The 72,089-nt window shown below is 31.2% G+C and overlaps 1 protein-coding gene across 1 annotated transcript; it reads right to left on the bottom strand.

Annotated features, from left to right (window-relative positions):
* Nucleotides 1-27,207: 27,207 nt before the first annotated feature.
* On the bottom strand, nt 27,208-55,149 carry LOC121126439 (uncharacterized). The gene is made up of 3 exons (XM_040721764.2): nt 55,017-55,149; nt 31,098-31,834; nt 27,208-30,795 (listed from the first exon to the last, which is right to left on the bottom strand). The coding sequence occupies exons 2-3, from the start codon at nt 31,832-31,834 to the stop codon at nt 30,078-30,080; spliced, it is 1,455 nt and encodes a 484-aa protein (XP_040577698.1). The 5' UTR covers nt 55,017-55,149; the 3' UTR covers nt 27,208-30,077.
* Between the last annotated feature and the right edge of the window lie 16,940 nt (nt 55,150-72,089).

Genomic DNA, 72,089 nt, shown 5'->3' with positions numbered 1-72,089 from the left:
ATTACACTTTGACACGAAGAAACGGATGATTAACTCAAATAAAGAAGTGATCTCTTGTGCAATGCAAGGAAAATTTGATGTTTTCATAATTTATCGTTAAAACTCATTCGGTCACTTGTTTGAATATTCAAATATTATCTATGATTAGGAAGAATAATTTGGATGCTATTTTTGATTTCTACACAATGCATACAATTTGATAATCTAGGAAAATGAATTGCATTATACATGTGATGATGAGGGCTATAACAGTACAAAAAATATATATTTGATTAGAAATAGATAGGACCATTTTTGAATCGCAGATTCAGAGTAACAATGATAACTTAAATGATAACAATCTTAAAACGGATTATCAATACAAATTTCCAAATTCAAAAGTATAAATACTTTGGTTAATTTTTTGTAGAACATGAGGAATCTTTGTACGAAAAATGAATGACTCGGCGGAGGAAGTGAGGTAAGAGAAGGAAAAAAAAATGTGTGAACTGCGTGAAAATATCATATACAGTGATTTGGATGAATCTTTCGCTCAAACCATTCGGATGTATATTATATTCGAATTTTATGATACGCTATTAGATTGTCAATGTTTAATTACACCATCGATCATGTTAAAGGCTCGAATGACTCTCATGCTGATTCTCTCTCACATGACCCTTAGATTGTTCTATTCGGGAGAATGATTTCACGGATATGTTAATGTGTTTGGTTATCGGTGCATCAAGTATAAAGGAAGATGACCTTTAAATATCATACGGAAGGACGATTCTCTCTCTTTAGCAATTGAAGCAGCCATATCAGGTGCCTGGTCGAAGGTTACTGAGATTGCTTTTCTCAGAAAGGGTAACTTATTATCTATGAGAAATGGAGACCGTACAGCAAAATTTCGTCCAAATATGAATGTCTGGTGTAGAGCCTATAGATGTTGACGAGGACCTGAATAGATAGCCGGTGAAACCCTCGAAGGAAGTCGTAACGCTTTATGGAGTGTTCAGATTCGTGAGTACACTTCCACCCGCCGTATCAACCAGCTCAAGCCTCGTTAATTCGTAAAATGGGGAGTATCTACGCGCTCAACGCGCTTGACTCCTTAATATAAATCTACTTTTTTATTTACTTGATTATGTGTGCCTTGTCTTACTTTTATCTTATTTTACAAATGCACTTTCAGTGTGTGAATCTCCACGAGGATGTTGCCAGTCCTCGTGTCTATCATTTCTATTATGTTTTTATATAGAATATATTACCCATTTGTTAAATCTCATCCCGCCTCATTCTTTCTTCCCGAAGCTCTTATCTTCCTGGCCTGGCGACGAGTTTATTAAAGAACACCACAAATATAATAGTAATGGGACGATCTAAAAAAATCCTCACGTGATTCTAGTATAAAATCCCCATGCCGTTTCCAATTCTTTAATACTTGAATAGTTAAGAAACACCCGTCAACACAAAACGATGCTACATTAATTTTTCTCAAAATTATCTGCAGGAGAAGTGGCTTTATAGATTTTAAGTTGATGAATGTATATATATATATATATGTAATTCATTTTAAAAATAGTAAAGAAATAATATGATGGTGATAGTCTGAGAGTATATAAGAGATAAATGACAGTTGGTATGAATGACTTATTTGTCCAAATACGAGATTACCGAGACGAGACCAAAACCATGAAAAACAGTCTCGAGAGCAGTCTTAAGACAAAGACCAGTCTCGAGAACCACAGCAATATTACATGATATGTAATTTTGTACAAATTAATGGGATTTCAATTTTTTGGCTATTTCTGTTACGATATAGGGATATAAAGATTAGGACCGATTGTGCACTGAGATCAGCAATATAATATCGCCATATCGCAATTAATCGCCGATAATAAAAAACTCCAATCTACAAGCCTGGTAATAAGTAATTTATTACTAAAGTTGATATTATTGTAGAGAAAAACACGTGCAAGGAGAAGGGGGGGAAAATACATATGGTATCATTGTTTAAAATACTGATGTGATTATCATTTGCCTGCTTTATTATGATTATTGAGCGTATAACGAAAGTATTTATTAGCAAAATGTTTAATGAAGATATACTACGTTTAATAGACTTAGACATTTTATAACGTTTCATTATTAACCATATTCTCCGAATAAAAACTAATGAAACGACAAAGTAGAGTATTTTGAAATATATTTGAAGTTCCAAGGTTAAAAAAGAAGGCTTTAATTAAATATAATCTACATACTAAAAAATAAACCATCATACATTTATGCTAAATATACAAAATTAAACAATTGTAATCATATAACTAATAATACCAATAAATTATGAACACAGAAAAATTGAAATAATAGATTGATCCAAATAATATTTTCTTGTTCTAACATCGGAATTCAGTTCAATATGTCATAACTTTAGGTTGCAAGACACAAGGGAGACGTGGAGTTTAATCAAAAAGATAATCAACCCTTTTCTTCATGTGGAAGTTGCTATGTACAATTGTGCACAGGATAGATATATCTCTACCGATGAGATCTAACTAATTATTAATAATAAAGTAAATGTCAAAATCATAAAATTAGACAATAAATATACTAATAAAAAAATGTTAGAAATAAATCCATCTTAAAGATTTAGAGCAAAAGCTAATTATGTAGTAATGTCCGGCGATATTACTCCTTATTAAGAGATCAAAAAAGATATTTTCCCCGTTATTTATGTTTATATAACAACACACTATTATCATGAAGGATATACACAATTGCTAATTAAAATGCTACACCCAATGTAACTACCCCGTTGTTGTGACCATTTAAGCAGTTGTTTTTGCCTTTTATGAGTTTTTTGAACACCATTTCTTGGAGCCTATCAACCATAACTCAGCCCTAATTGATAAAAAAGTAATATTTATCAACTATGCATTATTGGAAAACCTAATGATCATACCCAAGTCTTTAAATGAAGAAACTAGTGTCAGACAAACTAGTTGCGAACTATCCAAAGCTACTACCCCCGTTGTTGTGACCATTTAAGCAGTTGTTTTTGCCATTTAATGAGTTATGTATCGTAATTCTTGATATGTTTATCTAAAATAGAATCATATTTTATGGTTAGATTTAATAAAAAATTGAATACTTACTGTGAGATATTACAAAATTCAGAGTTCCATTTCGATATTAGTAAATACTTTTTACTGATAGCTTGATCGTCATTTGGTGTGGATGACTCAAAACATTTTTATATGTATTTCTATAAATGACATCATTACCAACATCCTCCATTAATTTAATGATGGTTCCTCGGGAAGGGATAGGTTTATCCGTGTATTTCTCCATAAATTTTTTGAACATAGATGATTAGCAATGAATAAGGTTATATTACATGCAATAAGCATCTTTTTGAGATCAAAGTTAAAGTCTGACCTGATGTATTCATCATTAACTTGATTTTATAGATGAATATCCATGCTGTTAACATGAGATGAGGATAATGAGTGGCGCGTCATTCTAGACAGGGGACTAAAGGCACATTTTTGTATATAGACAAATCCGACAAACCATCTGTTTCTCATCTGGTAAGTATTTTCCAAATTCCTGGGCCTCCATTTTCATAAATCCAGATAGAAAGCGACTTTATTTTAGGCATTTTATTCAGTTCTCTATCTATCACCATCTAATATTAATATATTAATATTGAATAATAAAGGCGGGAATGATAACGTTCTTGATTGATAGAAGAAGATGTATATTATTTAATCAATGATGCCATAAGTACTTCTTCTCTTCTCCTCGCACGCTTTTCCATTCTTACCAAAATTATCACCCTTACTTATTACTCTACATACATAGAAGGTAATATTGTAAAGAAACATGAATGCATAGAGCTCCCACGACAAAATGTTCAGCTTCTCAATAATTTAGTGGCCAACAATTTAGATTCAGTGTTATCTTTAACATATTTCCTTAGTCTTATTGTAAAATTACTAAAGAATTAATTGTTCATAATTTTTATAATTATGTTAATCTTGTTCTTACATTTTTTTTAAACTAAAACTTTATTTTGACTAAATATTATGTAGTGGAACTTTTCAAAAAAAGAATGTTTACTAGATATTTTGACTTTTACTGGAGTTATTTATTTTATTATTCAAAAATTACAATAATTACATAAATAACTAAATATGTGTTCTGTTATAATTTAAATATCTACAAAATATTAAAATAGATCAATTTTTCCTCATTATTCATCTATTTAAGATTATTTAACCATGGTTATATGTCTTGATCTCTTACAATGTTGGAGTTTAAAAATACAAGCAAAGAATAACCTTTGAAATCACAAAATGGAATCTCAAATTACTCCAAGACATTTATTTATCCTCTTCAACTGAAGGAGACACCAGGAAATCCAACTTTACATGTTCCGACATCAAATTGAATTTGATTATTTAGCATCCGTTTTTGCTAATTTTTGAAAGTCTTGAGCATGATATTGGTTCCATATAATACACTTCAGACTAGAGGTGGTGACTTGTACTCGATTTCCTATATTCAAGACTTGGTACTTGACTTGATCACAAAATAAAAAACTCAAAAGCTTAGACGCACAACTCGACTTGGAAGTCATTTCAATTATTTCACAGGATATAAGTAAAGGTAGTCTTTTAAAATATATTTTGTCTTCTGAGGACTTGAACTGGACTCCATAAAAATACTAATTGACTTGGATTTGTGAGCAAAGACTTAAGACTTGATTCGGACTTGCAGTATACGGACTTTTCCCTCAGAATTACCTTTCACAGATCTTCATTTAATTTTTTATCCACTCTTTGATTTTTTCTTAAACAGATCTTCATCTTCATATTTAATTTTCTATCCACTCTTTGATTTTGCAAGCCAATCAAATGATGAGGCAGATTAGCCAATCAGGTGATAGGGCAAAGAAATCATCCTTTCGCTATTGCATATTTGTTTTTTTGCCTTCAATAACTCGACCTCATGCTTAAAGACTCAATGACAAACGATACCAGGAATGAAAAAGGGTCCATATGACAATGGGCATAGTTCTACTTTGCCCCTTGCTCCACCAAAAAATGACATATTGCTCGTTTATATTTTACATTCCTCAAAATCATCCTCTCTCCACAAATATTATAATACTTCCTGAGTGCGTAGATTAAAAACCTATTTATTCCCCTTGTATGTATTTATGTTGTAGTTCTTGATTTTTTTTTCAGTCTGCTCTTTTCCTTAAGTAATGAAACGTCATGACAGCTAACCTGTTCTCCTCCGAAACATTCTTCAAATCGTCCGTAAGACTAGGTTCATTATTTTGTACATAACAGCAGGACATGTTCTATGCATGACTCGTGATATGTAGTAATGAAAATGGTTATTATTTAGGCATTGAAAAAAAAGGAGATACCGAAAATCAAAATTGTAACCCTGACAATTTCAGGGACTAACTTTTGTAACTCCACAACAAATCCTCAGGGTTACACTTCATCTTTTATGAGCACATACAAATGTTCAATCGGGGTTTTTATATTATTGCATTTAGTAGAAAAGTAAGTTTCTGCCCCAGATATTAAGTAACAATGATGGCATATTAGAAAAAAAAATACACTATTTAGTTTGCAAAAATTAAAAAGAAAAACGGACTAAAAAAACCTTACGATTAGGATCACTGGTGATATCTGTCAGCTGCTAATTCGTCTATCTAAGTTGACATATTTTCTACGACATTTCTTCGGCTAATAGTTTTACACTCATCACTGTTTAGACATCCCTCAGCAATAAGTATGGCACTTTGTCCATGAAGATATTTTTGATTTCTTATTGAGTGTGAGTTGAGCAATGGTTAGAGATTGGATTTATGTCAGAAAGCAAGGAGAAGGCAGGAGAGAGACAAACGGTATTACTGAACTAAGAACATTTTAACTTTTAGCTGCCTGTTATATGATTTTTTTTTTTTTTTTTTTTTTTGGGGGGCAGGAGAAAATGAATTAATTCTATACAGAAGAGAACTTTCTAAATTTAAATTAGCATAGAGTGATGATGTGCATACATATATAATTGACGCTATTAAAAAGGAAGAAATAGTTGAGCAAAAATTTCGAACTGTTATAGTTCCGTATTTAAAAAAAATAAATGGTGCTTATTATATTTTATTCTTTTGAATGTTTGTTTGTAATGATAATATTTTATATTTTATTACCATAATTATATGCATTTACAGATGTTAATAAATTATTTTTGAACAATTTTATAAAGTATATTAAGTTTTGTTCCCATTTAAAAATTTAAATATAATTTTATTTAGGCTGTCAAAACATTATTGATGGATTTAGGAAATTATTGTGACTATTTATTCAATTCAAGAACCGATAATTATATATTCTTAAATTGAATATAATGTGTAAGTATACGTCTAATTTTGGTCCCTTAAATCCTCTCCCTTTCACGCTTTCCCAAATGATATAATGGTTTGACTGCGTAACATTTTGAAATGGATTTAATTAGCGTATATATCATTTGATTCAGGAGATGAATCATATACACGATCATTAATAGATTGAAAGGCCTTATTATTTTTATTAAGACCGATATTTTTACAACGACTATACTAATGCTTTAAAATTGTTGGAGCTTAATAATAGCGGGAAACACTGTGTTTTCAATTGTTTTGGCCAACTATATTTGTTTTCTCGTCTGCTGTCACACGGCGTCAAAAAATTTCTCTAACCATGTATTTTATCTCTATTGGTATAAACATAATATGTGTCCTTAATAAGTCAGATAGAGTTACACTAATTAACTATAAGCAATCATTAGATCACGTTTTGAACTCAATGTGCGTAGGTTCGATACTCAACAGTTCCTAAAGAAGTGAATTTCTCTTTGTTTTTGGACATCTCTAATTTGATTTCATAATTTGATCGAGATATGACCCCTTTGAAATATTGAAATATATATTCTAAACAAAAAAGGAGGATTGAGGCCATTTATAGAAAGGAAAATACTCAAATTGTTTCAATATTTTTGCAGGACCTGGTATATTAGAGTGGTTTTTTTTTTGCGAATCCTCCATCGACCCATATTTTATATTTATATCAGTTCAATTACTCTAATTTATGGGTATTTATCCTAAAAATGTGTAATGGTACACACTTGTAACATTATATATAAAATCAATTAATATCTTATATATTAGTTATTTTTAATAAAGTAGAAATAGCAAGCGTACATAGCAACTATTTTGGTATACAATAGGGATTTATAATTGCTATAACACTCAAAGTTAGATAGTGAGCCAAAAGATAAAAATAATTAACTTTAAAAGATCAAAATCCTTTGTATAGAGATTGCCTAACTTTATAGTTTAAGGGCCCCATAAAAAATTAGAAATTTGTTACGTTCTGTATTGAAAAAAGTTATATGAATTAAAATATTTCACTCATAAAAAAATTATATTTGAGACAACAAGAAAAAAAATAGATTTATGTCTCCGAATGCTATTCCTCAATAACTTTTGGGTATTTTTTTGTCCTCTTGGTATTTCTTCAATCTTATCCATAGAAAAAAAATATTTTGAAACGAAAAGTTAGGTAAATACTTGAGATAAATTTCAACTGTGTTAGCAAACATGGATGTATTTGAGAAGATACGGAAAAAGAAAAGAGTTAGAAAAGAATAAGGAAGTTAATCATACCAATATGAAGTTTTTTATATAATTTTTTGAAATATTTTTTTATTCCAGTTATTTAATCAATACAGATAAATCAGTTACAGATGCTACAAATTAATTTATAAATAACTTTGAAAAATTTTAATTGAATAGTAACAAATTGAACTCTGCAAATAGAAGAAAAAATTTCATTCGTCAAAAGGAAAAAGTAACATCATTTCTGTTGATTCTCTCAAAGACGACATTTAAAAAAATGAAAAAGTCTTATTAAAGTCAAGTAAAACTTCTCAACTGAACAAATACGTATTGTGTATTAATTTAATAGTTTTGGTTCTATGAGGGGTGAATTAACTAACTGTAATTAAACACAATTTCTTTTTTATTTCTCGAATTAATATTTGAAAACTATTGAAACCTGAATCACAAATAAAACAGCTACATAGAAATATATTGGCAGAAAACAAAAAGTATTTACTGGATTAGATACAAGCCACAAGTTGTACTTGGTTTTACCTTTTATATTTACGATAACCACGACCACAAATGTTTCTCAAATTAGGATAAGTTTTATTTCCTTATATATAATTTTTTTTTTAAATGAGAGTAATTTCTTCCCCATTCTAGATCATTAATTATCAAGCTTTTTACAGTGCATACCACTAGACAAAGTGTCAAGGTTACATATCTTAAAGTTGTTATTAATAACATTTAAAATTTGATTATTTTAGACAAATGTTTTGGAGAATTTTAAATAAACTCTAATAAAATATTTAATTTGATAATTTATTAGCACACTAAAATTTGAGAACCATTTGTTCGAATTAAAAATCTCTGTCAACTCCATAAAAACCTAATTGATGGTTTTATTATTTACTAGCGGCAGTATCTGGCTTTGCGAGGAGAAATTCATGAGCACACCTACACGTAACTACTCAATACAATAATACTGATTTCAATTCATAAGACATGTTCTCTCCTTAAGAAAGAAATAATTATAATAAGAGTTTGAGACAAATAAATTAGTATGTTGGGATGATTGAAAAGTACTTTAGTCTCTCAAGCGCCCACTAATGATGTTATGTTCTATATATTTTTTATAGGTGTTAGTCTTCTTCTTTGTGATGAGAAGACTCTGAAAAATGTACCGATGCCTATTCTGTGCTGACATTCCTGATTCGTATTTTGCATGTGGTTTTGACATATTAATAACGCTACAAATGGTCTATTGACTATATTTCATCTTGTGGTTTTTTTGGTTACTTAAAATAGTCACTGCTTAGAGCCTAATTAATACATTCGTACACTGATAGAATATGTAAAACGGATCGGCTGAAAAGTTCGTAGGTAACATAGAAGGAAAAATTTATTTGGCAAATACTATTTATTTATTCAATGTAGTTAAGAGAACGTTTGAGGATGATAAAATGATGACAGCGGTCATACAATTTTTCGCTGACATTTTTACTCCTTAGTCTCCAAATGGGCCTCAGTCTTGGCGAATAATTCTTCAATAACTCTGATTTTTCTTTGCCAGCAAGTATTCCTTTTATGTGTCCCTGGATCAAAATCCGTTCCTTTATATAAAAAATACAATTGTCAAAGTTTGATCAAATTTGAACAAAGTTTAGAGGTAGCTCAAAAAATTGCCAACTTTTTTTTTCCAAAAGAAAGGACTTCTTTCTCGATTATCATGAAACCGTTCACGAAAGAGCTTTTTTGTTTTATAATTTTTCTAGAAAACTCAATTTAGGTGTAAGAATAGTCATGTTGTTCTGAGAAAAGAAATAATATAATGTGAATAACAATTCAAATTAGTTAAAGAGAAAACATGTTTGGCACAATGTTTTAATATTATCCTTTTTTTTTTTTTTTTTTCACTATCAAACACGAAGATTTATCATATAATATTTTCATTTTTTGAATGGTTAAAGTCTAGGAGTGACAATTAGTTCTTTTTGATTAAGAAATTATTATAATTATATGTCAAATTGAGCTATCTTTATTGACTGCCAATAGGCTTTAAAAATTGATAATTTATAAAATAATATTTTAAACTCAATAATTATAATTAATTTTTTGTTTTGTTTGGCACGGGTTATATTTTATTAGCTTATAACTTTTTTGACATAAGATAATTTATCTCATAAAAATAATAATTTCTACTATATGATGCGTTATTATACGTACATGTAAAATAATTTATTGTATTTTTTTAAGAGTAATATGTTTCAAATAATAAGGTACTATATATACATATTTTTTTAAGAGTCCGTGTACATCTTTTGACGCTCATCAACAACTTGTAATAATAATTGAATCTGGAATTCGTCAGTTGTTAACAATCCACTGAATTATTTAATGTGTGCCTCTCCTCGATCTGCATGGCCATTGATAACTAAAATAGCATCAATTATTTTAAGAGATTTTGTATAATATTTGACCATAATTTTGGATCACCTTTAAAACTCTTCTAGAAGTGTCAACATCTGAAGGTTTTTTTTGTTTGTAGCAAAGTCTTTTAATTTTTTTATTGAAAATGTCTCCTTTATATTTTGTTCTTATTATTCATTTCAACGAATAATTTCTTTTTGATGCTAAACTGCCTAGAATGTCCAATATAGTCAAGCCAATAACTCTTCAGAGAAATGCCATAAATACTTAAAAACATTTTGAGATACAGTATTTGAAATTAGAGTAGTGATTTTGGAATAATTATATCGTGATTCCATCAAATTTAAATAATTAAATGGAACATTTGAGGTGTATAAATTTATGATTCCAAATATTTTATACGATATTTTCCTCGATCCTCTTTAGAAATTAATTTAAACTACTACTTTAATAACCAAACTTTTAAGCTATATAACCCTTTAGACAACCAACAAACATGGTACATTGGCAAGGGTAACATATAATTAAATATAAAAAAGACTGAATATTACGTACCGGATGTAGAAAAAGTAATGATACATTCTAAGAATACAGTTTTGAATAAATGTTGTTGATTAAACCTTAAAGTCTCGATTATTTTTGAATATGAGGATTTTAATGACTCTTTAGTCTCAGTATTTTTTTCTACACCCGGTATTTTAATAATTAGGTGTTATCAGTAGATGAATATTATAAATAAGTTACAATTATAAAATTTAAAAATATTTGAGTAAATGAAGGGACATATTATAAACATAAAAGTGTTTTTTATTTGCATAGATTAATCTTCATTAATTAAAAATGGAACTTTCTTTATGAATTAGGATGACATAAGATCTTTTCACTCAACAAGAGATGCTCGAATTCCAATATCTACGGGAGTGATAAAAGCACAAGGATAAAAATTACGCTGACGAAGAAAACTGAACATAGCTAAGCATCATAGTCGACTCCTTCCTTTGCTGGGAATCTATCCGTCGATCTATAACAATGAATATATTCAACAATTGAAACTATGACAGAATCCATTGACTTTCAGATTCATATACCTAAAATGCTCTAGATGTGAAATATATCCTTAATAATTTGTTAATGAGGTACTACAACAATGAGAAGTTATTAATTTAAAACTAAAATATAAAACATTTTGACATTTATATGCAATTTTACTTTGATAATTTTTTAAAGCCTAAGATTCATTAATACCTGAAGAAGTGGACTTGGAATGAGGAACAAAGGAAGATACTTCTAACTTGATCATCCATATCAAGAGATGCTCTTAGTCTTATTCAAAACTCTGTATTCTACGTGGGATGACGGGATGGAAATTCATCCCAGAAAAACTACCCGGCTTCATAAGAGAGTTGAGTGGACTCCTTCATTAGGAATGGGGATTCTATGGTAGAAACAATGAATAGATCCATTTACGATGCCAAATATTCAAAGTATACCTAATTAATAATGATTTTATTTGAATTTGTGCAAGCACAGTATTATGTTAAGATATTAATCATTATTATTTTGTACTGGCTATGACGTCATTAAGAAGCCATTGAAATTGTAAACAATAGTGAGAGAATGTAGTTTTTTTCTAGTTCACCACCTCAAAGGATAGGATCACTCAAACAATATCAAATCGTATTAAATAAGGAAGATGTTTTTTTTTAAATTGGTATTTTTTTTACTATAAAAGATTTGTCTATAATAGGAACTATATTACTTCTTATTAATATAAATGATTAATAAGTTGTAATGGTATCAAGAAGAGTGTCGTTTTTCATCATTTTTCAGCCTAGAAATAGAAATATGCCAAGTTCAGAAGAGGATACAGCATCAATTAAAAAATAAGCAAATATATTTTCATAATCATCTAAGACACATTTAGGTGTTCCACTGCGTAATGGAAGTATTTTGAAGTTTAACTGTTTGATATTATATTCATCATTGAGTTACAATATTATAAATTTTTATACTATGACAAACTAAGTAAAAATTTGATAAGGCCTAGATTTAATGGAAATTATATCTTGCAAAAATTGAACAACTTAAATTATATCTATAAACATAAGCTTATGTATTATCACATGTTAAATAAGAAAGAGAGTTTGTATTTAGGAAACACACATGACTGTAGTTGATGTTGATATTTTTTTAAGTATACAATATGTCAAAACTTTGAGAATCAATATCAATATAGACGATTATTATTATTATTTGCTTAATAGTAGCTCTTCCTGTAATTATTATCTAATTTTAGAAGAGAAAAATACAGATTATCCATTAAAAAACGAAAAACGATTGTTGCCTGCTCTCTTTTTTCCATTATTATTTAGAAACCTTGTCGTTAACTGAATCATCTTAATGTGTATCTCCAATCAGTGGTTTAAATTATTTTAACAACGCTGAATATGATAAATTTATGGTCAAATCCGAATATAATAAAAATACTCTTATATAGGTTTTTACAATCAGAGGTGTTGTTACTTTGAATAGCTTGTTGCTATTTCGATAGATGTAGCTTTTGAAGCTCTAATTTGTTTACATTTGACAGGTACAAATTACAAACTTAAACAAACTTACAAACTTAATTAATAAAAATGGAACGATAAAAGGTTCAACAATACATTGAAATGATTAAAGTTCACTATGAAAATAGAGAGAACCTGGCAGAGACGGTTTGTACAACCAAACATTTTTGGGTGGTAATTTTTATCAGTCTCAATACATACATTCGTGTCAAAATGCGAGCTTGTTGGCACAAGTACGTGATGTGAAGAATAAAGCCCTTGCACGTAGCTCAAGATAAAATTCGAATATTTCTGCAAATTGTGTTGAAAAAAACCTCTATCTTGTGCTATTGAGGGATGATTAAATATTTTTTGTATGGCTGAAATTAGATGGTATTGATCAGGACAATGCTTACTTTGAACGAAATGGCACTACGTGCCACATAAGCAATAAAACCATCGTTCTGTTACGGGAATAGTTTCCAGACTGTGTTATCTCTCGAAGAAGTGATTGGAATTGGCCAACGAGATCTTGTGATTTAATACCTTGCAATCTCTTTCTTTGAGACCCCGCGAAAGATAAGGTCTACACCAACTACCCAGCGTCGATTCAAGACCTCATAGATGAAATTCAAGAATCTATTGAGGACATACAACATCCAATTTGCGATTTAGTGATGGAAAATTTCATAAAAAGGGTACGGTTTTGTAAGAGTAAATTTGTTTTTTATTAGTAATGGCATAGCGTTCTATTGCATGAAAATCTTATCATTTCTTTAAAAAAATGCAATTGTTCTTTAAATATCAAAATAACACCTCTTATTGGAAAACTTTTCAGTGGACGTTGTTCAACTATCAATTTTATAATAAATAAAATACTTTGCATAGAAGACACGTAAATTCGCATAAAGTCCCTTTTTTCGGTATCAACTTCATAGGAATTCATGAGAATGAAGAAATCTTTGAGGATTTTTCCTTTGGTAGATACAAATTGTAAGCAGGTAACAAAATTTTTTTAATATATGTTTCTTTTTAAATTAATTTCAAATTGGGTTTCAGTCAATACTGAGTGCCACTGAATAAATAAGCTAAAAATCCTCAAAGATTAGCTTTTCCTCTGGAAATTAGTAATTTTGTGTACCCGGATTTGAATGTATATATTATTAAAGAAAGTTTGTTTGTTCATTACCGTTAATTTTGAACAGTGATTTATATTTTCTAAAGCTGTTCTCAATTATCAGCATTTTTTCGGTATTGAGGATTGAAGTGGCGAGGACAGAAAAACGGAGATTAACTCTGAAAATTATTATTGAGCTATCGTATATATTATTTATTTACATTTTGGTTGTTCGCCTTGTTTGTGTATTACATAACATTTAACGTCATAGCCAAAATTGTATCAAAAACGATACCATCTTTGTTCTCGTACTTAAAAGAAAGAACATTCATTTAATGTCAAAATATGGGGAACAATAAATTGTAAAAAAAAATGTGTATTAACATATACACATTACATTATCTTCAATAGCTGAAGATTAACACAATAACAGCTGTTCAAGTATGAAAGTACTCGTGTTCAGACTCTCTCCAAGACAAAGTTTTTTATATTAAACCTGGTATTAAGGGATTTTTTGATTAAAGAAAAGTTACATTACATTTTTCGAAACACTACTCAATCCATCAACACAGATCCAAGATTAAACTTAAAAAAATAGATTTGTTATCTTACATAGACCCTAGTTTGACTTATACTGTTTATGCATCCCTATTTCAATCTCCAATGACATAAGTTTACGCGTTGCAGACCCATAGTGAGTGAGAGATTCCAAGAGACGGACTTTTGACGATGTCTTTGGCGCTGACCTTCAAAAAATAAAATCCGAGCGGCCTGGGATAGTTCACATGGAACTCTATACCACACTAGCACATTCTTTACATACTTGTTCCTTCTCTCTCTTCCATCTTCAATCTATGCCACGCAAATATGTGTACTTTTCTTATGAGATCAATTTAAAAATAAGTTATAACCTTGAAATATTGTCGTGTTCTTAACTCAATTTCACAACGATATATAATGCATTTTTTGAGAGGCTCTTCCTTTAATTAAAGTTCAGACTTTCAGCTATGAAATAAGAAACTTTTAAACTTTTTGAACAAATTTGTGTTGAAGCTATGTCCCTCTAAATAAAAAGCATATATTTGAACTTTAAGCAGTGATAATTCGAGTTATAATATCATGCATACATATTAAAAAATTATAATTATTTTACAATAGGTTTTAAAATATATTCATATAATATATTCACTATCTACAACAGCAAGCGCTTAAAATAGCTTTGAACATTAAAAATAACCAAAAATAACAATAAATGTATGATCTTATTCGGAAAATAAAAATAAAGGCATATTTGGAATCAAAGGATCAAACTCTTTTAGGTAAGTTGAGCATATGCTGTTCCTTGATCATTTTGGTTGTTGAACAGTGTAATTACTAACAGAGAAATGATTACCAATTTCTTCTTTTTGAATCGTTGGCGAATTTATTTATTTTTGTTCTCCTTATTATACTAATTTAATTACCTACTTTGTCTCTGGTTCAAATCCATTAGATAGTGAGATTTTTTATAAAAAATTGTACCATGATTCCATCATTTTTCCAACAGAAAATAATCCTTTTACAGCCAAAACAACAATATAGTCGAAACAGTGGAACACATTGAGGGGGGGGAGGCAACTCCAACAAACGTAAAATCTTATTTTCTGCTGGGAAACTAATGGTACTATTTGGAAGATGTACAGAGATGGGAGCATTGCTATGAGAGTTGTGTAGAGTTAGAAAGAAGCTATGTTGAAACTATGTTGGTTGATTTGTTTTAATGATCCCTTAATGATGAATTTACAGCAATTAAGTATATATAAACATTATAGTATTACGTGTTCTAAATCTTCTCTAGAAATAGTTTTTAAAGTCCATGTAAATAAAGTAAATTAAAGACTAGCTTATATGTATTTACGAGAGCTCACATCTTCACGTTGAGGTCAGAGACTTAAATAAGCACCATCGCCACTTGTTTTTTAAATCAATTTTTTAGAGTAAAATTTCGATTGAAAACCAAAGTAAAATTACAATACAAATGAAAATTTAAGTTAATAGCTGATGTGATATAATGTATGAGTATCAACCAGGTTTGGACCTCTTTTTCTGTTCTTTTGTTCATTTTCTGAAAAGTTTCCGTTCCCTTTTTTTTTTTCTTTCATTATGCATCGATAAAATTTTCTTTAAAAATGTAGATATGAACTTCCTTTTCTTAAATTTTAATGTGATATGCTGAACCCTTAATTACACACGCAAGGAATTTTTTTTTTTTACTTTGCATATGTATGCCCTGTCAAAACTAAAGCAAGCTAAATATAATTTTCTCCAAATTAAGATTGAATTACGTTCATATTGATCGAAAAATTATCGTCAATTTCTAACTACAAATTATTCTTATTTACTTTTATGATGTGCCACAATCCAGCATAAATTGATCGTCATATTAAAAGAATGATAAATTCAAAGATTTTATTTGAAAAATCATATCATGGCTAATATCTTTTAAATCTAATAACGGTTCCAAAATAGAGTTCAAATTCTGGGATACTTTAATTCATCCCAAAAATTTAAATGCAAAGCCAATAAATACATGGAGTCATATTTGTTTGGGATTTTTTCTTTACATGATTTTTGTTCAAGATTGTGTTTATGTTTAGGCCAAATATGTGCTTCCATTATATTTTAAATAAGAGGTGTTGAGCTGTAGTAATAAGTGTTCCTTCAAAATATAACTAGACGAGTATTTGCGTTCTGAGGCCTCTGAAAGTGAGGGTTCGGCGGTGCATTATGAGTAAATCTTGATGTTAAAATTTATATGATACATTTGCTGAAGTGGCATTAATCCCCTAATAGTAAGCCGCATCTGTAAATGTAAATTATTATAGTTACTAAATTTAATTAATTTGTAGTAGCCTCAACTTTTTCACTGATTATAAGCACCCTCATTTTAAAAAATACAACCTTTATAAGCTATCACTCACGTGAAATCATTATCAAGCCATTTAAAAAAATACAACCTTTATAAGCTATCACTCACGTGAAATCATTATCAAGCAGAAACATGATATTAAATTCATTATATATATTATATTTTTTGTCTGTTTTTACTATTAGGAAAAGCTTGGATTAAATCAGACACACAAATAGATAGATTCCCTTAAGACTAAGGTGTTTTTTTTTCGGAAATAGGATTCTTCGTTGATTTGCCTTATTCTCCCAATACACTCAAAAACTATTTTTTTTAAATCATTGGTAATAAAAATGAGAAATTGTTGCTTATAATTATTGTTTACGGTTTTTTTTTCTGTCTTTCTTTTTTGGCAAATGGCTGTTTATGTCCACAGCTGAAGTTTTTATTTCAGCAATTTTGAATAAACTTTAATTCAGACTTGAGAGTTAAATAAACAAGATTAGATGTAAAGGAATCAAAAATAATCAATAATATCATTTATAATTTTTGAGACCTCGTTCATTACTCCCTCATAGTCATAACATCACTGCCCTGGTGATGCATAATCGGAGACCAGTCACTTTGGGGCACCAATAATTACTACTTTACGGATTTACAAGCAGTTCCATCAATATGTTGGTTTTTCCACTACATTGACCATCAAATTCAATTTTTATTTAAGTGTTTAACAATACAACTAAGAAATGAATGGATATGGAGAAAATTGCACTCTAACCTATTTCATACACGACCATTATTTTGTCTAGTCATTTGCAAATTGTCATCTGTGAGACATTTCATATAAAATAATCAATTTTCACAGTAATTTATAACAGTACATTCTTCGGAAGCAAAACGTGGACTGAATGACTGATTTAAGAAAAATGTAAAAATTATATTTTTTGATAAATAATTTGAAATTTTTTTAGCAAAACTTTGAGATAGTACCTTTGTGAACATGTTCTCTAAATATAGCCACCAACCGGCGGAAAGCCTTGCAGGAGTTGATGATGAGCTTCTTGGGCAATTTGTCTCACTCCTTCACAATGGCGGTCTTCAGGGAGTTCACATACGGTTGAGATGTCCGGTTAGTCTCTTTCTCCAAAGTGTCCAACACAACAAAGTCCAATGGGTTCAAATCGGGGAAAGATGATTGGGACAAAAATCAGCCATGCTGTTGGCGCAGAACTTCTGGCACTTAGCCGATATGTGTAACGATGCACCATCTTGGGTATATACATAGTTGTCCCCTGGGTAGGTGGTCTTCAGCCATGGTAATATGGTGAACCTTAGTACCTTGTAGTCGGCCTTCTGGCCGATTTTCTAACCAGCCTTAAAAAAGAAAGGGAGGCATCTTCATACCGTCGGATGCAACAACCCCCAGAACCATTGTTTGGGCCAGATGTTATTTACGGAACACCCCATTGACCTCTTCTGGTGATCCCCATAGCCAACGATCGTTCCGACGCTTGTAAACCTGGTCAACAGTGAAAATATTCTCGTTAGAGAAATTTTTTACTGCCTTGATCCATGCACGAACTTAATAATGTATAATATAAATATATGAAAGGTGGTGTGGGGTCCTCGGATTGTCCACTTGTCCACGTCAAACTTGTTAGAGAGACGATCCATGGATTTTGTAGGGTCCTTCTTGATCTTTTTCTTCAGGTCCCCTAGAAACTCAGTATCCCTTTTCAAGTTGTCCCCCCCCTCATTCCCATTCCGTTCTTTCCTTCAGAAGTCTTTTTCATCCTTTTATCATGGTCACCTTGAAAATTAGGCTCATGGAACACTTCATAATGTCCATAATTTTTTCCACCTTAATTTTGGCATCCAGAAGGTATGGGATCCTCTATCTTTTTGCTTCTTGCTCACTCATGATGAAAGATTTGATAAATGTATAGCAATGTTTACTTATGCAAAAAGGACAGGAGATTTGGAATATGGACGAAAAAATAACAAAGCCTCTCTATTTTAATTACATAATTAGCATTTATTAACGGTCCATGTTTTGCTTCCGAACCCTGTACACTCGAAATTAAATTCATATTTTTCATGATATATTTATTATATTTTAGGCAAAGGACATTCGCATTGGGAGGATAAAATAAACACCAGGGATTCCAATTAAGAACGTAACAATACGCAAAAAAGAGCATAAACAACCTTTTTTTTTTAACGGCTACACTATACGATTACTCCCTTAAATCGTATCCCCAGATGATAGGAACAACAAACGAGAAAAGAGTAGTACCACTCATGCCTTGATAGTTGTTATCAAAATTTGCCCTTAACATACACTTAACAAAATATCTAGAGCTTTCATTTCCTTTATGATTAAGCTCTGAATTCTATGAATGTTCACTTCCTTATCTATTATGTGATATATAAATATCTTTTTGCATACAAAATATACATTATATATTTTTCTATAAGTCTTAAATGATCATATTTTTACTTTATTTTGAGGAAATTATTATTATATGCCAAAAATAAATTTCATTATAATAATTTACTTTTTTACATGTGGGGGCTTATGTTCAATAAACCACAACTGATGAGAGATATATTTTTATTTGATAATCTTTTTCACTTCATTTGACATCGAAATATTGATGAAGCTTCATGTTTCATTGAAGTTCTGTCCAACGAAATAAGAATCTATAGGATCGTGTTCATTTAAGTCGTTTGAAAAAGTCCAGATACAACTTTAGAACTCTCCTTTCACGGAACCTTGGAAATGCAATGTATATAAATTGAGATCTAGATCTTGGCAAACTCAATCGAGTAGGAAAAGATGAAACTGAATTATTTTCTTCTTTTATTCAAACATGTAGCTGACAATTTAAATGATGAACGAATAATTAACCTAGTCACTTTAATGTTTGAGGTTATTAAGTAGATTTGTACAATGCTTTGTTCTGAATTGTTGATGCTTTTGAGTTAATAATTAATATTTTTACGAAAATATAGCCCTAATTAAAAAAAAAAGGAATACACAAATATTGTCAAATTTGCATAAATTTAGCTGAAAATAGGCTAATTTGGCAATATTTGTGGAAGGAGCAACAGTGATGGCGATACCAAAACAAAATGAACCTTAATATGCTTGCTATTAACTCAGACGTTGTGCTGAGTGACGTAGAGAACTGTTATATTTAGTGTCATTGCGAAAAATGTATATAAAGTTAAGTAAACAGTTGTGAGTGTTTTTCGACAGATATTATTAGTGAGCTATATTTCAGGATTTACAATTTGCTTCCAAAAAAAAAGAAGTTTAAATTATGCTTAAAGGTTAAGTGTACATTAAAAACAAAAAAATATCTATATTTGAAGAGATAAGGCTTTTTTTTTTTCTTTTCTTTTTTTGTGCTGTTTATCGACTTAATAACTTATCGAATGTATTAGCAAAGCAATGGTCCCAACGATTCTGTTTTAGTATACTAGGTATGCGCCTATGAAATGAGACTTTCGTCTATTGCCCCTAGGTGTCGCCAGTAAGACATTATAAACCGGTCCAAAAATCTAAATGCTTATTTTGACATGTGTCAACAATACTTAATTCATCGTTTGTAAAGTTTCATTCAACAAGGCACTTTTTTTACTCGTAAAAATGTCTAATTTTGTGTCTACCAACTACGATGTGCGGAAAACATTAATTTTCTGTCACTAATGGAAGAAAAACGCATCTCAAGCCCATCAAAAGCTTGTAGAAGCTTACAGTGTATATGCTCTAAACAGAGCAGAGTGCTTGGGTGGCTTAAAAATTTCAAAGGGATGATTTTGACGTGAAAGCAATGCTGTGTGTGTTCTGGGCCAGTTGGGTGTCATATGGTATGCCCTTCTAAAACCCGATCAAACTGTTAATGTGGATTGCTACCAAGAAGAGTTGGCCGATTTTAACCATGCTAACCGCCAAAAACCTTTAAAATATGAAGCCAGGCAACAAGAGGTAATTTTCATTGATGACAACACACCCCGGCATTGCTCTATAGCCACACGCTAGCTTGTTAAATTGTACAACTGGGATCCTGCTTACTCACCAGACCTAACGTCTTCCGATTATCACTTTTTATGCATCAATGGACCACGCACTCAATTATTTATGCCTCGATTCTCACGGTAAAGACAAAAAAATGGATAGATGGCTGGTTTGTAGTCAAAGACAAACTATTTTTTTGGAAAGGCATCCATCAATTGCTTGATAGAATGGCAAAAAGTGTAACTAGCGAAGGGGTATAAATTGAAAATTACCTGGTAATGAATGCCAGAGATGATGAACGCTCCGGTAGGCCAATCATCCAAAATGTTGATAAAATAATGGAAATGGTCGAGTTGAACCGGCATGTGAGCACTTATTCAACTGTCCAGAAACTTAAAATTAGCTAGAAAACCGTATAGAACAATTTACATAAGGTCGGTCTTAAGAAAAACCTCGATGTATGGGTACCACACGAATTGATGCAAAAAAACGTTTTGGATCAAATTGATAATTGCGACTCTTTGTTGAAATGTAACGAAATCCATCCATTTTTGAAATGTATGATAACTGTTGATGAAAAATGGGTCCATACGAGAACAACAGCCAAAAAATATCGGGTTCGAAGCACGGTGAAACAGCTCAAACGATGCCCAAACCTGGATTAATGACAAAAAAGATTATGATTTTTGTGTAGTTGGATTGGAAAGGAATCATGTAGCAAGAACTGCTCTCATCATGCAAAACACTTTATTTGTATTTATATTGTCAAAAACTGACCAGATTAAAGTTAGCAATCGGCCAGAAATGGTCAGAATTGGCCAATAGAAAGGGTGTTGTATTCCATCAAGACAACACCAGGCTACACACATTTTAAACGACACGCCAAAAGATCTGAGAAACTCGGATGGTAGGTTCTATTGCACCTGCCGTATAGTCAAGACCTGGCAACAAGCGATTATCCTCTTCTCAAGTATTTGCAAAAAAAAACAACTGGCCTTTGAAATACATCAGAGGTTCCTAACTATGTAAGTTATATTGTCAAAATTACGTACAAAACGCTCAAAACTTTTTACTTTACCTACTATGAAGACTACTGTGTTTCATATAATATTACCATTTGTCTCAAAATCAATTAACGACCCATAGTATTGGTGTTGTGCCCCCATTTGAGGTGGAGAAGCACAGGTTGGGAAACATGGTTTTAGATGAAGAAATTAACAAACAACCAATAAAATAGAAGAAACATGACTTGAAATAAATGTGTTTCCTTTCTATTAATTAATAGTAGTTTTCCAAACTCCAAACTACTCAACTTTAGGAAACGTGACTTCAAGTCATAAAGATAAAGAACATAGATTGAACAACATTGGAATTGTACAAGGAAGTTTTTTTCAATTAGTTTCATAATTGAAATAATTATAACATTTTTAAAATATTATATCTTGTAACATAGATATAGTAATAATACTAATTTATTATAGTAATTACTGCCTACACCATTAGGCCTAGGAGGCTGAAACTTTGACCCTTTTGTACATAACCAAGCTTAGACAGGGTGCCAATTTTGAAGGGTATCTTATAATCTATGGGTTACGCTCTATCAGTTATGTGCACACCCTAATGTTCAATCTGTTTTAAAATATACTAGAATGTAGTAGCAAAGGAAGTTCACAACTCAGAAGTTAAAAAATAAACATGACAACAACGAACAAAAATGAAAGTCATGTTTCAAATTATCAAATCAAAAAAAAATACAAAAAAAAAAAACGCCCACACACAAAAAAAACCCAAAATACATCACTATTTATTCCTCCAATGCTACTCTTCATCTTAGATGAGCACTCGAGCTGATATTATTTCTATTTTCCCTTCAAAAGAATTAAATAATAATAATACAGGTAATAAAAAAAAGCTATTTATGTATTCTAGAACATATTGAAATAAGTTTACCATTTGTATTTTCTAAGAGAAAGCATATTCGAATTTAAAGAATTTTTTTATATTTATACATTGAAATAACGTATGTGAGTACTCAATGTAACTTCCTTCAGCCTCAATAACGGCATTTAGCCTCTTTCTGAATGAATGCCAGCAACATTTTATGTAGTTTACGTCCATGGTGCCCAAGCACCATGGCAGCCAGTCAACTTTTCCACAAAATCCATGACGCAGTTATTGAAAAGCCAAGATTTCAAATAAAAACAAGGCTGCAAACATTTATTCATTTATTTGCAAATGGTTCGTTGCAAACAGGACCGTTAGACCTTTATTGATCATCAAAATAATTTTCTGTATGTTTTGGTTTAAGTATAGGATTCTTCATTAAGAGTGCTTTCACTTTTTTATAAAGAAAACACAAATTGTTAAAGATTTTGCCGAATTTATTTTTTCATTAAAAATTTTAAGCATATGCTTTTACGTAAGAAAATCGATTTTACTAGCGTGACAAATACAAAATTGAAGGTAACTGTCCTGGATCCTTATAAACCCCCGCCAATACTTCACATACATAGAGAAACCCTGGATTCTTATAAACCCCGCCAATACTTCACATACATAGAGAAACCCGTCTAAATACCCCCAAGCCAATCCGAGGGTGGAGGGTATTTAACCATATTATTTGGGCCCTAAGCTATTTGTTGGGCCCCCCCTTACCAATCCTCTCGATCCATTTCTTAGAAGATTAGATTGAATTTAAAAAGCAAGAAAATTGCAATGCAATAATATTACTCAAACTTTTAGATACTCCCTCCGGGGATGGAATAAGCAAATATGTTTATATATTTAGTATAAATAATATTGAGCGATTTATAATGTGTTATTATTATTCCTCATTAAGTTTGAACAAATATAGGGCAATTTTCCTCCAGGGTAGTTTGCCGTGCACGCTCCTAAAGCACTTGTAAATTGCTGCCTCTCACTAATTTTGCTAGTTAAGAATGACATTTAGCCAAAAATGACCTTCATCACACTAGATGATTTTGCAATGAAATTCTATATCGGCATTCAATGGTTATTTGGATAATTTGCAGTTGCTGATCAAGTGTATTTAGCTCAATGATGAAACGTTTACCTAGTAATGAAGTTTCTAAATGTTAAAGGAAGAAAATGAATATGGCGTCGTTATTTTCCTATCGAGAAAAAAATGAAGCCTTCCTTATGAAAACACTCGACAAGGAAATGGACAGCTGATGGAAAAATAGATGGTACTGAAGTGCTGGGGTTTTGGCACACTTTAGGATATATAAGCAGTTATTCTTATATTCTTTTATCCCAATTAATTATCGTTGATATTTGATGACATGAAAATATGATACCGCCTTTCCTCTAAAAAGTAACTTCAAGTCCTCAGAAAGTAAAATATACTCCCCGAAATATCCTAAGAATTATTTTCTGCTAGTCATGAGCACACATACTCCTATTTACTTTACATTTAAATTTTCTCTGAGCTTCAAGAATGAAAGAATAAAGAAAGTTAAAAAGTTTAAGTTCAAATGTATTTATTACCAATTTAGAATACTACCAAAAACATCTTTTTATCAAACACAATTTTCATTATTATTCTAATAATAAATAGTTTATTTACATGTTCCTTGACAGGATCATATAAAGCTTATTGAAACCGAAAGGATTAAAACAATTGTGAAACATGTAAACTCCGGTATTTCCAACGCTTAAATGTATAAATATATATCCCTAAGAACATATTAACCCGATAATTTTTGTAGGTCATCCTTTTTTGATAAGAGATACTATTTTCTGGAGTGTTGCTCCTGGTCAATGTTATGAGAGAAAAGGTTAGCTGTCAATGGGATGGAGTTCCTTGCCATTTATTAGTGTTCGGAACGTTTGTTGGTCAAATTTGAATGAATTCTTATTAATCCGTGAACAATTCCCAGTAATTATTAAATAATATGCCTACAGTTGGGAATCATCGGCCAAAAACAACTGACTAATTTAGGACCTACAGAGTGAAACAGGTAAATTTTCTTTGTTATTATTACTTTTTTTTTTTGTTCTAATTAAAGTTTCAGGGGACATCTCAAACAATGTTCCAATACATGTGTTGTTTTTCTTGTACATTGTTTTGATTTGATCAAAATTGGACTGATAATAATGTGTGAACAGGAATATTAAAGCAAAGGATTTCAGTTCTTCTCGACGCGGATGTTGAACCAAAAAGAATTTCAAACATTGTCGGTGTGACCATGAGGAAAGTTTAGAGCATCAGGGTGGGCAAGGAGAATGGAAAAGGAAATGGTTGGAAGCGAGATGAAACATTTCTCAAGTCTCTGGAGGCCATAACCAAGGATCTGCTGTATAGCTATCACGAGAACAATTATGTGTGGACCTAAGACGGTGCACCACCCATACGGCCTTGCAGAAATATAACTTCTGCAGGGAGTACTAGAATGACTTCTGGGAAAAAACCATCTGGTCTTCTCCAGTCCTGATCTCAATCCCCTGGACTATAGTTGTGTTGAGCGTCTTAGAGAGCAATGTTGGGAACACATCACACAGAAATGTTCGGAAGCTCAAGGCCAGAATCAGTAGTCAAATGAACCATATGACTACTGACTATATTCTGGCAACCTACACCATTTTCCAACCTCGTATGGATGCTAAGATAGACGCTGGTGGTGGTCTTATTGAATAATTCTTGCCAAAATTGATCCCTAAAAGTTTTTTCAATAGCATTTTCATATTACTTTTCGAATAACAAGTTATTAAGGTATTGGTTTTCCTACTGGATTGCAGAAAATTTCCCTGTTGCGCTCTGAATATGTATTCATTTTTTGATAAAAGATTGCGAGATATACTAATATAACGACTTTTTTAAAAAGTGTACAAGAATGATAATTTTTAATGAGGTATACTTGCAAATAGTCAACATTATCATTATTTTTTCCGATTGCAATGCCAATTTTTATGACGTCATGCCTCCTAAAAGAAAGATCAAGGCAATCGAAGGAAAATACTTCTAACTTGGTCATCCATCACAACAGATATTCGAATTCGGATTCTGAATTCCACGACGGACGACAGGTGGAGAATTCGTCCGAGGATAACTACCAAATCTCATAAAGGAGTTGAGTAGACTCCTTAGGAACGAACTAACAGGATCAAAACAATAAAGTGATCCATTCTAGATGAGTAGATAATTTTATTATTCAAAAATTAGATCACTTAAAAAATACAAAAAATGTAAGATGTAATATTTATAAATAGATTTTTTTTTTTTAAATATACATTGAATATTTTTATACAATATGAAGCTATGATATTTATCGTCACTATGTATTATGAATAAGTTTCAAGGATTTAAAGAAGAGCATTGTTTCCCCATCAATTTTTCAGCTTAAAAATATAAATATATGGAGTTCAGAACAAGATACATAATCAATAGAAACACTTTTTAGCCATAAAAAACACTTGTTCATATGTTCTATTAATCCTATTTTTTATTTGCGAATTGTGATAAGGATATAAAATGACCATATTACTATAATTCCAAATATTTCAGTATTCAGATAACTGAGAGAAAAACTAAGATCGTTTTTGGATTCTACACTCAGAGATAAATTCATTTTTTTATTTGAATTTATTTGATCAAAATGAGTATTCCTCTGTGCTATTCATATATAATTTCCGTATATATATAAATATATGTTAAGGCGTGAGATAATTCAATCAACTGAGGGATTACTTTTTTCTGTTGGTTGTTCACTTTCTTTTTCATAAATGAAAGATTACCATAAAAAAAATCGATTCAAACATTGTTAACAATTGAACATATTGATATATTATTTTTGTAAAATGATATCTCTAAATCTATTTTAGTCACATAAGTTTAATTTGAGCTCACATTTTTTACAAAATCGAGGGTCCACCATATAAGTTGCCGCATCCTGTACTAGTAATATCATTCCTGTGAATTTTGGAGCTAGACCGGTTTTTTTTTGGAATTGGTAATCTGAAGAATGATTTTTTTTTCCTTAGCAGCTTTAATTATTATTTGATTTCTAAGTTATGGACATCCTTTTCCTAAATAGATTCCATTTTATTCAAAACCTGATTGAACATTCGTGTGTACTCATAAAAAATGGAGGATGATCCTTAGGAATTGTTGCGGAGTTATAAAGATAAGTCCTTGTTAGACTCAGAGTAGAATTGAAGATCGATATCGGAATAATTCTAGCAAATATCCTTGTTTATATCCTTTTCACCTTCCTTCCTTCCTTGTCACAGCTGGTCTAAGGAAACATCATGATCATTATTCTTTCTCTCCTCCAAAACATTCTTCGTATTGTCAGGGTTACCATGTTGATTCTCTGTTTCTTTTTTTAACATGCCCATTATTCTCACGATTTTGCCAACTAATCAAAGGAAAACCATCTACAATGACGTCTGGAGGGATCGATGATACCTTCTTAAAAGACCTACAAGTGGAGCTGGAATGGGCCCGGTTCCTTGCTCTTGAGTAAGGACAGACACAAAACTAATTTTAACTTATATGTAAATGTATATTAGGGTGTGAATGAGATATACGTACTACGATTTTGTTACTGTAAGAATTCATTTATTTTATTTTTGTCATTATTATCATAGCAGGAAGAAATTCACATATAATTATTAGAATAAATCTAATTTTTGGTAAGTAGATTAGGATGTAGCTTATTTTTTAAATTTGAGAAATGATGAGCTGTCAGGATCGCAGTTTTTTTTAGCTTAAAACATCTATTTGAACGGTTTTGATCAATATATAAAAATAATTCAACGGCTCCAAAGTTTGAAATTTTACATTTTTCAGCCAAAAATATTTTGACCTGAATATCATCTAAACACTAAACCTAATAACACAAAAAATTTAGCTGAATAAATTTGCAGTAAAAAAAATTATAAATATCGACTTACGTCCTATAACTTAAATTTTTGGCCCTATGTCTATCGGTCTACTCGTATAAGAAATTATATTCATTTTTATGTTTCTGATATAATAAAGAATGGTAAATTTCATAACTTGAATTAGATAGAGCTGGTAAAATTACTATAAATTTAACCTTTTTTACTGACCTTTTTGCTATAAAAAGTGTTTATAACCTAAATAATTCTTATGTATCCAAAACCTTCGTTGTAGTCGTAATTAAGAACTATTATAGGCTAGTTATATATGAAAATTATCATTTTAGATCAATTTTATTATGAGGTTAGCATAAGAAATATCAAAACGCATCGAAAATATATATTTCATATATATGATAAAACTTTCTCCTATTCTCTTAATTTATTATTTATCTAAACTTTGAATGTAACATACTAAAGTTTTATTATTTTTATGACACACATGTTTACAAGTTAAAATTTAATCAAGTCTGGTTGGTTAAATCACGGGCATATAAGCTTCTATGATCTTGGACTACTTGAAGCAGGAATTGGATCTACGGTTCATAAGATGGTCGAAGATCATTAAAAGGAGACCAATTCTACGCTCAGCTTGATTGTTAACAAATTTTTAATTAATAATAGTATCACAAAATTTCCAGTAGTCGTCTCAACAATTCCATAAGTCAGGATCTGTTTCAAAAATGTATCATGTAGGTGCTTACAGAGTTTATTTGATTTTTTCTATCAAAATCTTTCAAGTTTTTTTATTTTAATTCATTGCAAGTAAGGAAAGGCCTTTCTTGAGTTGCATTACTTAAATTTTGACAACCCTTTAAGTATTTTGATTCTGAACTAAACGCACTGTCAAATAGAACTAATCCAACAATTTATTTCGACAAGTATCACAATAAAGTACATGAATATTTCTTTTTGATGCTGACTTTGATATGTCTGGATTCATGGAAGAATATTTTAGGAGGTGATTTAATTAAATTCAAGTCATTATTGGGTGTACTTAAGGCTTTAGAGGAGACATGGAGGCTCAGAGATACACTCACATTACAAACACACATTTATTGAGTAGTTCTTTATCCACTATGTCTGTCAATCTGAATTAAGATCGAAATATTCAAATTTTTAGGATTAAATTTTTTTTGGTCGCCATTGGACGTTATGTATATCCTCAAGTGACATAAATTTTCCACCTCGTGTATATACATCACCAAGGAATTTGACTATCAGGGTATGGAATTCTTTATAGTCGAGTCGAGTAAGATTTGTTTCCATACACTTCTTCGAATAATCAAGGGACTCTTGTCGCATATCTTCCAGGAAACAAGCTAAAAAACAATTTTCAATTCCAGTATTATACTTAGTTGTACTAATGGATGTATACTTTTCCAGAAATCATTTGAACATAGGTCCAAAACATGAATGGAATACTTTGCGTATGATTAATTCTATAATATGTTTTCTACATGCGAGAGATAGCATATGTTTTGCTATTTTATTTTTCTGAAGAAAAAAACAAGCTCTAGAAGACCTATGTGTACTTGAATTTGTGTGTCAAGGCATATGCCCTGAATTTGAACATATATTTTCCATCACGAAAAATTAGAACTAAATAGCAGTGCTCAGAAATGTTATCTTAGTTTAAAATAAAATAAGGTTCAATTACTTTACTTATTGATTAAAATTTGGCTGTTAAGACTTTTTGGATGAAGTAAAGGTTAGTAACAGGTTAACGTCATCACAAAGGAGTATTTTTCAGTGCTCAGTTACGATTTATTAAATGAATTTGCCTGAAAACGTCCTTTATTCAAAAATAGTAGAGTAAAAGTTCAAAAAAAAAAAAAAAAAAAATATCGTAAAAATACCTTTTTATTTTATTTGAGTTATAAATTGACATTTGGTAATGATTTGCAACACATTATTTGTAAATAAGGATATCTTTTTTTACAAGCTGACATATGGACATACAGCTAAAAAAGCAAATTATAGTAGTTTTTGCACTTTTTCAACAATTAGCACAAAAAGTTAGTAAAAAAAATCATAATAAATATTAAATAGCAAATTTTATTTAAGTAAAATTTCTTATATTAATAGGTTTGTTCGAAGACAAAGTGCTTAGATGATAGTCGAGTCAAAAACTTATTATTGAATAACATCGTAAAAATTCAAAACTATGGAGCTATTGAGCTACCTCTAAATATTTTTCAAAACTGTTTAAAGCTTAAAAACGGTATCTTAAGCCCAAAGGAAAAAAAATTGCCACCTGTTATGTTTTTTTTCAATATTTCTCAAAAATATAAAAAAAGGCCACCCTAATGTAGGTATTTGGAAACATTAATGAAAGTATATTCAAATATAAATAACATGTATTGATTTGATAATTTATTTAGAATATGGGTATTCTTTGGACACTCTTTTTAAAGAATCAATAGATATAGTCCCATCATTATATTATCCGTCAAACACAAACAGAAAGTAAGTAAATAAAAACAAATAACGACAAATGAAACATTGAGTCAAACTTTATTTACTTATAAAATCTCCCGAAATCGTCTCGAAGTTCTCCGAAAGAGAACAGCACACTCTTCACGAAACTTTGAGCTGAGTAAGCAGTAAATAAGAATATTTGTAGAGGAATTAATTGCAAGAAGGAAATGAGAGAGTGCAATCATCAGAAGAGACCAAAGGGAGAAACCCATGAGTCCATGTTGTCGACAAAACCGATACTCTTTGATTGTTATTAATTCGTGGATATTAAGAAGAAGACGTGGGATATGACATATAAGGAAAACTGAGACAAAGCCCATGAAAATCCCTGCCAAATTATCCTCAAAGTTGCGACGTCTCTCATTGTGACTTTGAACATTCCGTCGTTTTATTCGGGCATGTTGTTCTGGATCTGCCCCCAAGGAGGCAGGGGTAGGAACAGTTACTCGTCCAATGGGAACCATGGGCTGATTTACTGAATGTGTGTTCCTTTGGAGATGGGTGGGATTTGAAAGAGAGTACTCCGTGCTCTCTTCATCTTCTATAACTACTCCTCCTACTCCCCCTGTTTCTAACTTTGAGACTGGAAGACGATAGCTCCGTTCTCGACCTCCGTTCAGAGGTATTGGAGCATTAACCACAGAGCAGGCGTTTGAACGAGATGGATTATATGATTTGGTACGCTTGGCTGGGGTTGGATGTCGAGATGAGAGGAAAGAAGTGGATTTACAAATATTGGAGCTTCGTGATCGGCGGAATATTCTGGAATACACAAAGAGAAGTCATGTTGCCATTATGAGTTGGATATATAATTTTTTGAGATAAGCAAAAAGCTTTCTAACAAAAATAAATTTATGTAAAGATTAAGTACAAATATTTTAAAGTTGCTACAGAAGAGATAGAAAGGGAAAGAGATTTATAGTGTTTAAGACTTGGGGTTTGCTTTACTTTTTATCAAAAAGAGCTATAAATTATGTTGGGATATTTAGCTAAGGCAAACAGCTTAAATTCACGATTTTGAAAGAAGGAAGAAATACAAATATAATTTAGTTGACAACTCTTACCTAATTCTTCTCTTTCTTCTCTCGCGTATGTCCTTGAAAATCTTGTAATTGAAAAAAACTAAAAGCCCAAACGGAATGATCCCCAACACAATGAGCCTTCCCCAGTTATGATACACTATATAAATGGGATGCGTCCGCATTTCTGCAACCCCTACACGAGGAATGTAAGAAAACGTCGTGTTCCCATCGTCTATGACCTTTTCATAGTAAATTTTTGCTTCAAAGAACTTTGCAGAATTGAAGAGTATAGCCAGTACAACAACAGGCACAACATACATAACAAGCCTCTTCCTCATGGCATTCGAATCGTTCATAGCCAAGTTATAGTCTAGAGGAAAATGCACGGCCGTATAGCGCTCCCAAGCAATGGCTACCGTCATGAAAATTGATGCGGTAAAGGCCATTTGACTCAGTGGATATAAGAGATATGGAAATAAAAGGATATGAGCATCTGATGCCATAAGGAACTCTTCTCGAAAACTCTCTAAAATGGATCCAAATAAATATGTAGAGTCAAAGACGGCAAGACTCACAAGGAGGAGATTGAAGGAGTTTCGCATTTCCTTCCGGGAAATAATTATACTCGAAATAACATTTCCAATTATACCAAGGATTGCAATCACAGTTTGAGAGACACCACGCATCCAAAAGTTGACGGTGGATAGAATAATTTTCTCAGAGTCTGTGAAGTTGGGACAGTTTCCAACTGAGAAGTCGGATTGGTTGCTAAAAAACATCTGGAAATAAAAATTGTGGGATGTTAGTAACAAAATAAATAAAGTATTTTTATTGCTTGGAAATCACGTTACAAATTTATAAAATAAGATCTGATAAATAGACTTTTTGCAGAATATATATTTATAAATCATTCTAAAGTTCTAATATATTTGGTCCAGTTTATAATTGAAATTAAATATCTATTTTTTTTGTTCTTTTTCGGTTTTTTTTGTTAATTAATTTTGTTGGTTTTTATTATTGAGCAATAGAAAGACTAAAATAATCATCAATATAACACTTTTATGATTATTATTTCATTCTTGAGGAGAGAAGACGTCATACGAATTGATTATGTATGATTATGAAATACTAAGGGTAACACTGAAGATTCTTGGGCGATATTTTCAATTTTTTTAAAGCCATATTTGTCTTTTAGCAGACCCCTAATTACTCCGGATAATGCTGGGTACTACTGTTAGCATCTAATAATTATCAAAAAACTACTTCCTTCATCACTTTTTATTTAATTATTTTATGTTGTAGATACGAACCAGTAACAAAACTCAAATAAGCTCGAGCTGCAGGCTCGAAAAAACTATCCCACAAACTATTAGTGATAAGGATACAAATGAATTAAATATGATAATTGAAAACCAAGATGTGAAAAGAAAAACAAGCGATTAATATTTGTACAACGAAATGGTTGAAGAAATTTGTTTTTTGTCCGCTAGGAGTTTTGAATATTACTCCATAACTAACTGCATAACCCAAAGAAACTAGTAAACTCTAGGAAGGGAAAAAAAGTTGCATGTGGCATAACGGAAAGAGATACAGTGACGTCATCTCCACAGTGGGGGATATGGGATATATTTTTTAGTTCCTCCGTTTTTTTTTTTAAGTTGGCAATATGAAGTGTGAATTTTCTTTTCCTCATTTAATTTCATTTATACTACACACAGAGGCTATCATTGGTATATGTATACGAAACGGATTGAACATTTTCATGTACTCATAAATGACAGAGAGTAATCCAGAAGATATGATGGGGGTGTTATAAACAGGGCTCACTAAATACGCTGGCCTGCTAGCCCATAGCATTTAAAAACCAAAGGTCTGTTTACTACGTAATACCGTACCTTACAAAACTGCATATATTCTGAGGTTTGAATAATTTGTAATATCTTGTGTCAACGTCTCATACGTCGAATAGACAGAGAAAACAAATATTATGGGAGATTTGTAAAAGACAAATTTCATAATATTCATCATCCTGTATACCTCAGAGCTGTTTTTTTTTTTTTTTTAAAAAGAGAAACCCACATTTCTAAGCGCGGAACATAATTTCCAATCCAAAACCAACTGATCTATTCATCTAGCTCTTTCAAACACTTTGTGCCCATGTTTCAGAGGGGACAACCCGTATCGTAAAGTGTTTTTTTTTTCTAATCTATATAATTAAATATCTCCGTATATACCGGTAGTAAAAAATGTACTGAGACATGCTTCTAAGTAGTAATTCAAATACTCTTAATTGATCAGGATAATGTTGTGCATAAAAATTTTTATGTTATAATATTTTGTTTATAACAATGCACATTAATTATGAATCTGGCCACCATCAGCCTCAATGACAGCTTCCAACCACCTCCCAAACCCCTTGCACACTTTGCCAACGTTTTTCTTTTGAACAAACCTCCACTGCTGGTTAACAGAGATCTTCAGAGCATCAATATTCGGGTTGCAGGCCTTCTTCTTAATTTGCCAACATATGGAGTAATCCAGTAAATTCAGATCTGAGCTCAGAGTCGCCAAAGGTTCTTGGGCCAGAAGTTCATGGTGCTAACCATCCGCTCATGCATAATATTTATAGTATGGGCGGGAGTTCTGAGCTACAGAAATACGAATGTGGCCTTGTTGGACTTATTCATGGTCTTGGTGATTTATGAAGCCACGTTTTCTTTCAAAAACACCAATTAGTTGGAAGCAGGTAACTTGTATCCAACAGGAAACCAACTCAGATACATTTTTTTCTCCATTTGATTCCACAATCCCCAACATCATCACATATGCTGGATGTTTGGTGTTGATGACTTTCCTGATGCTGTTGTCAGCCATGCCAAAGCATACCATTTGATCATTTTGTTTGTTGTAGACCGGGTCAACGATAAGTGTTGTTGACATTGCTTAAGACAGAGTTATTTTTATTGTTTAGAAAGGATTGACCTAAGCGACCTTCCTCTAGCCTTACAGAGGGCCTTGCCTAAATTACATAGGTACACCTTCTTCTTCATGGCATACTCTGACGTTGCGTTGACCTTAAGGGCCTGCATGATCTCTTCAGAGTTCACTCTTGGTTTGTCCTTAAGGTTGCCCAATCAGCCAACGATTTCTGACGTTAAACGCCTTCATGATGTCCGAGGATTAAATTACCTATGATGGTTCTTCTTGCCTCCATCACGATATATACATAATATTTGTTTACAGCATGTACATGTATCCATGATTTAGAATCTAAGCTATTCAAAATAATCGAATCATTAAGATTTAATCAAAAAAATTTATTCAAAATTGAATTTTTAGAAAGTCTCATTAATTTTTCTACACCTGTTTTGTATGTCTCTATTTATAAACTAAGACTGAATAGATCACATGGTGCAGTTTGGTAGGATCCACTACAAAATAATCATAATATCGTCCACAAGCCAATCTCTCTATAATAGTTAGTAAACAAAGAATCTTAATCCTTTCCTACGCCAACCCTTCCTCAACATGCTCTACCCTACGTGAAGGATCCATCAAATGAGGACATTTGATGTAAATCTAGATTGAATAATTTGCTAAGACTTCTTCCACTGAATATAATATTTCTGATATATTTTTTATTTATTTCATAAAATTGTATGTTTAAATATTTATGAAGGATATACGCAATGTAAATAGTTGAAAGACCGATATACACTAATCAAATTTGTTCAAGGGGATTTCTTGCATGGTTTTTTGTCATTTCATTAATTTTGGTTATTTTTATCTAATTTAATTTAAAATTCAACCCATTATATTAGTATGGAGGGCATTCTAGGGCTCATGAAAAAGAGAAGTGGATAAATGTAGAGCCATAATAATGAAAATGAGAAACTTATTCAACAACTTTTAACTGAGAAGAGGACATTCATAGAATGGAAATTGCTTTAGAGTCGTTAAAAAGAGCTATTAATAACAAATCAATGATAGGTGAAGAAATTTTGTGCCTGACGAGGAAAATATCAAAGAATAGAAAAATGAAATAGATTCTAAAGTTGAGATGGAGCTGAAGATGAACGAATTACATCGTAAGGTAGGATAAATGAAGTCTTTTATAAAAAAATTAATGAAAATGAATCTGCTCAGATGAATTCCACTAAGAAAAACATAATACAACTTCCTACACCTGAGGAGTTAGATCTGGATATTAAATTTGAGGACTTTGATGAGTGGAGATAAAAGTTCAAAGAGTATAAGATTTCCAAGAAGGCTAGTTTTCAACCAATAAAACAACAAGTAATGATTTTGTGGAGTTAGTTTTCTTTTAGCATGACATGGGATGACCGTTTTAATTTACTTATCCCAAAAGACGGTACAAAATCAGTGAATGATATTGTGGATGTCATTAAAAAGAAATTACAGGTAAAACGTTAAAAATTCTTGATATAGTTTGTTTTGAAAATAGACATCCACATGAATCTTGTAATTATTTTTTACTCTGATTACAAAGAATCATCTGAGAGGGCTGAATTATGCATGAGTTGTATTAATGCAATAATTGTTTACAGGATTGTAGCCTGATTGAGAAATGAAGATGCTAGGTGGAATATATTCGAAAAGAGAATGACAAATCTTGATGACATTTCTCAGGAATGTAGAGGAAGATAATTTGGGATATTCAACACAGAGTCAATGAAGACAAATAGATCGGTGTCAATGGTGAAGAAGATTTATCAATCATTAAGACATAATTCAGACCATTTTTTTTTGAGGAAATGTAAGGACAGGTACCATATTTAAAAATGTGATTAATGAGTGTTTTTAAAGCATCAAATAGAAAGAAACTGCCGTGCTTCCAATAAAGCTTTCTTAATTTCCGAACACTTGATATATTAGAAAATCGTAGAATTCTTAGACTAAAAGAGAAAACTACCTCACCATAGAAAAAAAAGATTTTAGCTTATCTGGAGACATAACTCCAACCATCTTTTTTTTCAATCTTTAAAGTATTATTTAAATCTAAATTTTTTTGATGTTATCTTATAAGAGGTAGAAACCGAAAAAATAATATAAATATATGTAAATGAGCCAAATCTCAGGCAATTTTATCCCCTTTCTAAAAGAATAAGTGCGCTCCTGCTCCTTATTCAAAACAATGAATGCACTCTCGCTCAAAAATATTGAGCACCGCTCACTAATGCATTGGAATTCTCTAGCATGCACCTTTATATTAAAGTGTATCTCCAGAATGAGTTATCCTGAAGGAGATGAGAGCTAATGAATGAACCAAAGATCCTTCTCAAAGGGACAAGCCCCTGAACATCAAGTTAAAAGTAAAAAGTGTGCTTCTAGAATATTCTATTGAATTCAATGAAAATATTTGAATTCATTGGAATAATGGGTGGATACGAATGTGCCGTCAAAAATATACATTTATATTAAGTAAAAGGATGAATCAGAACGACCAAGTAATCCAATTCTTCAATTTAATAGTCATACTCAAAATTAATGTATTTTTACCATATTAGGTTTTGTGGGGATTCACATTCCTAGTTACAAAAGACGATAAAATATCCCTACGTAGGGATACACGGTTTGAATTATGTTCCTTCAATTATATAACTCATACCTACGACAGATTAAACTCCTTACGAGTAGCAGTACTGCTCTCAGGTGAAAGGAAAAAGACTAAAATTGTTTCAATACTTTGGAAGTATCTGTTTCGCAAACCCACCCATTGAACCATTTTTTTTATCTCAAATTTTTATTTTTTTTCCAGAAAAGATAGCGGACATTTATTGGAATTGAACTTTCTAATGGACGTTTTAATCAATTATATGAAAGCTACATATATGTATATCAGTTCAATTACTCTAATGCATGGGTATTTATCCTTAAAATGTATAATGTTACACCCTTGTATATAATAAACGTCAAATAAATAACATTAAATAATATTTATTCTTTATTTTTAAAAGGAACCAGAAATTGCAAGCGTTATTTGGCATCTAATTTTGTATAGGAGGGGGATTTCAAATTGCTATAACGCTCTAAATTAGACAGTGAGCCTTAGGCTAAAAATAATTAATTTAAAAGGCTCTAAATACTTTATATAGAGCAGAGATTGCCAAACGTTTTAGAGTAAGGACCAAATAAAAAAATAAAAACTTATTCAAGTCCCGCATTCAAAAAAGCATACTTTTTAATAATTGTATGAATTAAAATATACAGGGTGCGCTTTTACTAGTCAGAAGTTTCGAAATCAGGACATAAACCTTTTTATTTCTGAAATTAGAATAGATGTTTACAAATCCCTTTGTTTACAATCGTATGGACCCTCCATCATCCTAATTATTTAATCCAAATATCCTCAGCCTCAACCACGGCCTCCCACCTGGCGCAGAACCACCTGCAAGCCTTGATCAGGTGATATTTATTCATATTGTTCACAGCCTCAATAATGGAGGCTGTGAGAGAAGCCAAATTGTTGTGGTCACGCTTGTTGGACTCCCTCTTCAAGACGCCCCACACGAAATAGTCCAAAGGATTGCAGTTCAGCGAGCTAAGGGGCCACATGTCCTTAGACCAGAAGATATCAAAATTATCCGAAAGCCAATTGTGGACGCAGATCGATCTGCTTTCTTCCATACTGGTGTTCCTATCCCTCCAGACTCCTTGAACTCATTTGCAACTTTGTACACGGTGGCAGAAAACAACTTGAAAAAGTTGATGATCTCTTTGGGCGCACGGCCCGCACGGGGGGGGGCGACAATGATTGACTGCACGACGGTTGTACTGGGAGGACATTTTCAAGACATTGTAAACATAATTTATACAAAATTGTCTGCTGAATCTGATAAACTGGGTTTTAAAGCTGTACGACTTAGGGTTCCCAAGAAAAATCGGTTTAAAAAAAATCTTAATAGTAAAACTGCACCCTGTTTAACATATTAAAGGGCAAATATATAATATTTATTACAAAAAAAAAAAGATCTATATTTCTGAATGCTATTAACAATCATTAACAAATCTTGTGTGTCTTTTTATCAACTTTTGATTTTTTAAACCTAATCCATAGATAACAAAATTTATATAGGCGATAAGTTGGAAATAAGCTTGATCTAAATTTCAGCTGTTAACATACAGGGTTGTATTAAATAAAATATTTAGAAAAAAAAGTTGGAAAAGAGTTAAAAGTTAACGACTTAATCGTTCTTATTGGGGTTAATTTTTTCATTCCTTTTGAGATAATATTCAATTACATTTAATTAACTGAGTTGTATGCAGTGAAGGTGGGTGAAAGGATAATTAACTTTAGCCAGGGGCAGAACATGACCTTTACAACAAAACTACTTATTCAATTTGTTTTTGAAAAAAATTTATTTTAGTCTATATTTATCGATTAAAAAAAAAAAAATGATATTTGAAGATTTATGTATGAATTTTTTTTGCAAATGGCTATTAATTTTGTCCACATTTTTTTTCCAAAAATTTAATACTGAAAATTTTACTTTTGGATTTTTTTTTGTTAATATTCATGGATTTTTGAGTATATTTTCCAAAAAAAAATAATTTTTGAAATTTTGTACATAAAGTTTAATTTTTTTTAAATTTTCGTTTTCTATTTACAGCTAATGGTTTTTGAATTTTCTTTTCAAAAAATTTAATTTTATAATTTTTTTAAATACCTATAGATATTTGATTTTTTTTTTAATTACTTTTTTTTGGATTTTATTCCAAAAAATTATAAAAAACAAAGTCTCCTTCAAAAAAAAAAGAAATATATATATTAAATAGATGTAATCATAATTTCCACATCACTACTTATCACTCTCCTCTGTTCTCATTGTAATCATTATTGATTCCTTGTTCTATTTCTGTTCCGGCGGTGTTAATATCAATTTGAATTTCAGCCTTAATTTTTGGACGCAAGAGTATATTATTATCATTCTAGGGGGAAAATTGAATTTGAATTTCGAATTAGTACTGAATTCAACAATAAATCATGGAATTAATTTATCTGAATTTGAACAGAATTTTGTTTGTGGGCTAATCTTAATCTTAATAGTTGATCAATTGACTAAAAAAAGGGCTTGCCATTGCTAGCATTATCATTCGAGTGAGTCGAATCTTTCTCAATTTGTTCAATAGTGATTGTATTTTTAAACGCCTATTTAATAGAAAGCTAAGCCATTTCATGTTAACATGAAAACATTGAAAAGTTCACCCAATTTTATGGAGCAAGCATCCTAACGCAAGGATACACCCGTTAGATGTCACGCTACCTAGGATTAACGTTAAAAAGTCCGAACTTGTTCTTCAACTCAAGATAATTCTGAACCAACCTCTTTCTATAACATTGGAACTAGCTCCTATAGCCAAGCTTTATATTCAAAAAGACGATTGAACATGTTCAATGAAAAGTCCTTCCCCAAAATGGAGAAAATATCAAATAAAAGGGTTTTATAAAGTCACTTATGAAATTTATTAAAGAGATTTCTCTTTAATAAATTTCATAAGTGACTTTTAAAAAAAATTATTTAAAGTTATAAGTACAACTATCTGAAGGACAATTTATCTGAAAGAGCCTGTATAATGCAAGGATATAAGATGCCAGCTCCATGTATCCCAAAATTAATAAATGGAGTGTTACTTTTATTGTTCTGCAATAACATTTATGTAACATGGTTGACAAAAAATATGCGATTCATTGTGCAAATATTATATTTATCCACTTTTAATTTTTATTTGCAGAATCTACTCAAGTATGTCTGTCATAAAAATAGAATAGTCTCAACAATGCACGTTTGCTTGTCTTACAGAAGATGTATTTAGACAAAGTATAATTAAAATTAATCAACTTAAGCTTAGAAATCAACAAAGAAATGATTAAAAGAAATTACTTAGACACCTTCATTTCTACGGGGAGTATTGCAAATATGTTTATTGACATAGAAGAAATAGAGAAAATCAAGGGGCCCAAATTTTTAATTTTTCTCATGTGATTACACTATATCATACGTTCCAAAACAAGGATATTCTGTTCAAAGTTCAAGACTCTGTTGATCCCCAAAAAATAAATTAAAGAAATATTAATTACTTTGACTCAAATTGGGTATCATTTTCATATTTCCTCGGCATAATCAATTAAACTTTCACCAATGTTGTTCATTCTATAATTTTGTCGAGGCCTCTTGTTATGCAAAATAACGCATAAAATTTTCAATGTGTAAATTGTTAAAAAAAACATCCGAAATATTACACTTGCTAAGTGAAAATTAAATACATCCACCTAAAGGACTAAAGCATACTATTTAAGGTGAAAATGATCATATGTACGTTCATATGTACCCTTCATTTTGAGGACGGTATTTTTTTCATACGCAAATAGAATTAGAGAGTAAGATTTTTATTTTTTGATATGTTTCTGTACAAGAAAAGATATAAATTAGGCATCAATTTCAAGCTTATTAAATTAACAAAAATAAAAAAGATAGGTAATCAAGTCTTTAACCCTTTCCAGTACGGGTTCTCAAAAACTGATAATTTTGTATTTCCGTTTGCCAGTTGATACATATTTTTTAAGCAACAATTGCAAAAAAGTTATGGAAAAAACAACAAAGCAAACAGTTTTATTTTAAAGTCCTGACAACTATTTATCATTTTAACAGGAATTCAAATGTGCATTGTAGATTGTATATGTCTACAAAATTGGGATTTCAAAAAAATTGTCGCTTTCAATCATTCATTTTTCGGGCAAATTGGTCACAAATATACATAAACGACACAAAATACAGGATTGAAACTTACGAAATCATAATCTACAGACATTTTAACCATAGAAAAGACTCATTAAACAATTCATAACACTAATTTTTTATCCTAAATATTTATTCACACTTTTGGCAGTGAAACCTGGGTCAAATATTGAGCTTTGTCACATATAAGTCAATCATTACATTTAATTTAAAAATATTTTCATGGAACTTGATTTTGTCTATTTATTGAATATTCTATGAGTAAACTAAAAAAACTCATCAAATATAAAATGACTGAAACTTTGGGGAGCTACTGTCACGTGATTATCTTTTATTTATGGGTGCTGCCATTTTCACGATGAGGTCGTAAAATTATCAGACCACCCTAGTTTACATAAGATAGTCTAAAAAATGTCAAATGAAGTTAAATGTATTGCATAAATCCTATTTGTACAACTCCTACATCAGGGAGTTTGAAAAGGGGATTCGCTTATAGATTAAGACTTAAAAAATCAGTTCAGGATTTGAAAACAATTACATTTAAGTCTAGCGTCTGATATAGATATAAGTGAAGGGAAGCAATATTACATTATCAGTTGTATTGCGTAGTTATTTCACACGCCATAACCTCATCCACATACAAACAAATGTACATTTGTTGTGTATATCAGCTGTCTAACTTTCTTCTTCTCATTCTTTAATAAGTGTTGGGAATATTGTTATTTGGATGCGAATTATTTTTATTCAGCTGTGAATTATTATCAACCAATACTGAATAATAGTTTCGGAGGGTGGACAAAACGTCGTCGACCAGCAAAACATCAAATGGAGAAAACGTCAAATAGATCAAATGTCGACTGACAAAACATCGACTGTAGAATATAAAATAAGGGGCTCCTCCCAATGGTGTTGCGATATATCCCATCCATACATTCGCTGCCTGATATATACCACCACTTATTCTATATAAACCATCAGTAAAGGCTTCTCACAACTCACTTAGAAACTACGAATTTTTAGATACCACCGACTCCCAAAAGTGGATCAAATCCACCCTTACCTTTAAGCAACCACTAACAGTTCCTCACAATCCCTATTCTCCCCAAATGTTTGGACTGTTTGTGGGTACGGCTTGGTTCCAAAATGGGGGTGAAACTCACTGCCACTATTTAAGCAACCAATAAGAGCCACTCACAACCACAAATTACAAGCAAATGTTGGAGGTGTTTTCGGGTACGGCTGGGCCAAATACGAGATTAAACCTACTACTACTACTTACATTAAAACTATGAAGGGTCCACAAAATTTGAGGTGGTTTTGGGTTTCATCTCGTTTGGGCAACCTGCAGCACCCGGAAGCAGCCCGAAATACGAATATGAAAGATGTATTTATAACTATTTATCTTCGAGGAATAAATTTAGATGCTTAGAAGGGCCCTTAAAATTAATTTTATCAAAAAGCGGTGTTTTTTTAATGTTTTAGGGCCTGCAAGTACCCGATTTAACCCCAAATTTCGGGGGTATAAAGGGGAATTTGTTCGTTACTGTTAGTTTGTAAGAATTGGCAAACAATAAAATTCATTTTGACCTGTTACTGTTTCTTTTTGCAGGAGAGGTTGCAAATTATAATAATTGTAACGACCGGTTCATTGTTATATTAACAATAATTTTTCTAATAATTAGTAGTTAGGTTATAATCGTAATAACATTGGGTTATTTATTGTTTCCGCATGAGTACTGAGTAAAATATACGGTCAATCCATATTTTAATATATTCGGGTGCGAACTTTTGGTAAACTGTTAAAAAAAATATGACCCAATTATCTGTCAAACTTTATGTTTGTTTCTGAATCCAAAAGTTTGTGTAGCCAAAATTGAAATGTTTATAAACGTCTAAAGATTCCAAAACCACATAGATCCAAGAAAATGTGTACCCGTCCTATCTTGTTCTGGCCCAAAATATCGGTTCAAACCTCTCAACAAATAAAATCGGTGAAAGGTAATTGTACCTTTAACTATTTTGCCTTCGGACATATTGCCTTTCATCCATATTCTCTCAAGAAAATTTCACCTTAATTTATAAATAAATGAGATTTATAGGTCGTTTTCATTACTTTTGATTGAAAGTAAAGTTCCCTGGGAATTTGTTAACCAAAATATGTTATGTGTATAACTATTAAGTACATTAAATAGTTGTTTTTTGTTGTAAAAATGATGGAATTAGGGCCGAATATTTCAGTTATACACTAGCAGAACCTCACTATGTAATGGATTTGAACCAGAAAAAAAAGTAGGTAATGAAATTAGTATGATAAGGAAAACAAAAATAAATAAATATGGCAAGGATTCGAATAGAACAATTTCCAATCCCATCTCCGATAATAATACATCATTAGACATGATGGATTATTCATACTAGAAAAGATTCATGGATTAACGAACAAGCATAATATGAGGCAAATACATAATTTAATGATTATTCTAAGAGAAAACTAACGTTTAAATTTGCATTTTATAAATCAAAATACATGCTATTTTGATGCAGAAAATTCAAAGGAAACATCCAATTCAACCAAAGTAAACAATAACCACATATAAATGTAATTTATTCAAATATTAAGGTCAAATATCGTTGAAGCAAAATGGTTTTAAGGCATTATGCTATAAGGCAAAATAGTTTTATATGGAAATTACTTAAGACCAAATTGAAAAAAAAAAAAAAAAATTAGGTCTTGGAGCGAGTCTCAACACAAATACTCTCATACATGAGAAGCTATTATTGTGTTTATTTTCAGCTATTGAAGATTATGTAATGTTTATATAAAAATACAATTTTTTTTTACAATTTATTGTTCCCCTTATTTTCACATTAAATGAATGTTCATCCTTTTAAATACGAGAACAAAGATGGTATCATTTTTGATACAATTTTGACAATGACGTAAATTATTATCTAATACTTAAAATCTAGCCTTCCTAAAAGAAGCATTTTAAATATTAAGTACATATGTATATATATTATTAAAGCATAGTTTGTCTTTTTCTCGAAGCCTAATAACTTCGTGTAATGTCGTATATTACTGCTAATTTTGAAGTGTTATTTTTATTTTCTAAAGCAGTTTTCAATTATCAGTATTATTTTGGTATTGACTAGAGAGCATCGAAGTTGAGTTCAGAAAAAAGGAGTGTAAAAAGGATAATTCATCTATACTATTGAAGCAAAATTTGTTTGCTGGTCAATGCATAATAACTTTGGGTAGTTCTGGGAACTACTGTATGTATTGACCTTTAGACCCGTTTCAAACATGTGGGGAGGCATAACATGACCTTCACTGCTGACCACCCCGAACACCATGACCGTTACAGGTAACTTGGTCTTCATTACCTTCCTCCCATGGCTGGTGCAGGTGGCTATCCACCTGTTGTTCTGCTGTAGGGTCATCCTCAAACATCTTCTTCACCTTGTCGACAAAGTCGGTGTCCCTGACCTTCCTGTCGGCGCCCTCCTCCTTGGGTGCCCTCTTTATGGTGGCATCAACATCCCAGGTGTCCTCTTGCTTCTTACAGATACGCTGAACAGTCCGTAAATTCACTCCTAAGGTTGAAGCAATCGTTGAATTGGAGATTTCACCTCCATTATTAACAAATGCCATGACTACGGTGGACCTCGAAAGCTCCTCGTTCCACTTATAGCTCTTTATCTCCTCATATGATGTCGGCATGATTCTAACTGAACTACGTATCGTTAGCTGACAAGAATAGCTTTCCTATTTGGTAACCGGTTTTTTATTTGATGATGTCGTCTTAAGCTATCAAGGTTTAAAGTAGGCGACACTTTGATCCCCGCTCCCCGTACAAAGGTCTACCTGGATGTTATGGAGAAGGTGGTTCTGCCCTGGATCCAAGGGGTGGTCGGAGACAGGCCCTGGGTGTGGCAACAGGACTCAGCACCCTGCCATGTGTCCAAAATCTCCATGCAGTGGTTAACCGAGAACTATTATGACGTCGTAACCAAGGATTTGTGGCCTCCTAACTCTCCTGACCTTAATCTTTTGGACTATTTTGTCTGTTGGTATGTCTCTCGACATACCAACAGACATTCTCATAGCACCAAGGCCAGCATATTGGACTCCATCAAGGAGGTATTCGGCAACATGGACAATGAGATGGTCAGAAGAATCTGCGGCCGGTTCAGAGGCTGTATTGAGGCTGTTATTGATGCCAACGGTGATTATATCAAATGAATAGCTACTCTATACCTATATGCTCGTCATAGCTTTGATTTTCAATAAAAAAGTTAAAAAACGTATATTTTGTGTTGTTGTTTGTAGAAAAATATTTTGGCGACAGTTTGATCCCCGCTCCCTGTACTATAAAATCCGGATAATTGCTAATTTTCAGATGGAAAGTTGCTCATCGAGGATTTTCAGCTTATCTTTCAGAAAAAGACTCTCCGATTAAGATTTTCAGATGTTAAGATCAAATGGTGCATATTTCCGAAATATTTAAATTGTCCCTGAAGCCATATTTTTTGGTTGATTTTTTGAAAAATGGTCTGAATAGTACACTGGATATATCTGCTTCCAACATAATATATGGATTGGATCCAGGTCCAGAAGAAGGCTCTGTGTTGACGAGGTCGTTTTTTCCATGAAGATGGAGGCAATAAGAGAATCCTTGATTGTATGAGATCTTCGTTTTGTTTTTGATTCAATGTAGCCCCTGACAAAATAATCCATCAGATTACGATTCCGACTCCTGGGGACCAATATTTCTTTCCCAATGAAGTCATAGCACTTCTCACTCAGTCACTTCAGCGAAATGTCTAGGAGAAATGAGAAGGTGCTTGGTCTTATTACCAGACCCAAGGTAACATAATCGCCTACAACCGCAATTGCCAATTAGATCTTCAACGCTTGCGACAGCTGTAACAATTTGTTGGCTGTTTCAGGGTTCTATCTAGAAGGGTGTGGTGTGTGTTAAAAAAATGGCATCGATCAACGAACTATTTATTCTACAATTGATGACAAGCCAGAGTGTCTTGATATGATCTACACCGAACGAGACAATGTTGACATTGCAAACTTCTTCAATCTGGGCAGGTTATTTGTCTGGAAAGCCAGGAAACAGAGTTTTGTGGTGATTATGAATCAACAGCAGAGCGTGCTGCTCATAAAATAAAGACAGACTTCCAGAGGGAACATATCATAAGCCATTGCCAGGGGCCTCAATTGTTTTGAAAAGGCTGATTTGGATATTACTATTATTTGCTATACAATTCATACAAAATGTAAAGAGTGATTCCAAATTACGTTGTTGATAATGCTCCCAAATGATATAAGTTAGCAAGTCCCCTTGTTCAAGGTAATAAAATCACCTCTCTATCACAAACGTTCCATATATCTATTTAAATCAGATGTTTCAGTCTCTTATTTTCTGTTGAACATTTCCTAATCAAATTGTACAAAAATATTATTAATTTATCACAGGATTTCATCAATCTCTTCATCGTTCCATAGATTGAGACGGAAAAATTGATCCACGATTTGAAAAGGATTAATTTTCTTTTTACATTCTCAGATCGAAATCTGGTCCGAAATATTGGTCCAAATCATACTAAACAAAATAATTTTGACCCGAGGCTGGCCACCCTTATTTACGTACATTCAGTCAAAATACATACAGAAAAGGTAGTGTAGAGACATTCTTTTTAACCTACCAGTGCAAAAAAAGACAAAATGACATCATAAAGGAAGTCCTTTCTTTAAAAAAAAAAAAAATTTGGTTGGTTTCTAAATAAACTAAATATTTTTATTAATAGCTTTAAAAAGTTGCAAATAAAAATGATTTATTAGAGGTACTTTTTAAATAATATTATTTCCATTTAAAAACAGAATATTTATAAATAACATCCATTGAAAGAAAAGTTTGACTCTGATTATCCAAAAAATAAATATTTTTATATTTATTAGTAATTCAGTTATTTGAAAACTACGTGTTCATTGCCAATTTATATTACTTGAAAAGTGGAGTAGCCTTTTGCAATGAATGGAAATTATATTGAAAATACATGTTATATCATGTATTTCAGCATTGAACGTCCTTAGAGTTAAAATTAACTTTTGATTGAGGTTAATGTTGATGGAAATGGATTTGAACTTTCATTCATTCTCACTTATTCCATGAGATAAATGAAAGAACAAAACCAAGGAAGATAGTAAAATAGTTGTACAGGATAAACAAAATGTTATTTTTCGTTTCTAGGATGTTTTGCCCCAGGAAATAACGTTTTTTGTTCACAAATTTTTATTATCATTATTATTTGTATATATTTGAGATGTTTGGTCAAATTACTGCTTCTGAGAGAAAGCTTCAACTTTGGGAATCATTGCTCAAAAAAGGAAACACTACCATTATCAATTACCAAGTCTCCAAAATCACAAGAGTGATACAATAACAGACATCTTCGTGAGCTGTATTTATGATTTGAGAAAAGAGTTTTCCTTTTGTTTTGCTGACTTGACTATATTTTAATTATTTGGTACTTCTTACAAAACAGAAGTTCACTAAGGAAATTAATTGACTTGCAATGTAATGAATCTTTGAAATGGAAATTTCAATTCGAATCCACTTGTGACCTCTATAAGAAATATATAAAACCAACTGGAAAATATAAAAATAGTAGGAATAACACAAAACTGATGACGTTGTTGTTTGTAAGTACATATGCTTATGTATACTTTTTCTCCAATATGAAGTACACTTAAAGTAATTTGAGAGCAAGATTGCGTGACGACCATCTAGATAATGGCTCGCTCCTGTCATCAACAAATGCTTCACCTGATATTGAAGAAATATAACAAAATAAGAATAAACAAGGGTCTTATTAAATTATGAGCGTTCTTCCTACTTTTTTTGTTATTTAAGCATAGATTTTTCTTGAAAATTATTTTTATATTCATTTTTTATAATAATTTTTGTAATACAAAATGAGGGTATTGTTTAAATAAAATTATATTGAATCCTTTTTTTCTCTTAACATACAAAAATCACTTATATATTCAATAACAATGCTTTCCACCACGACTCTGCAACGACAGCTGTTGTACTCCTACTCTCCAAAAAGTGGCTGACCCCTGTATTTAACTATAAAAACTAGTTACAAATCAAACGAAATCTCTCTTGCTTACGTACAAGTCAAGAAAATGATATTTGAACGTAATTGACAAATTTCCATTCAGGCACACCAAGCAATTGGGCGTCTCCAGTAACAACGTCTAAGCTGTTTGCAAGTCCGAAACGATGAAGAGGAATAACGAATCTGTAAAAAAAAAGAAGCAAAACTGATACCGGAGGAGTTAAAGAAATGGTCCATGATAATCCCTTCAAGTCCCTTCCAAGAGATCTCGGAGTTTCATTCCTGATATCTAGAGGGATATTGAAAAATTAGATGGAAAGCGTCTTGTGAGGGTTGAGAGTCCACTTTTGGCACCATCAATGAAAGAAAAACATCTCCATAATGCACAGCACTTTTGAATTAATCTTTTGAACTCTTTTTTGACATTTTTGGCACCCTTATAGCCTTGATGTCAACCCCTCGACTATACCTTTTGGGTATATGTCCAGCAGAAGACCTGCATTGTGTGTAATCTAAACAAAGCTTTCAAAGCCACTGTCAGCCAGCACTGGGATGCCATGTCAGAGGACTGCACCTGCTGCGTGTACCATGCCTTCTGCCGCCGCTCTGAATCTATCTTTGTCACCAAGGGCGGCTACATTAATGATTCAGAGAGCTCAAAAAAAAAAATTCAAATTCAAAAATTTTCAAATGAGTTTCCAAAAAATTCAATTTTTTGGAAACTCATTTGAAAAATACGATTTTTTAGAAACAAATTTGGAAAATACAATTTTTTGGAAACAAATTTGAAAAATTCAATTTTTTGAAAACAAATTTGAAAAATTCAATTTTTTGGGAACTAATTTCAAATATTAAATTTATAAAAATCGACATCTCTTCATTAACAAACTAAATTTTTGGAAATTCAGTTTTTCAAAAATCTATGGCTATCTCAAAAAATAAATTCAGATAGTAAGATTTTGTAAAATAAATTTCAAAAATCAAAATCTATTCGCAAAAAAAAATTAAATAAAAAATTTCAAAGTGGAAATTAAATATTAAATTTTCGGAATAAAATTACAAAAGTGAAGAGTTATTCACAAAAGAATTAATATTTAAAGTTTTTCATTTTCCAAAAATTGTTATTCTCAAATTTGTTAATACTTATATACTTTTTATTTACTAAAAATTGTTGATCACCAATAATTTAATTTTGTAATTTTTTCATAAAGTCACAGAAAATTAAATTGTCTGGAAAAATAGTTCTAATATTAAATTAAATTAGTTAAAAAAATTACAATAATTAGTTTCTTTTTACGGAAAATTATATTTTTCCCGAAAAATATTTGAATAATATAAATTTCTAGTAAAAAGAAAATATGCCTATTTTTTTTTTTTTTTTAGATAAGTCCTACCTTATTGTTATTTGTTTATTTAGTTTCCACTTCATAATAACGTAATTAGAGTAGTTTTAATTTCTACTTACAGAAAGGTTATTGCACAAAGTTTGGTACAATATGGAATTTATGCATGCCCCGTTAACACAAAAGCAAGATAGAATGATTTTCATCCAAAAAGATAATGGGTTAGATTTGTATACTAAACCTATAACGGACTCAAATACGTCCCTGAATTATTGGGTTGGATCTACTTAATTATAAAGTAAAAAATTTATAAGATAATTTCTCTTGTTGTCAATTTATGTTAATGATTGTCTCTATGTTGGTACACCACATGTTATAGTATATCACAAAAATGATGCTTTTTTTTTAATACAGAGGGTATTTTTTTATTTAATTTCTCATAAAAAAACAGCTATTTTTTATTTTGCAACTATTATATGTCAATTTTTCGAGAAATATAAATCCTTAATTAAAATTAAAATAACTGCAAAACTATTGGACATATTATGTTTAAATTTTATAGAGCAGATTTCCATACGTATAATTTAATATAAAATAAAAGGACTATACTATTATTTAAAATTTATTTGGAATTTACTATTTTTCAAAAATTATACCAACTATAATCATTAAAATATTTTTTAAAAGGGTAGAATTTTGATAAAAATAATGTTAAATTTAAGTACGAACATACCTTATTTCATAGTTGTAGGTGATTAATTGATTACGTAATTATTAATTGGCGGTTTTACGAGGTCTTAAAAATTTTTGTTTTTCCAAAATACATTATATATTAATGACTTTATTTGGATATACATATTGCACCAAATAACAATTCATGTGTCACATTAGATCCATCAACGTCAATTTTAGATCTTTATCATTTTGATCCGGGGAGTTATTTTCCTTCAAAGATTTTTGCAATTTTCAAAAATAAAAGTTAATTAACAAATTCGTCTTTTGTATAACATAAATTGAAGCAATTAACATATTTTCATAAATTGCATTAATAAAACTACAAAAGCTCAATTGCAATTAGTTTTATTTTATGAATTATTTTGTCATACCATCAAAAGATTTTTATCAGTAATGATCGCAACTTACTCTATGTATTTCCAAGAAAATTTTAGTTTTCCCCCTCTAGAATAAAAATACACCCTCTACAGCCTGATTGCCAGCATGAAAAAATAAGGTAAAATTGTCACTCCCTCTATAACTATTTCTACATATAATATACTTGTCGATACAAACACAAAATATTTTTTCACATACAATACTTTTGTATACTTGATGTTTATAAACCTTTTTAAAGTATCGAATAATGAAATTGAAATTACCTTCAAAGTATTTTTAATTGTAATATTTATTCTCGTGTATGTATGTATATCATTTACAAACAAACAAAAAACTGTCTTTTAAAGTTTGGATTGCAATCCTTACCATAGTGAAACTTTTACATCGCATGTCGAAAGTTGTTGTACATACAATGAGTATTTTCGAAAGTGTGGCCCGTCAACAAAAAAGCATGCTAGATTGATTGTTTCAAAATTGAGTATGGATTATAGGTAGTGTTGTGTTGGTCCTGATTTATTCGGTCCGGTCCAGTCCAGTCTTAGGACAGGCCCTTAGCTGTCCGTCCACGGATTTTTTAATAAAAAAAATATCGATAGACTATTAAGACAAATAAGATATATGAAATATGTAATAAAAAACTTCACATATCTTGGAAGAAAAACATATACAGGGTTTGGAACGAAAACGTGGACTGTTAATAAATGCCAAAATATGTAATTGAAATAGAGAGGCTATGTTATTTTTTCCTGCATATTCCTAATCTCCAGTTCTTTTTGCATAAGTAAAGAATTGTGTACATTTCTCAAATCTTTCATCATGAGTGAGCAAGAAGCAAAAAGGCAGAGGATCTCAGACCTTCTACTGCCAAAATTGAGGTGGCAGAAATTATGGGCCAAGCTCTAAACAAAACAAAGAGCACATAATTAATAAACCTGGCCCGTCCACACATATGTAAACTCTTTCATAAATTATAGTCAATAACTATCAACAAATTAATTACTCTTATGAAAAAGTACATATAAAAGTTGACTTCTAAATATCTGAAAATGATGCTTTATTTACAAAATTTCGATGCAAATGGCAAATAATGGTCTTTCAATTTCTCTTTTATCATTGAAGGTAAATCCTTCACTTAAAAATTTCTCTTAATATTTCCTTTCTCTAACATTTCTCTGTCGATTCATCATGAGAATTCTAAAAATTTTACGACCTAAATTTTAATTTTGGTGGATTTTTATAATTATAGAATGTTGATATTAACACCAGAATACAACACAAGAACATTCCGTATCATACAACAACTTCTTTGAAGCCTTAAGGTGAACCCATGCAAATTTTAAAGTTACCCTAAGTTGAGGTTACGACCTACAGGTTAGAAACTACTTCTCTACACTATAGCTAAATTTCTGAGTAAATCCTTGAGAATATCAGCTGTCTGTTACATATTTTAGTTCTTTTTTTTTTGGGGGGGGAGGAGACAATAAATTATTCCTATAAAGAGAAGAACCCTCTAATTTGAAATAGCACCAAAGATAGATAGAATTAATTTGTTACTTATCAAAATTACAGCGAATTTTCGGCATATGTTTTTGTTAAACATGGTACAAAGATTTTATATGGACACAGTAAGAACCCATTAAAATTTGAGAAATGAAGGTAACACAAAACGTAAGAAATGTATAATAGACCTAAAGTTTCAAACAAATTAATTTCAAATTTGATTTTAGGGAGAATTTTTATGCTCAACCGTTTGCCCATTCCAGTTTATGTCAATTTATACATATTTTTGAATATGTAAAAAAATATACACTAAGGCTTAATTCAGAAGGGAAATTAACATCACTGCGACCTATTAGGTACATTTTGAACACAAAATAAGAAAAAGCACACAACAAATTTTGTTCCTTTTCGAATTTGCAATCTTAGTATGTTCTTTACTTGTATAACATCCTATAAAACAACAAGTTATATTTTTTCATTTTATTTTTGATATACGATCCTTAATTGTGATCAATATTTTTCCTTATACACATTTTCAGGACTTCAATGTAATCAAATAACGTTTTGAATGATTAATCATTCAAATACTACTATTTTTTTATCCACGGATATTAGTTTAGTTCTTTCACGTCAAAGTATGAGTCTGAATCGTAATTATGATTTGAAAAATGATTTTTCCATATACAAAAAAGGCTTTGAAGGTCAACTTATAATTGTTAAGGATTGAATGGTTTTTTTCGTTTTCTACTACTTCACTTACAGTGGTGTGATCCAGAGTATCAAAAAAATACTTATACATATTTTTTATTATTATAAAATCAGTTATACGAGGTGTGTTAAAAGTGTAAGGGTACTTCTCAAATTTTGCAGGCAAAATGAAAAAAGTATGCTTATTTTTTTTGATTTTCTTATGTTATTACATTCGAGAAATAACATTATTTAAAGTTATATAACATATTTAGTTTGTTTGTGAGAGGCATAATGCTTAGAATTATTTTGTATTTTTGGCAATTGAATATATTTCAATGGTTACTAAGTACTAATGCAAATTATGGATACCGGGGGATCAATTGAAATCTGAACCCTTACTAATTAAATAATTAATAAAGGTTGAATGATTAAAATGTATTCATATTTCGATTTATGAAAGCATAAACAGTTAGTTACAAAACAAAACAAACCTGAGGTCTCTAGCTTACACTCAAAGCAGTTGAGCGTCTCGAGGACCCCCGTATACACCGTCAAAAAGTCCGTAACGTTGGAAAGTAAGAAGGCCTCTGAAAAAAGGCCAAACTGGACTCTGAGGAGGAAAAGAAAACAGCCTAGCCAGTGCCCTCTAGTCCATGATGTCCATTCCTGAGCTATCGGAGTTTCACACAAACCTGTCCACAGAGCTATCAAAAAAGTGGGTGGAAATCCTTTCCTAAGGTTTTGACACAAACAATGAAAGAAACCCATCCCTCCACTGAGAGACTCTTTTGAAGGAGTTTTAAATAAGCCTTTTAAGTTCTATTGAACTCTTCTTCTTTTTTTTTTGACACTTTAGGCCCTGCCTTATAACCCTGATGCCAACTCCCTCGACAATACCATTTGGGAGCATGTTAAGGGAAATACCTGTAGTGTCTGTCATCTTAAACCAAGCCCTAAGAATGCAAGGGATGCCAGGCCTTTCTTCACCGCCAGGAAGCTATCATTGCTGCTAAAATTCTTTAAAATTCAAAAAGTTCAGGTTTTAATGGATCGCTCGGTATTTACTAGAGTTGGGCTTAGGCCTGAAAATCATAGACCCGTCTATGACTGTTATGATTTTTTGTGGGCTAAAACTCCTTTAAACAAGTTTGGCCTGGATCAGTCTGATACATAAATTCGTTCAGGATCCGTCAGACAATAAAATTGCTATGAATTGGTCATTTAAAATTCGGTATTAATCAATTATATAGATGCATTCTGAATGACGTCATGTGTTCTTTAAAATTGTGAACATTGACCCCCGAAAACATCATAGAAAATTAAGTCTGTTGTATAAATCATCGGTTCACGATTTGAAAACGATGAAGTTTCAAATCGCAGTCTAGTCCGAAATACATCTCATAATCAGATTTCTCAACGTTGATTGCTTGAATGGGAATGAGCTCCTATATAGCTGTACACAATTCCCAATAATTATTGAAAATTATGTATAATTCCATATATCAAAACAATTGGCTAAATAACAATTGATTTTGGAGGTTTTTTTCTGTTTCTTATACGAGGAAAGGTTGCATGATAATGTAAAAGTATGAACGGGAGAGTTAAAATAATGTAGAGGAGAAAATAATTATTTGAGGATCGGTCCATCAATTGAAACAAAACAAAATCCGTCAACGATTTAAAAACAATTAAATTGCAATTCATTTGACGTGGTAAAATCTGTGTTAAGTTGTATAAACGTTGATGACTCCACTCTAGGAAAGATGATAAAGGAATACTTGTGAGTCTCATTAACAAAAATGACTTTTTCACATTAGCTTCCAAGCAGTGATCGTTAATTTTTCAATTCTGCATCTTCGCCATGAAAGTATCTGGCTCCAAATTTTACAGGTGATTGATTAATATTTTGAATACAATATTGGCATTATATATATAATGGCGCCCTAGTATTAAATATATTAATCGTATTTGTATCAGTCTAAATGTTTTGATTATATCATTGTTACATATTTCAACATGTCTCTTGTTTAATAAATATTTTAAGTACATTTTGATTATGAAAAAACACAAAAGTAAAAAAGTCCAGTTGCCAGTAACGTCAGAGATGACGGTCTCAATGGGTGTAGAAAATCCCCTAAGACGGAACGGAAAAAATTAAGTTGGTCTTGAACCATTATTTGTCATTATTTATATGTAATGTTTGACAAACCATTACAAAACTCGTATGAAAGCAGTTTTTTATGAAATAATGATTAATTAATGGTTCAATGGTTAATTAATATTCCTCAATCAATTCATTTCTCCCTTTTTTTTGGTTGCGTTATCAAACATTTTTAATAGTCACTTTTTACATAAATATGATCAATAGAATTATTTATTACATAAATAAGCTTTTTTCGTTCATGGATCCATTTTTTTACCTTTGTAAATTATAAAAGGTCTGTGAAATGATGTGCAGTTTACTCTTTCATAGCCATATTTCCAAGTTTTTCCATTTAATGTAACTGCAATATCTATAACCACCTTAATAACTGAGAAGAACGATTCAACTAAAGATAACTTTACATTTGATTTTTTTTATTTTTCTTCTTCTTTTGCGACGTTGTGTCTTTCTTATTTTGTACCCGTTGCTACACAATTCATAAGAGAAGTCTCCTCTTTACAAAACGCAACCATTACAACTACGCTTTCTTTATTTTTTCCCCCTTCTTGATAGGAGAGAAGGAATTGACTGCAGGCTGATGATTCCTTTCTGTATAGGATTCGAAGAAATAATTCATTTTCTCGTGATGATAATATCCAGTTGTGGAGTTGTATCAAATTTGACCATGTACACATAAAATAAAACGAAAAAAAAATAGGTTATCCAGGCATTTTGAAGAATGATAGAGAGGTGAACAGCTTAGCTGTCATGATTATATCACCTGGGTAGAGGGATGAAAGTTATATACATCCCACTCTGGGTAGGTTGAAATTACTCGATCCTCCATTCGTATGTGGGTCCAACAATGACCTACACTTCTAACTAAAATTATATGAAATAAAATAAAATTGAAATAAACATGATACTCCAAAAAAATTGAGGAATGTTTTGTGTTGTAGAGCAGCGAAAGGGAGGAAATGAATACAAATCCGTCTCCTTGTATAGGAAAGACTTATACATCTATTTAAAATTCTGTAAAATATTATCTGCCGGCATGTAACAATAAAAAAAAGAAAGCGAAAATTATCCTGGTCAACCTGACAATTTGAAAAGTGTTGGGAGGAGAGCGGATAGCTGTCATGATCTTCAATTAAATCAGCTGTAAAGATGCCATCAGATGAAAGGAATAAACACAATCCCCACAATTACAGTGATGCCAATCATTAATTCGAGTCCAAAAAGTACTCCACTATTAACTCTCAAAGTTACTCTTATAAGTTGTATCCCCATTAGTATTTATTTTTTACTTATTTTTCTATTTTCCCGAATAATAATAACAGCTTTGGTAAATCATAAATTATTTTCAGGTGTCAACTACAAAAAATGTGCATTTTATACTTTTTGAACTTTGCTTACAACACTTATTTATCAATCTTATTAATACTTAACACTTAATAGTTCTGTAATAGGTAAAGAAGGCATAATGATAACAGCTATATATATTTTTTTTTTAAAGTACTATTCTGGATTTCAATAAAAAAACATTGCACGCTAAAAATTGCCTTTGATTTACAAACTTACGTATTGTTAATGTCAAAAAAAAAACAACTTCTATTTATGTTTTATTTAATAATAAATAATTAGTTTAGTTTTTATATATCTTCGGAAGCAAAATATATTTTATATATTTTTCAAATGAAGCATTAGATTAGTTGCAAGCATTTGTGAGCGAAAAGAAATAATTGCAAATCCCCTTTTGTATTTATTTATGATAAATATAGGTTGAAATTACACCCAGGTCATCCTCAATTCTACTTCCGGTCCAAGAAGGACTTTTACCTCTAACTAAACTTGCATTAAATATGATATGACCGATAAAATAAATCCTACAAATCCTAACAATTTGGGGAATGTTTGGTAGGGTAGGAGCTTAGTTTTTGTGAGTCTTTATTAAAGAAGCTGAAAAGCAGTGGTTTGAACAAGGTAGTGATTCTTATGATTTTTTTGTGATGTACCACTTGTAAAAAAATTATTTGAACCAAGTTTCCTCTTAGCAAAACAAATCATTTTTAGCTTTAGTGACAGCAGGGTGATATTTGGAAAGGGTGTTGAACTTTTAGATTTTTTCTTTTAAAGACCCTAAAAAAGCTTAAAATTTGTAGGAAAAAAATGTCAAAAATTAAAATTTTTTCATAAAGAAAAAATTCAAAAATCTATAGCAATTATAAAACAATTAGAATTTTCTAGCAAATCCATATCTTTTATTAAAAAATTAAGTTTTTGAAGACAAAATTCGACATCCACAGCTGTTTAATAAATAACTTAATTTTAAAATATTTTGAAAATAAAATAAAATATTACATTTTATGGAGAAAAATTTAAAAATCCCTAGCTATTCAGAGAAAATCAAATTAAATTTAACTTCAATATATACATAATTCAAATATTCACTTTGATAAAAAAAGAAGAAAAAAGAAAATTCTCAAATTCTCTATATTGGAAAGGGATTACAGCCCCTCCAGCCTGCCGGCGGCAGAAACCCCTGGCTTAAGTAACTGTTATATAATACTCTTTCAAAATCTCAAGTACACCCTAAAGTGACTCCAAGTACCCCTAGGGATGCAGTTACCCCCATTTGTGAACCACTAGAAAAAGTTAATGCACCCAAATCCTAATTTGTATATAGCATCCACTTACAGATCGAAATTACTGCGACATTGATCCTTAATTCTATAGTTTGGGGTTGAGCAGGATCCGAGATGAGCATTCTCATTACCGCCACATGGAACTCAGTTGGCTCCTCTACCAGGGATTAAATTGAAGTCATTAAAAAAACGAATTATTATAAGGGTTACACTTCAGATCATCTTGAAAAGTCCTACCTCCAATACCTCCCACTAGTATTAAAGGACCTAAATAACAAAAGACCCCCCAGACTATCAGCAAGGACCTAGACCCCTGAATTAAAAAATACTTCATTACCCTCAACTTGGACATTTTTGTACTATCTACCTAAATTAATTGAATAGATATAATAGTATTTAGTTCTTCTATTAAAATTGACTTATTATGAATAAACTTGTAGTTTCAAACTTCTTCTTTTTTCCTTCATTTTATCATCCTTTTTACTCAAAACACTTTTAGCAGCTTCTGATAATTACCCCCTTAGATTCTTTATCTCTTTTTATAGCCTTTATTCTCTTAATTCCTATTCATAATATTCCATTTCATTTATCCACATTTTTCTTTATAGATGAGATTAGAGACCCTATTATCGCTATAACTATTTTTCTAATAATCTCTATAGAAATAGGAACTTTAAACCCCTTTTCTCAAGCTTACTATTTTTATTTTATCTTTGAACTTTTTTAACCTCAAACTTTTTATAGTACAATTGAAGTAAATCTTATTCATTTTTTTTTTTTAGTTATTCTAGGATAAGGTTATCAAGCCAAACCAATTTTTGCATACCAAATATTAATTATATGTATCTTGCCAGGCTCCCTACCTTTACCCCTTATTATCTTCTGAGCCCCACCAATCATTCATTCATAAAGTACTATATCTCCTCATACAATGATAAATACAAATTAATATTGTGTAGTTATGAAGAAAGTGAATAAAATCAAGTCAACATATATCCCTAATTTTTGGGATGGGGCATTTAACAGTATTTAATTATTAGCACCAGTGTTTACATCTATAAAGCATAGGACATGGTTTCAAAGTTTTTATGCAATTAAGTCAATTTCAAAACACTTATATATATATATAGGATATATGTACTAAACCATATTGATCATATCACAAACCCCTTCACCCTTGCACCCCCTCGCCAAGCTCCTTTAACTCACTCCCAGCTATTGTAGATTGTTCCACCATAATATTTGTGACTAGCGTGCAGACGAGTTGTTGGATATACTACCTCTTTTTTTTTCCCTTCCCCTGAGCCCACAATATGAAGGATTGCTGACCGATGATATCCACGTAATGTCGTTATGTCAACAAAATCAAAAATATGAAACAAGCTAGTATTATAGGTGCCTCAAACCCGTAATTTATGCACATATTTGTGTCCATTGTTTTGCTTTGTATTCAAAATTAGGACACCCTATAATTTTATCTATAAAATGAAGCCTTTATTTAATTTTAGAGTCTAACCGAATTGTAAAGTAAAATCTAAACACTTTGCATTTGAAAATTCAACCAGATATAATTGATTAATTAATATTATAGATAAAATGTGTGCCTGAGCTATCTCAATCATTAATAAATATGTCCTTAGCGGCAATTATGCCTTCAAGGTAGCAACAGAAGGCCTGGCACGCACTGCAATATAGTACTTTGTCTTGTAGCCACAATACTGGCTGACAGTGAATTTGAGGGTCTTGGTGTTTGAATTACGGACACTGTAGACCTTCCCCTTGACATACACATAAAAGTATATTCGAGAGGGTCGGCACCAGGCCTGTAGGCTCAAAAGACTCATTCAATAGAGACTTGCAACGGAAAATATAGGTTTCCTTCTTTTCTTGTGTCAAAAGTGGCATTTTTACCCTAATAAGGCTCATTCCACCCACTTTTTTAATAGCTCTCTGTACAGTCTGAAAAACAGAGATTTCTTGCATGGGCTCTCAGGACTTGCGGCGATTGGTCAACGCTGTTTCGTACTCATCCGAGTCCATTTTAGCCTTTTAGAAGTAACCGTTCCCCCTCTCCAATATTTGGACTGCGTAGACGGGGGTCCTGGAGGCTCACAACTGCTTGGAGTGCAGGGATGGAAAAAATGTTTTTTTCTCTACATGTATGTAAGCTAATGAGCTCAGGTTTGCTTTATTTTGTAACTAACTATTTATGCTTTGATAAATCCAAATATATTAAATTTATTATTAATTAGTTTAAATCATTCAACCTTGATTAATTATTGAATTAATAAGTGTTCAAATTCTTAATGAACAGCCTGGTATATTAGCCCCTATCTGGTGCCTGTAAAATAAAATATACATTTTTTTATTTTTTTTGCAGCGATCTATTTAGCTATTTTGAGTAAAATTTGCAACAAATCTTTTCAAATTATAGCCATATTCTATTAAATACTAACCTTATTAAAATTAGTTAATAAGGGTAGGGTTATTAGCTGATAGAATTTTACTATAATTTGTCGAATCAGTACAAATGTAATCCATGCTCAATTTAGATAAAAATCATTCCAGCTTGCTTTTGGGTAAACAAGGCACATATCAAACATTATATTCTTGTAGGTAAATTGTACGTTATATATCTAGCTTGTTAAAAACAAGTGTTTTGTAATCATTTGATCAATTAAAACCACTGCAACTACGTCATCATTATGAAGTAGAAAATTATGATATGAAATAACAATAAGAATCATATTAGTGCGTCATAGGATATTTAAATAGAATAAAGGTCTTTAACAAGTGTTGAGTCGACTTGAGTACATTGAATCAAATTGAGCTAATTCGAGGAGAATTGTCTTGAATTGAAGAAGGTAAAAAATTAAACAAAAATGTAAAACGATATTTTTGGTCTCAACCTATATACAATTTTATTCCCAAACCTGGTTTAAGAGTTGTACAAATATGATTTATACAACCCATTTTACTTAATATGAAGTCATTGCGTTAAAGTTTACAGTTTTGAAAGGCACATGACGACATGAATAGTGCATCTATGGAATTGTTTCCCACTTAATTTCAACTGAGACCTATCTAGACTAAACATTTCTTTGAGACTGATCTAAAGGGTGATGATTCATGTTAACGTTCTCAAGTCAAGAAAAATAAGTAAAACATTGCTACAAAAATGGAAACAACAACATAAATTAGACATTTAATTAATAAAATCCCTGTTTGCTCAGACGTGTGTCACAATGCCTCGAAACGTCCCACTCGATTCTTGACCATCGCACTGGTTAAAGCCCACAACAAGATCCCTCAAACTGGGATATATATATCCTAGCTTTCAAGGATCACCTGGATCTATAGGGACCTCCATTTAAAACCCTTTCATTTGTTGACAATACTAAATATTCTTATCCCAGACAGGTAAGAGGCTAAGAACTCGACGGGATGTGCATTACATTATCCGAATAAAAAAAACGAGTGTTTTTTTTTATTTGTTTGTTTTTTTGCTGGTGTGAAAGGTGCCTTGTATTACACCAAGATCCAAATTCGGTCTATCATGATGTCACGGATTGAGATCTAAGATGGAGGCAATACAAGGAAGGTACTTCTAACTTGATCATCCATTTCAAGAGATATTTGTACTTGGATTCCGAATTCCACAAGGGACGAGTGGAGGAAAATTCCTCCGAGGAAAACCAACATACCTTGTGAAGGAGTAGAATGAACTCCTTCCTTAGGAATGAGATACTGGGATCGAAACAATAAATTGATCTATTCACGATGAGTAAATAATTTTAATATTTCATAATGGGAACACTTAAGGAATACAAAATGGAGCAAAATCATTAGAGATGCATATTTTTTTAATTATACATAGAATATTTTTTGTAGAAAATAAGTGATCCCCTGTGTAATATATTTAACTGTCGTTCTATTACAAAAATGTTTTTAGAGGAAGGGACAATATAAGTACACCAATTTGATTCGGAATTTCAGTATTATTCGAAACTTGTTCGACTAAAAACATAAAAAATCCACTATGGAACTTTGTAGAACTCAATACAGAACTGTGACCTCTGAGCCTAATCTAAAAACTTGTATAACCTCTCATGGATAATATATACAATCTTCCTAAATGTTTAACCCAAATCGATCCTTACCACTGCTTACTATTTCTATATTCACTTTTGATTAACTTTTGTATATACTTCTTTTCTCTGTACCTTTTCAAATCATAATATATTCAGTTGCACATACACTATACAACACGGCGCAGTCGGACGGAGTTCATTATACAAAAGTGACCCTGGGATCCCCTTCTTCAATACTCTGTACAGATAAGAAGATCTACATTAAAATCCTTCCTTCTTCATACACTTTTACTGGTGAACTTTACTTTATACTCATTTATTAAATTAATTGCGTATATAATTAATTGGAGTTAATCATATGTTTAGATTTAAAATTCCTACTTATATCCGCCCTTACGTCTACATGAGTACTTCTTAGTGTTCCTTCTTTCCCCTAATCGACAAAAACTTATAGACGCCCTTCCATCCTTCTTTTCTAAAGGGGAGATTTGTGAATATTATAAACGCCCAAGACTTGGCAAATACTTTTTAAATTATAGTTTTTTTGATCACAACTGCACTATAACGATAGGAATTAAAAGGATTGAAAAGTTAATTGAATATATGGATACACTACCTAACCATAGGGGTACCAAAATGATTAAAAATGAGATAAAAAAGCCGAACAAATTTTAGTATATTTAAAGGAAACTGGTAATAAAAAAAAAAAAAAAATAAGTTAAACATTCCTATAAAGATAAAATTCTTATCATAGGTGTATAAAATCAGGAGTGTTTTCTCTGATATATTTGGCGGAGGTGGGAAGGATGGTTTTGGAATTTCTATTATAAATTTTTTGGGGAAAGAGAATAAAAATAAATCCAAAGCTATTCACCAAAAAAAGTTCTTCTCGTGAAAATTTGAATAAAATGAAATCTCCTTCTTTATAAGAATTTGTTTAGCGGAAAGGAAAAAAAAAAACAAAAAAAAATCCTGACCGAAAAAAAATAAAATCACAACCAAGCTTGTAGGTGGCAAAATGCTAAAAGAAACGTAATATGGAAGAAGAAGCAATCAATCCAAGAAAAATACACTCAAACCCTTTCACAACAGGGCTGCAGAATTGGTTTCGATACAGGCTGGCGACATCTTCGATATACACCAGTAAAACAAATAAAGTTAAACTTATCTTATTTCTGTGATCAAGTGAGACCTCTATTGTTGATGGTGGATAATATAAATATCAATAGGTTTAGCATTACTCTAAAGGTGTCAAACTGGGGCATTGTACTTAAATTGAGAAGAGAGAAATATTTTGTAAGTCCAATCAATAGTTGCAAAGACACTCACAATTATTTACTCTTTTCGAACAAAAATGACTCATCTTCTTGCAGGTATAAACAAAACAATCCCAAGAAATATTGAAACAATGTAAACCCGACAAATGTTATATTTCAGATTATAAAGGGATTGTTACCCCATTTTTTTTTTAATAACTTTGGAATCATTAATGTTTTTTTAAATAACTTGTGGAAACTGTTTTTTCATATTTTTATAACTTAAAATTTAGAGATAATTTTGTACATGTGACAAGGTAATAGTAATAAATAAAAAATACAAATAAATAAAAAATTTTGGATTTTTTTTTTTTTTTAAAACCCTAATAATTTGTAAAATGAATTTTTTTATAAGTTTCATTATTTTTTTTGAAAAAAAATTAAAAAAATCCGTAGCAATTCACACCAAACTATATTTTTTGGAACAAAATTTGAAATATTTAAATTTTTGGAAAAAAGATTCATAAATTAAATTGCAAATATTTAATTTTTTTTTTTTTTTTAAAGTCATTGATTGAGAAATATTTACAAAAATAATTTTTTTTCTGTAAAAAAAATTCCAAAGTTCTAATTTAAATTACTTATTTTTTTGGAAAAAACTATAAAAATTAAATTGAAAAATATTTGAATTTTTCAAAATTAACTTCAAAGAGCTTTTTCACAAAGAAATTGTAATTTTTTTGCTCTTATGTACAAAAATCATTACAAGTAATCAGTAAAAAAATTACTAGTTAAAAGGTGGCACAGTCCTATCAGTCTAGCACCTACAGACGCCCCTGATTTTGGATGTATCCCACGGATGTACAACGTCTTGCTCATTTTACCACTCATAACTTCTACCGTCAAAAAGGAAAGAAATCATTAAAATGACATAAACTCTTCCGTATTTCACTTGTTACCAACTGTAAATTATTACTTAGAAGAATAGTTATTATTAGTGCTTTTGAAAATGAATTGATAACATGAATTGATTGCGATACTTATCAATACAGATAGCTATTACTGCAAGTACTCTTTTTTATTTTAATTTATTGTAGTATCGTTGTAAATGCGTCAGTACCCCGGTACCCCTCTAGAGGCGGTATACCAAACAACACTGTTAATACAGTTTTGAATCTGACTAATTTGTTCGTATACATAATATACATATTTGTCTAACTACATGATTCTTTTGAGCTTTCTCTCTGTTTCTTCTGGAAAAAAATGTTACATGATGCTTTAAAAGTAACGACGAGATCCTTGTTTAGTATTAACTACTATAAGAAAACACAAAGTCCTAATTAATTGTCAATAGTGTGCTAAATTTCATTGTTTTAAAAAGGTCCTATGGTTCTTTTCCTCATAAAATTTTATAATGTTTTAATTAATCTGTGTAACGAAATAATAACAATGACTTTTTCATTGCCATCCCATGTAGATTTCCAGAGGGGTAATAATGTTTGTAAAACAGTCAACATTTATAAAATAGAAAATTACAAGTTTTTCCATTCTTAAATACAATAAATCTACTTATATGTCAGACTATAATTTACAAACTCTCTGCTACTTCCCTTCTGTATTTATTCACCCCAAGGAGTGAAATATCCATTGATATCTTATATTTATGATATCCTTACTCTACTTTCTATTTAAATTTTTCTATTTAAACCGGTTTTAATTCCAATGAAATCTTTTCACATGTATCCAATAAGATTTATATTACATTAAAACAACCCCTGCAATATTTTTTGTTAAGAAAAACAAAGTTTCCATTCAATTAAAATATCGAGGTTAAGACAAAACAATCCGCTGTACAAGACATACTGAAAAATGGATGCTCGTACAAGGGCATCATTAAGGCCCTCAAAATGAACCGTAAACTCATTTAGAAGACGAAATCAATTCTTTGAAGAGACTAGGAAGACTTCTGGGAAGGAAACCCAGGAAGAAAAAAGAATGTGAGGACCCCTAGACTAACCAAAGCCATCAAAGAGAACATCAGGAGATCTCCAGCCCAATCCATGAGCAAGATGTGAAGGGAATACAACATGTTCAAGGAAACTGTAAGAAAAATTGTCAGGAAGGAAATTGGTATGAAACCTTTCAAACATACGAGAGAACAGATCTTGTCTGAGGCTACAAAGATTAAGAAGATAGAATAATGCAAAATCTGATCTAAATGGCACGCAGCTTCCCCTGAAGTTGTGTTTATCTTCTCTTATGAAAAACTAGGCATGTGTGCCAGCTGCAATTGTGCCTTGGAGAGGTTCAGGGCTTTTTTTCGGGCAAAAAGCGGCTATATTTAATAAAATATTAGTGATATTATTTCCAACTAATATTCACAATTAAATGTTTAGAAAATCAATATTCTGAAATTTTAACTGTAAAGACTATATATCATTGGTTCTCTAATGCATCAAGACCTTGAACATCCTTCAATAAAATATATATGGGAGATTTTACTTTGTTAGTTTCTGAGTATCTAACAAATTTTTGAAGTAATTATTGAGGTTTTTATGAATGTTTTGATACGGTAATATTTATCTACTTTTAGCGAAAAAATGGCGGCAAAAGGAAGAAAGAAAAGACGTAGCCAGAAGGGAGAAGAAATGGCAGATTATTTTAAGATGATCCATCACAAATTTAATATATAATAAGCACGTTAGTTGAAAATAATATGATCTCTTGGTATGCTCAAGTAAGAAACCAAAAATCAATATGGTCCCCCTGACAACTTTAAGAATATTTGGGGGAAAAGTAGCTTAGCCGTTAGGGCATTTCATTAAATTAGTTCCGAGTAGCTATATTTCTAGAAAACAAATATAAACCTTACACCAGGTCTAGCAATAATATAGTGAGGAATTACTTAAATGTCGACCCTCCCTTCAACTCTGCGTCTAACAAGAACTTGAACGTAATTTTAAGGGCTTAAAAAATTCTTAGTATTACTTTTAGTATTTCACGCAAAAATGATTACTTTATAGTTGGATATTTTCTTTGTAGGAATAATGATAAAAGAATTCGAAAAAAAAAAAAAAAATATTTTCAGGTTCCAGCTACAAAAAGTCACTCCTTCTCCAATTATCTTATTTTTTAATCTACACAAATCCCTTCTCCAGCAGTATCAACTATCATTTGACATGATGGTTTACACAGGGGAAAAATTATGGGGGGGCGAGAAGTGGAGAAGTGTACAAATGAATTGAATTCAAGCCAAAAAGGAATTTAACTTTGAGGCCCAAATCCAAAACTGATCTCAGTTTTTTTCCTCAGGCATCTGAATTCTGAAATATATGGGATTAATGTCATTTGAGACTATTCTCGTTCTTTGTAATTTTTTACCCATAAAACAATCCACAAATTACTACAAGTAGGAATATTAAAACCTTTGTAAAAATGTTTTTTATGATTTAAAATTGTTTTATTGAAGTTGTCTCTTGTTCTGAACTCAATATATTTCAATTTTTAGGCTGAAAAATGACACTTTTCCGAAGTCCCTTATAACTTATTCACAATACATAGTCATGAGGAATATTAAAGAAATATATTCAATGTATTATTTTAATATGCTTATTCAAAGAATTTTGTTTAATTCTGTTGTGATCCCATTTTTTTACTAGCAAATAGTCACCATTATCATTAACTTTTTTCTCATTTCAATGCCAATTTCATGATGTCATATATTGTAAAAGGAAGATCGAGGTAAACGAAGGAAGATACTTTTAATTTGATCGTTCATCTCAAGAGGTGGTTGAATTTACAATACAAAAACCACAAGGGAGGATGGGAGAGAATTCATCCGTAGAAAACTACCTAACTTCCTAAAGGATTAGAGTGCAATCAAAACAAATAAAAGAGGAGACCCTGGAGAATACACCGATTTTATATTCATCTTTTTTCAAATTTTGATTACAAATAGGGCGGAAAAGTTGCCTTAGTGTATGAAAATAAGGTGTAGAAAATTTCATTACTCTACAATTTCATTTTCAGATGGTATATTGTGTTTAAACTTTTTAAAAACATGATAATTTTCTCATATTTTGCCTATATTTTTCGATATACAAATATATCAGATTTTTTTAATATACAATGTTTAGATGTTAGTACAAGCTACCTATAATATTTTCTAAACTTTTTTATAAAATGATAGTTTATCCTGCAAGAAGGGAAACATCATATCAATTTCTTATTACTGCCGTAAAACCCGTACCTGCTTTAATGCATTTCAATGATCAATTTAAATAGTAATTCATTAAAAAGTTAATTTACTTACAGTCACTCGTAAAATTTGAATAGAAAGTATTACATTTTTGAATGATATAAACTTCTTTTGATAGTTAGCAAAAATGATTATGTCCTTCTTCACATTAAGTATGCTTGTATATTGATCATGGAGGTAGTCCATATTTTGAAATATTCCTGTTTCAAAGACGATAGGTATCGACGATGATTCCCATATAACAATAAGTTTCAAAATAAGTGCTTTAGAAATGAGTTTATAAGAAGAGTCCTTCGACGTTGTATTTAGTTGCATTCGATACCACAACCATAACTTCTTAAAACATCCCCTATGGTTGGAGGCACATTTGATGGCAAATTTTTCGGCTGACCTGTAAATGGACAAGTAGTTTTACCTCTTTTAAGGTGATGCTTTTTTATCTGACATTGTAACAATTAACACTTTTAAAATTTACTGAAGGTCAGTTTAGAATTGAGAATAAACGTAGATTTCGTAGTTTAGTAATATTGTATTGAAATAGTAGTTATTATATTACTTCTATTAAAAAATAGCCAAAGTTATTCATTGAAATGATAAAATGCCAATATATATATTATGTAAACGACAAAAGATTCACAAGAAATTGTATTCCTGTTCTTTTGGAAACGAAGTATAAGTATAGAACAACTTATTACTTTGTTTATTTATAAAAAGAATGAATTATTGAAATAGCCATGACGTATCAAGAGAGAAGAAGGAATCAACAGCTGACAAAAAAATTAATAGGGTATATTGTCTTAGCGAAGTATTGCCGTGAATAATCTCACTTATGTAATGACTAATGAGTTCTGACATAGACAAAACAGGTCATATTAATAAATATATAATAAAAGAAAACTAAACATATCCCCTAGACCTTGGATTGGGTGAAGCGCTAATCATTTCATGTTCTTTAGACTGTAGGGATGATGGATTATTCATATTGCAAAATACTCTAGAATGAATGAACATGTATAACATCAGATTAGGCAAAAATGAGTTGTTTCCACTTTGTTATGTGCCAAGATGTGTCCGAAGAAGAGGTGGTTGGATTTGGTGAAGGCAATCACTGTGAGGATTTGAGGCAGCACTCAAAAGTTGGCTCGTAGGAGATAACAAAGAACTCAGAGACGTAAGGAATAAAAGCTAATTATAATTGATAACGGGTAATTCAGTAAATACTACTTCTTCCATTTGAATTGCTGTCGTATTTGTTTATTTTTCTTTTCCCAGGACAAGTAATCCCGCGACAATCTTTCCCAACTAGAGCAACATATCTACGTGCACTATTTTTGTAAATTATTTTTTTCCAAGGTTGATATATGTTGTCAACTTTTCAAGAAATGAGATCAACAGTAACGATTATCATATAATAAATAAATAAATATTAAAAAACTTGAAAAAATAAAAAATATGAAACCTACATTAATAAAAAAAGTATAAAATATTGTACTTATCTTGAAATAAGTAAAAAAATATTTTTTTATGTACAATTTAATTTTGTATGTTTTTTCTTTCATTTTATATTATTACAGTTTTTCCATTCATTACTTTGCCAAACATGATCCCACTTTTCTGTAAGAAAAATTTATGATAAATACAATGAGCATTTTCCCTTCTAAGAAGTTTGGTTTGTTACCGAAACAATAACCATATTTTTATTTATTACTATAAAGACTAAGTATTCCATCTCCATGTACTGAGTAGTGAAGGTAGCAAATAAAGATTAATAGTTTCCTAAATATATAATCTTTTTTGAAGGATATGGTTTTTTTCCAATTGTGTCTTTGTAGATTCCTTACAAAATACACTAATTTATATATAACATATCTGATGATGCAGAAAGGCAACCCAATTCTATGACATATTTGAAGGAATTCAGTGTTGGAGGTTTTTTAGAAATCGCTGAATTAAAAAGTGTTTTCACTTTATTTTGACAATAAAGTTATCATGAATAGGATTATCCGATTTAGATCAAATATTTGCCTTTTTTTTTTGGATAATTTTTGTCCATTTTGAAGGAAATATCATAGTTCTACGATAAAGATGTCTTCGTCCCTATTGGTAAAAAACTTGATCACCTCATTTTCACAAGGCTCTAATTAGGCCAGTTTCTTTCCATCAAGAAGATTTTGCAAATGGATGAAAAGGTAAGAATTGCTTTGTACCAGGGGCTGGACTAGTCGGTAAGTGCTTTAAAACTTACCATCCAACCTGTCCGAGCTTCTTGTGTGTCATTTAAGATGTGTGTGGCCTGGTTTTATCTTCATGGAATAACAACACCCTTTCTATTGGCCAATTCCGGTCACTTCTGGTCGATGGCTTGCTTCAATCTAGTCATTTATTAACAATACAAGTTCGAATTGAGTGTTTTGCCCGGTGTGAGGGGCTCATAGTTGATAATTCCTTACCCTTTTCCACCAAACACAAAGCATAACCTTCTTTGCTGTTAATTCAGGCTAGGCAGTGGTTTGAGCCGCTTCACTGTGCATTGAAAACATTCTTTTTCGGGGTTTTTTCTCGTACGTGTCCCATTTTTAATCACCAGTCACCAAACATTTCAAAAATGGATCAGCAAAGAGTCAAAACATCAATTCAAAAGGTTATTTTGCGTCAATTCATGTGGCATACATACATTGAGTTTTTTCTTAAAACCAGCCTTATGCAAATGTTGCCCAACGGGTTTGAATAATTTTCAGTTCCTGGGTAATAGAATACGTGTTCTCATGCCGGTCCAACGAGACAATTTCCATTATTTTATCGATATCTTCGATGATTGACCTACCAAACTCTGCCTCATCTTCTAAATCATTGGAACCACCGTTTCGCTCTTGCATTATATACTACATTGGTTCAATAAACAGGACAAATTTGTTTAGGAGCCTACTCTGAAAAGTCACCTTGGTCGTAGTGATACTGGCGAACGTATCGAATTTTCTCTTTCTATACTTTCATTTTAGAACGTTGTGACATACATCTGGCTTCACTTAACACAAACCTATACATAAATATTTTTTTATATGTACGCATAACATTTAAGCATAATTTAAGCATTTTTTCTTATGCAATTTATTAATTTTGAGATATAGCTCACTAAAGATATCAAGCGAAACACGCTCAGAACTTTTTCCTATAACAATCATTTATGAATATAATTAATAGGAAAATATTTACCTATATTACATAATTGGTTGGGGAGCAAGTAATTTTGAAATTTTGCTTTATTTTAATGCTTTATAAGAACTGTTACAGTCTTCTAATATAGACCAAGTATGCCCTTTTCTGTTTGATAACTTGTTACCAAAGAGAATCTAACTTCATAATGCCCTTCTCGTAGAAGCCCTTTCCCCTATTGACAAAACACTTGAACATCCAATTTTCACAGGCGTATATTGAGGCCAAATATTTACCCCATAGTATATTGTACATTAAAAAAAACCTATTTAGGTATAATGGTTTCTTCAAAAATATGAGTTAGTATGCATATATAATAAGCAATAGTCAGCTATTCAATCCTTTACATTACCCAACAAACTAATATCAATGTACATAGCCAAAATACTAGCTAGTTACTACAAATTTTTTAACAAGATATAATTGGATTTAAATCAAACATTAATGACAAGGAACAAGAGAAGAAAAATCAACAGATTAAAAAAAATAACTATTGATTATATTTCGTGGATAACATTTTGAATTTTTTCTTACACGTTGTTTAACTAAACTTAATGGATATCTTATTAAGTTGTGAATATTGTTGCAAAAAAAAAAAAAATCCTGATGGAGGGTCTAAAGTTTGTAAACATTTCAAATAAATTAAAATGCAAATGGGTTGCTTAAGATTAAGATTCACACATGCGACAAAAAGAGAAAAACACTTTTGCAGAACTGGTACCTATTTTAATAATAATAAGTCCAATTTAAAAAATTATGAAGCTTCAAGTCATAAATTAAGTTCGTTATGAGGGTCACTTGAAAAGTCCATGCAAAGTTCAAGCGATGGGACTACTGCCTGTATCGAATCTATGTTTAGTTAGTAGCATCTTTTGGAAGACAACACAATAAACTTCAGCTATATCGATATATTTCTTTCGGTTTGGCATTCGTTAGAATAAAGGAAATGGTCGGAAAGATCATGGAGATTCTCTTTTGGATTTGCAAGGAATACTCCTCAAGAAAAACACCCACCATTGGCAAACAAAACAACGATAATGCTCCAGATCACACCTTAGCAGTTGTACATATTTGTAAAATTAATGGAAATAAGGTTCCAATTCAAGATGCTCACGGCACTAGCAATCTCATGCACCTTCACTCTTCTTTCATCCATCACTATATTTTATCAATCTCAACAGGGCGTCCAGAACGTTCTACGTCACTTGTGACCATATGGTCACTCCAAAAAATTTGAAACCCCTTATAAACTGTTTTAATACAGGCTCAGAGTCTCCATAATGTTTATCAGGCTTCTTTTTGGCCCCTGTGGCGTTATGCCTTTCATAAAGAAATGTTTTATAAACGCAGGAAATTCTTTTTTGTCCATTTTTTGAAAGTCACTCCACTTCCTCCATTCAAACGAATACAAGAGAGAAAGAAATACACCCATCTGGCGGAAAATTTATGTGGTTGCTTCCAAAAGATGCTACTAACTTAACATAATCTCGATAGTACCAGTAGTGCCATCTCTCGGGCTTTGTGTGGACTTTTAAAATTACTCTCAAATTACATTCCTAATAAATGTTTTTTCTAACACTTCTAAGGTAAATGCAACAACAATAATGAACTTGTATCTAGTGATGAGTATGTCTTAATTTAAGCTACTACGCCTCCACTTCAGTTTTATTCGGATCCATTTAAGTCCTGCATATTTAATTCGATCCTTCATGATATCACACAGCTTTAGTTGTTCTTTGTTTAATCCATTCTAGTACTGACAGTACTAAGGACTGACTGTCTTCAAGAACGATCTCAAACATCCATAGGACCGGTTCTAGGACTGTGTTGAATAAGAACGAATTAATAATGACCGACATAACACTAATTGACCCTACTAACTATGTA

This window comes from Lepeophtheirus salmonis, chromosome 11 (genome assembly GCF_016086655.4).
Source record: "Lepeophtheirus salmonis chromosome 11, UVic_Lsal_1.4, whole genome shotgun sequence".
Lineage (NCBI taxonomy): Eukaryota > Metazoa > Arthropoda > Copepoda > Siphonostomatoida > Caligidae > Lepeophtheirus > Lepeophtheirus salmonis.
The sequence above is the reverse complement of the archived record's forward strand: the minus strand, read 5'-3'. Positions and strand labels throughout refer to the sequence as shown.

What these genes read in the sequence shown, in the direction of transcription:
- LOC121126439 (XM_040721764.2), bottom strand. Translation starts at nt 31,834, where the DNA reads ATGTTTTTTAGCAACCAATCCGACTTCTCAGTTGGAAACTGTCCCAAC. An exon ending in AGAAGAAAGAGAAGAATTAG is followed by an intron (nt 30,796 to 31,097) that starts GTAAGAGTTGTC and finishes TGTGTATTCCAG; the next exon opens with AATATTCCGCCGATCACGAA.